Source organism: Haplochromis burtoni, unplaced genomic scaffold (assembly GCF_018398535.1).
Source record: "Haplochromis burtoni strain Fernald_Lab_line unplaced genomic scaffold, NCSU_Asbu1 Contig_349, whole genome shotgun sequence".
In the NCBI taxonomy this organism is placed as follows: Eukaryota; Metazoa; Chordata; class Actinopteri; order Cichliformes; family Cichlidae; genus Haplochromis; species Haplochromis burtoni.
This window is the reverse complement of record NW_024582710.1, coordinates 483,714-555,519: the sequence shown is the minus strand read 5'-3', so window position 1 is coordinate 555,519 and position 71,806 is coordinate 483,714. Positions and strand designations below refer to the sequence as shown.

Here is a 71,806-nt window from a genome sequence, read left to right as displayed (position 1 = left end):
TTCTGTTTTAGAAAGGCCTTCCTGTCATCGATGGACTTGTTTCTGAATGTCCTGCATTTTTTAAGTGGGTGAGGTTTATTGTGCAATGGGCAGTTCTTGTTAGCGTCGTTGTTGATTGTAGAGACATCTGTTTTGTGAACCGCGATAGACTTGTTGGTGTTAAAGCTCTTCATAGGTAATCTTTCTGTTTTGTGGGGCTTGCGCCGTTGCTTTGACGAATAAAGCTGGGGTCATTTCGCTTCTTTGCCTCATGACAAACAAAGTTACAAAAGTAACTAAAGGGAGGGAAGCAGCCGTTATTCTCTTCTTTGTACCACGACCCAGATGACACCCACTTCTCCTGGAGCCCATATGGGAGCTTGTCTACAATGGGTCCGATACCTCTGGAGGTGTCTAGATATGACAGCCCAGTGAGGTATCCATCCTCCTTTGCGCCTTGTATCTCCATAAGCAAATCCCCAAGTTCACGTAATCTGATGTGATCTTTGGCTGCAATTTTTGGAAAACTGTCAAGTCTCTGAAACAGTGACTGCTCGATCATCTCAGGGGCACCATAGCAGTCATTCAGCCTCTCCCATGCCTTGCGCAGAGCCAAACCAGCATTATTCACATGCACTGAGCGTATGCATCTTATTTGCTGTCCAGACTCTTTTCCTAACCATTTGGTCATGAGGTCTAATTCTTGTGTTTCTGTAAGTTGAACCTCAGCCACAGCGTTAGTGAATGAGGACCGCCATGCACGGAAATTCTCTGGCTTATCATCAAATTGGTACAGTCCTGACGTAACGAGATCACGTCGCGCCAAATATTGTGCCAGAGGGTCTGGTGGTTGTGACACGCTCACTGGAAGCATATGCCGGGGTGTTTGTGATTGAGCACCTATATACATGCGAGGGTTTGTTCTTTCGACGTCGGTCTTCAATTCAGCTCTGGTCAGTTTAGACAGGTTTGTTGTGGGTGGATGCGTCCCATTATCCACTTCAGGCTTGGGCTTGCTATTGCTATGTTGGAATTCCGCTAAGCTTACAGGTGGATGCCATGTTCTGAAACTGTCTTGTGATTCTGTACGGTCTACAGATTTAACAGGTGGGACAGATACTGGTGCGAAGGTAGACTGATTCTGATCATTTTGAGAGCAAACATATTCACTAGTACGTTGCAATCTAAGCCTGTCTTCTGACTCAGATTTCATATTTTCTACATTTCCATGCATTTCTGCTACATCTTCTAACACCTGTGCTTCAGCGATGGCTGCGTCTGCTTCACGATTTAATGTTAGCACTTCCAGCTCTGTATCAATTCTAGCAGCTTCCAACTGATTTTGAGCTTCTCTAGTTTTCCTTTCTGCTTCTCTAGCAGCCTTTTCCAATTTTAATTTAGCCTCCTGGCTAGCATATGATGCTCGTACCTTAGCAGCTTCTGCTTTAGCTCTGGCGCGAGCCGCACTTACAGATGATGCTGATGTCACGTTGCTCCTGGTATTTGATACCGATGACTTGTTGCTTGCTGCCATCACGAACACGTAGGACCATCGAGTGCCGCCTTTTCACTGTAGTGTTCTGTTGCAGAGTGTAGCAACTCTGATCAAACACCAAGCTAAACCTCTGTCAATGAATACACGAGTCCGAGTAGAGTTGACTTTTTACTCAGAATCTTCATTTGACAAGCGGTGAAAAGGCGTTGCCTGAACAATGTTCCCAAGTGGATGGCTGTGGATAAGCCTCAGAGCAAGACCGCATGTCCCTCTCCCTCTTAGAGCAACCAGGAAGAGGAATTAAACAGGAAATGAAGCAATACAGGTAACCCACCAGGAAGTGAGGTTATTAGCAAGTTCACCTTCAAAATTAAAGCTTCTTAACATTTTTAACTCTTTTTACTGTTCTTTTTAACTTAAATACATACAAAATAATTATTTTAAAGCAAACATTAAAGATAAATAACATAAATGCCTTTGAGGCATCACAAGTTAAGTTAAAAGTCTTGCTATCCTACAACTCAGTTTCATAAAAAGCTAAAACACTGTTTAAAACAGTTTAATTAAAAACTAAAACCCGAGGGAGAGGAGCCATCATGGAAGGACAGGCCCCTGCACGGTATGTACCACCGGCAGATAGCGGAGGTGGCTGATATCCAGAAATCCTACCAGTGGCTGGACAAAGCTGGACTGAAAGACAGCACAGAGGCACTAATCATGGCAGCACAAGAACAAGCTCTGAGCACAAGATCCATAGAGGCTGGGGTCTATCACACCAGGCAAGACCCCAGGTGCAGGCTGTGTAAAGATGCCCCAGAGACAATCCAGCACATAACAGCAGGGTGCAAGATGCTAGCAGGCAAGGCATACATGGAACGCCATAACCAAGTGGCCGGCATAGTGTACAGGAACATCTGTGCCGAATATGGCCTGGAAGTCCCGAGGTCAAAATAGGACCTCCATGTTGCAAGGAGAGCTTAACTTCTGTCTCGCTAGCTTGCCCTGCGCTCAGTGAATCTGCGTTCGACTACTCCGCCTAGGCTGCACTGTCGAGCGCAGATCCACTGAGCGCTCAACACAGACAGCATCGTCAGAAGGAAAGTTGATAAAATAAATTAAAAATTTTGTATTGTTCGATACATATGCGTACCGAACCGAAAGCACTGTATCGAACGGTTCAATATCGATACGAGTATCGTTGCACCCCTAAATATATAAAAAAAACACCCAGCACGCCCCTGCGGGCGGTTTATCCTTCAAGCTCGGGTCCTCTACCAGAGGCCTGGGAGCTTGAGGGTCCTGCGCAGTATCTTAGCTGTTCCCAGGACTGCGCTCTTCTGGACAGAGATCTCCGATGTTATTCCCGGGATCTGCTGGAGCCACTCGCCTAGCTTGGGAGTCACCGCACCTAGTGCTCCGATTACCACGGGGACCACCGTTACCTTCACCCTCCACATCCTCTCGAGCTCTTCTCTGAGCCCTTGGTATTTCTCCAGCTTCTCGTGTTCCTTCTTCCTGATGTTGCTGTCATTCGTACAGTAAATTGTCTGGATTCTCTGAATCTGTTATTATGAAATGTCTCAAATCTTTGAAATGTTTACTTTGAAGAATGATACTTGTAAATTGACTCGTCCACTGTGGAATGTTCTTGTTTTACCCAATCATGTTATTACTCATCTTAACCCTGAAATGTTTCACATTTTTAGCTTTACATAAATCTTCAAGTCCTTTGCTTTCTCAGCTCATTTGAAATTGAATTTGAATTGTCAACTTAAATGAATCATAAATCCAAATGATTTGAAAATCACATAATTTTGTTTATATTTCCATTTTATACAGCTACCCACAATTTTTAATGTAAGGCTAATGCTACAGATGAACTGTGGCTACTCGGCTCAACACACAGCTCTTCTAGCAGTTAAAAGTTGGCTGTTCATCAGAAAAGTCTGCTTTTCTCTGTGAAAGAGTCCCTGCATCTGGTCCATTTGTCAATTAAGACATGCTTTCCCTCAGAAACACTCTGAGTAGACTAGTTTAAATTGGTTTCTAAATACCCAGGGGTCAGCTGGGGGATAGGGGCAAGATCTGAGAACACAGCTGCTGAGGCTGTTATCATATGTTCTTTCATCAGTATTTTTTTATTCGTTTTTGTCTGCACTGTTAAGTTCATTGAATGGTCAAACTGTTTCAGAAAGTCCAAATGAAAATTTGGTACAGTAACTGTAATGTCACAGTACTGACTTTGCTAAATATCATGGATTTCTTTCTTACTGTAGAGGTTTTGGCTTTGTACATAGTAGACTGTAAATTCTAATTAAATGGAGAGTCTAAATGTTTGACTTGACAAGATGGAATGAATTTCTCACGCTGCAAACTGCCCTTACTTGTTTTGGCACCTGAACACCATCAGCTCATGTTTCAATTCTACGGGATTAAATGCCAGAAGAATTTAACCGGCTATCTAAACAGAGTATCAGCTATACAAAGTAAACCCTCGGTAATAGCATCTAATCCCTCACAGGGTTTTCACTTTAAATTTTGTCATAATGATGATGTCTTTGAAAGTTTTAATGTAAACTCATGCGGTTGGCAGATTTCTAGCAGATCTTTTTTCTGGGCTGTTGTTGCTGTGGTTGAGGTGAAACGTCTAGTAAAAACATACTTGGATGGTTAAACATATTCTGTATTCCTTTGGTTCACTGCTGTGTTCTAAAATTTTATGATAACTTCTTTCAGTGTCAACATCATGTTTACAGTACGCAAAAAAAACAGCACACAGGTTTGTTGTGTGACCGGAGTGAATTGTGAAAGTACTTTTTAACAAAATGCAAAACACATATAAACAATGTGCCATATGCCAACCATAACAATATTCAACTGTGTATTGTGTCAGTCTGTCCCTCTTTAGCTGGAGAGCTCAACTCTCTCCATTCACTCTCCAGTGCATGAGGAAGCATTATGGCAGCACCCAAATCACAGTCAGTGTAATTAAATGTGACAACCAGTGGTGAAAGAGGTTCCTCTGCTTAAGTAAACAAAACAATGCAGCATTGTGGAAATGCTGTACTGCAAGTAAAATGTAACTATTGAAACTTCTGTGCCACTGTGGTTGATACTTTGTTATTATATATGATATGTTGCTAAATACACTGTTACTGTTACAGATATTAACACAACATGTAGCCAAAGTTTCAAATAATGAGGTCAGATTTTCAATTAATTTTTGGCACTTCAGTTGGTCATACAAAATTTAGACAAAAACAAGCAGTTGTCTTAAACAGTTAGCAGTGCAACCTCCCTGAGGTTTCTTCCTGTTAAAAGGGAGTTTTTCCTTCCCACAGCTGCCAAGTGGTGGCTCATAGGGGCTGTCTAATTGCTGGGGGTTTTCTCTGTATTATTATATTATTATTGTTGTTGTCTTACCTTCAACTTAACTTGAGTTGTGGCACTATATATAAAAATAGAACTAAATTGAATTGAATTGATGTGCCCCTTTTTATTTCTCCATATCTATATCGTTATGATGGAATGATCACTTGGAGCAAAAGTGATCAAATGAGATAATATACAATAAAAATCTGTAAACACATGTCACCAGTTATGTTACATTTTGCCAAATTCTAACTAATGCAACATTGCCATTATGAATGTGTTTGTAGGGAGTACCCCTTACAGACAGCTTCATCTCTCAAGAATACTCTTAAGCCTTTCTGGCATGTGATAATAGGAAAAGCACAGTTATAGATGAATAATGGTGGATTTACATGCTTCAGTTTTATGATCATCATGTTATACACTCTTGTACGCTGTGACACCATCATGAGTTACTGGAACTCCTGCAAAGACAAGAGTTACCTTAATGTTATCAGGAACACCTGTTCTTTTTCTGCAACAACAAGTAAAAACATCTGCTGTGAAAATGATCTATTGGCCACCCATTCCACCTCTTACTCAGCAACAAAATACACACTAAACATACAGCCACCCTGGCACACCTGAACAAAGGAGCTGTATCCTTCCGTTCATATGGACATTTTTATCTCTGTTTATCACGATGGTGAGCCTGGCTCAGTAAACCATACCTGGATGGTCACAGTAGCAGATACATGCAGGTGTGCTTGAAACCTTGACCCTTCTTCAAACTCTCTTGTATACATGTGCAACCTACGCAATGTACAAACATGCAAACCCATCACAGTCTCTCTTTCTCTTTCCTTGTCTCACACACGGCATCCCCCCTTTCCAGTCTCTCATACACACACACACCTAAGGAGACACACGTGGGAGGGTTGACGCCGGGCTGTCTGCAGTGCATTCAGGAGTATTGTTATTAACTGCAGTGTGAATAGAGGCGGCAGTACATCCCCAGCTCTCCGGCTGCTGCAGAGCTGCAGGGCTCGCCTTTGTTCTGCACTCCATAATGGCATGCCATAATTACAGTCTTAGCAGAAAAGATACGCAGGCACCGTCTACCTTACCCCTTGCCTCACCTCACCTTGCTGGGTAACACAGGCACATGCGGTTAAACGCCTCTATTATGTGTGAACTCTTGTTAACAAGTACGTTTGTGTTGTGTGTCACTGAGATGTGTTCACACTTACTTATTGGAAAATGCTAAGGCTTGTCCTGTTCCAGCTCTTTTTTTCTCACAGTCTTTTAAAGAAGTCACACGGCATGACAGGATAAAATTACTCAAACATTCAGCACGCTAATCACTAATACGTCTTTTCTTGATATGTCTTTATGATTGGCTTATCGATGATGGCATCACAATTGTAATTCAAACTGGACATCTATTGTACCTAAACTGATGAACTAAAAGTTTAGCACTATACCTGCCAACATTGTTGATATTTTCTTTGCAGCCAAATCAACTCCACCAAGATATGAAGTCTACATAAGCTTTAAATGTTCCCTGTTATAGAAGGCCCCAGGAGATTAGAACATCCTTTAAATAATGTATGTTGCATGATGAACATCATCCAAAATCTAGCTGCAGTGATCCCACAAGTCTTGGTTTTTTGGAGTTGGTAAAAACTGACCCTAAATTGACCTTTAAGCAGATTTTTTTTTTCTGATGGTTGCTGAAATCCAAAATACGTTGGCAAGAACAAAATAATTTAAGCAAAATAATTTTAAAAAGCTGAAACATATCTAGATAATCACACTCAAAAGTTGTTATTACAGTGTATTAAACACTGCTCACAAAGATTAAGGGAATGCTTTTTAATGGTAAATGGACTGGTTCTTATATAGCGCTTTTCTACTCTTCTGAGCTCAAAGCGCTTTACACAACTTGTGCATTCACCCATTCCCACAAGCACATTGTTCTAAGTAGCATTCACACACATTCATACTCCGATGCATGCATTGGAGAGCAATTAGGGGTTACTATCTTGCCCAAGGATACTTGGCATGCAGACTAGGGGAAGCCAGGAATCGAACCACCAACCTTCCGATCAGTAGATGACCTGCTCTACCACCTGAGCTACAGCCACCCCCTAGCCTTAAACAGAGTGAAGCAATGCCTGGGATATTAATCTGGTTAGTTAAGTAGGAGATTGGGTAGTTGATCATTTCCTGACTAGTTTTAAATTTTGCTAATATCACTGTCACCACTGGTAGCATTAGGGAAATACCTGGACCCTACAGAGGTTTGCACAGGTAGTCATTCTCCTCCAGGATGGCACATGACAGTGACATCACATATGACATCAAGAGCATGGAGGAGAATACATCCAGCAAGACCGGTATTTGCTCCTTTGTACAAGGAGGAACAGGATGAGCACTGCTGGAGCTACAATAGGCCTCCATCAGGTCACTGGTTTGAATGCCTCTAGAAGCAGGTGGGGGCTGACAGTCAGGAGTACCATTTTACGTTGATACAATGAAAGTTCAGCAAAACAGACCAGAATGCCACTTTTTTTTCACTATGATTTCTGGTTTGTCTTTGAATTCAGCCCTCTGTAGGTTTATCATTTTTATTTCCATCAAACAACATGACACCCTTTCATTCCTAACACATGACGCTCTCCGTATGAGTATGGATATTCAGCATGACATTTTTCCATTGAGATCTGATGTGTTTTCAAATTATTCCTTTAACTTTTTTTGCACGGTGTAGAAATGAGGACAATGGTGGAGAATGCTTGTGGGTTCTCAGTGATCCGGCTCATAGTAGTCTTGAGAGCTTTAAAAAAGAAGGTAATTAGACTTGTTTAAGTTTGTAAGATGTTTCATCTAATATCCAATAGACTTCTTCAGCCTTGTTAGGATGAGAGGTCAAAGACCTTCACAACTGCTAAAAATTTCAAAAAACAAATTCAGAAAGTTCAAAGTTCAAAATAAAAATGTAACTCTGAATTAGTCTGGTGGATGTTAAGAAAACAAATAATTTTGCAAAGACTCAAAGAAATAAAACTTAAAGGAGAGAAGGATATTTTTAAATTGGTGAAGTCTATGCCTTAAGCAGGAAAAAGGGGGGCATGAGAAATATGCTGAGCCATTTCTGCCATTGAATCTCTGGTTTCTTCATTGAAACAGTGACATGGTAGTAAGATGTCATCTTAAACCAACTTAATGGGGACAGCCAGTGTGTAATGAAACAAACTTGGTTCTAGCTGTTTCTACATTTCTACTTCTCAGCCACTACAGCACATCAAACTATGCCAGCAGCACACAATGGCATTTGTGTAACATTTTTGGCACATCTGTTTTGCAGTTGAAAAAATATGAGATGTGGCTAAATATATAAATATATTAATAATGTGCTTGAACTGAAATAAGCTTAGTCTTTTTTAAAAGCCACTCTTCATAAAAACACAATCCATGCCACTTGTATCTTTGCACTGTCCTTGTACACACTTAATAGGAAGCACATAGTTCGTCTTGGTTCTTATCTAAGCATTCGATTCAATGTAATTTTATTTACACTGCGTCAAATCATCACAACAGTCGCCTCAAGGTGATGTAGACCCTATAAGCAGCAAGAAGACTGTACTGCCTAGTGACTGACAACCTTATTTTGAAAAGAAAAATACTTCCAACACTGGGCTACACTCATGTAAACATCTTTTACATGAGTTTTAACCCAACATTTCAAACTAGATCATCATTTGTGCTGTGCCTCTAGCTTTTCTACAACTTGTCTGTCACATAGCCATATTTCAACAACAGATGTACCTCGATCAGGGGCATTTTAGAAGAAGAAGAATTGAACTGAACTGAATTGAATTGAATTGAATTGAATTGAATTGAATTGAATTGAATGATATGGTGTGCTTTGGGATGTTTGACCTCTCTTGGATAATGCCAAAAGCCTTACAGTATTATAGCAGCTGCTGGAGACCATACCACAATTACAATGAAAGTGAACGGACGACTGGGACTACAAATGAATAGTAATGTTAGTCCAGGGAAAACAGAATGATTAACTTCATGAGGAAAGTGTATGGAAATTTTTGGTTTGAAATTTTGCTGCCCACAAGTGGCTACAACCGATTACTCACACAGGAAGAAAGCCATGTGTTTGTTCCACCCCACCCTTTATATTCCAGTGGTGATTTTGTTGCTGGTTTTAGTCTCTCAACAGAAGTATTAGTATTGTGAATCTGAAAACACTCACAGACTGTCATAAGCAATCAGTTTTTGTATTTCGATGTGAAGATGTGCTGTAGTAAAATAGTGTCAGTTTATCTCACTCATCTTGATTTTCTTTCTCCCTGAAGGGGTAAACTGACCTGCTCATGTCCCCACAAGCTGCCTCATTTGAGTCTCTGTCTGTCTGGCGGACAGCAACTCATCTCTCCCTGACAACCGATGACAAATTACCTTCCTTCAGGCCAGCAAATCCATGTGGGTGCTTGAAAGCTGTTGTCGGTCTGTGTTATTTGTTGAATAAAAGGTGCAGGCAGAGTAGATCAGTTATAATTCATCTCACATCTACTTCATAGTATACAGTGTGGCCAGAATAAAGCATAGCTCAATTTTGGGTTACATGATAAAATTTTCATTAGAATTCCACTGAAATCAACTAGATGACTAAAAGAACTTTTATCTTTCAGACTTGCACAACTGACTTTAAAGGATAACTGCACCTCTATCCAGTCCTGGCAACTCATTACCTTTCCTTTGAGTCTGCATTACAAAGAAAAAAGAAGAAGAAGAAAGAAAGAAAATTTGACGACTTAGCAAGACTGTACGACTAAATAACAGCACTGACACAGCGAAGGTGGGTGTGCCTGGTGCTCGGAGAGGTGAAATCAGGGAAGGGAGGAATGTTGGCTGTAGATGAAAGCTGGAGCACAGGCTGGGATGTGTAATAAGTCTCCACATATCAGCCTGTTGGTATAATAAGCCGGATCCTAGAGGCAGTAGAAGAGAAAAGAGAAAGATACATGCCAAGACATCTCTCAGTTGGATGCATTCTCTCCTCCTCCTCTTTACTGTCTTTCTGTATTTGTCTGCAGTACCTTCAAATTATTGCGTTTTCCAGCTGGCACGACAAAGGCTATATTGTCAAAACAGTACAGTTTCATTCTAATGGGAGCTTTTCAATAACATTATTTGATATTTGTTGGTTCATGTTTCACATTCAATTCAGCCAACTTTATTGGTATCACAAAAAACTTCCAATAAAAGAAAATGAATTCAATTGTTTTTATCGGTATCGTTCTAATTCTCTAGTTCTTTAACTGTTAAGTGTTACGTCAGAGAATCAGTGTCAGTAAATCTACTGTATGAAACAAGAAATTATAGCATTTTAAACTTCATAGAAGGACCTAAGTTTTATCAGCCAGCTGAAGTATATTTTAGCAAGGAAAATGTCACGTGTCCATGATTGTTATTAGTCCTTTATTTATCCAGGTAAAAAATCTTATTTTCAAGAGAGACCTGGCAGATGTACTACACTGTTGTGTTTACTGCAGTAGCTGCTCGAGGTGAAGCTCGTTTTTGCAACTTATACTCATTATATTTTAAGGATACTTACAAAGGAATCTAAATATTGTTATCTTAGAACAGATATATTTGATTAGATTTGTTTTATTAATATTTGTATTGGCATTCAACTAAAAAAGACACATTAAAACATTGCTTATACCAAATGAATCATCTTGTTCTGATCCTGTTTTTTTGTTTTGTTTTGTTTAATTATCTTGAGACATTTATGTTGATATCTCCCTAAACTATCCAGTTATAATTCATGATTGAAACCTCGTCTGAAACAATGGAGGCCAAGCAGTTAATCCAGCTGCCACTTTTCCTGTAAACTGTACATACCAAGAACATTATGCTGGATTTCTTGATTAATTAATTAACTCATTTTTATCTGCATGCACATACACATTTTATGTCAAGTTCGCCTATTGATTTAATTATTGGGCTAGAGGTTACAACACACAGGTTTAGCTTTCTAACTAGTTAGCTAGTTATGATGGAAAAGCACCTAGCTAGGTTGAATTCTGTTCTCTTTTGCTGGTGTTATCAACAAGCTGTAAAACATGTCGTTAAGGACAAAGATACACAAAGGTGTAAAGCACACAAAAAGGCAGATGAGTCGACATTTGGAGGAAGGCAAGTCACAACCAAGTATAAACCTGGAGCCTTGACTTCAAGTCAACTTTTACGGTTCACTTTACTGTCGCTTTCTCTTAATTTTGATTAAAGTTGGGAAAACGATCAGGTAAAATATGTGTTTTGTGATGTTAACACATTAGAAAGCTCCAGTTTCCAAGTTCAGTGTGTGCAACATCCTCACTGTGTAAAGCTGCCAGTACTAGCACACACTTTCACACGACTGTTAGGTGTCTAATAACTGCTTTAACAAATGGCCTTTGTTTTTCAGGCTGATGGAGACGTATCTGAAAGTTTGCCATTGTCAGCATATTGATCAGCCTGTTACAGTAACAGTCAATATTTCAACCTGACTTAAAGGTTCAGATAACGACCTATATTTTCGCCAATAATATGTTGGTTGTCTTGGAGACAGAGGCTTTGGGAGGGCAAAATGAAAGTATACACAGGCGGTAACCCAGTAAATTTACTTAACATACATTAATTCTTTACTTGAGTATTTTAATTTTATGCTACTTTTTAGTCTATATTACATTCAGTAGGAAATGTTTTACATTTTACTTCATTTTACAGTATTTATGTGACACCTGTAGAAACCCATTCCTTTAGAAAAGTGTTGGACTTTTGAAAAACCATTTTCTTTATTCAGGTCACCAATGATAATATTTTTACACAATGTTTCAAATGTTGAGCCTCAGATGTTGCGAAACATCTACTTCTCATATATGAGTGCTGTAAAATATCCAAGTACTTCCTCTGGAATCATTTAATATGGCCTAACTCCAAACTCAAAGAGAGTAGTGGGGCCGCATCAAAAATGAAATGTTTATAATACACATATGAATGTACTGTAAGTAATCTGTTCAACTGAGATCATCTGAAAACATTTGTTCCTGCTCCACCTCCTGAGTGTCAAAATAGAGACAAAACACACAATAAATAGTTTGATGATTTCAAAATGATTATTTTAATTTAACTTTTCAGTAAAGCTGGGATTAGCGCAAAGTCAAAATCTTTAGAACCCCAATAAAGACCATTGTTCTCCTGTAATGTCCCTGCCTATAAACCTGCCTTTACAAATAAGAAGCGCTCCAAATGACCTGAGTAATCAGCTACTTAAAATACCTTAGCTGACACATCACTGTTATTACCAGTACTGTCATCACTAACACTTCGTGGGCTTCCTTTCATTTCTGCATCATAAGAGAATGTAATCAATACAGTGATGATTCTCAATATATCAGTAAATTTCATTCAAACCTAAAAGCATGTTGTATCAGAGCTTGCAAATAGCTGGAATTTGTGATTATACGTCATGATACAGTAGTAGGTCTTAATTCCCATTATTACGCTTAATTCCCCCTTTTTTAAAATTTGATCACAATCGAACGATCCTGCTGACTTTATCTCACGTCATTCTACTTTTTTCTTTTCGTTTAATTAGCAGCATGCCCACAGTCCGGGATTTCCACCGCAGATGAGCATAATGACCATGACTTCAGCGAAATTACAGTGTCCGAGCTTCTGCTCTGCCAAAATCACAAGTTTTGAGTTTCTCTGGAAGGGCAGTGTTTGTTATGATTGTCCTCCAGGTGTGGGGCCGCAGTCAGTGTGTGTGTGTGTGTGTGTGTGTGTGTGTGTGTGTGTGTGTGTGTGTGTGTGTGTGTGTGTGTGTGTGTCGTTTCTACATTGACGTTTTGCTTAAATGAAAATGAAAGAAATAGAGCAATAACTTGAGAACTTTTTTTTTGCTCTGACAGTGTGTTTAATAAAAAATATTATAAAATAAAAAAATTCAAACACCAACTTTTCGCCAGCATCTTATAGATATCAATCATCCTCATCCGCCTTATTTGGCTTTCTGGCAAGCAGGAAGAATTTTATTTTGGGAAGGAGTTTAATGAGGCGATCTGTCTGCTGCTCTCAGAATTACTAATGACTTTAAAATAGGTTATGTATACATTTTATTATTATTTCTGCCAGAGGGTTCGAACATCCTGTACAATAAATTCCTGTTAAAAAAAATGTACTTTAAAAAGTTTAGCACCAATTCCGTTAAACAATAGAGGACATTTACGTCCTCGCAGATTAAAGAAGCGAATCGTTTTCACAGTAATAAATACACATCAACCCAAAAATAAGCTCGTCAGTCAGTATTAATAAAATGCCTTCGTTAAACTGTTGTGATCCAAGCAGTTGTTGACCTCATGAAAGGAAAATATGTCTGCAGTTTTTTATTTATTTATTTTTGTACATGTTGTCACACTTGCGGGAAAATGTTTTAATGGCCGTTCTTAACTTGAAGGCTTCTTTCGGCATTCTTAAGGCCCTCTCTCCGCCACAAGCTCCGGGAAGAGCCGGCTGCCCCGCCGCTGCCGGTTGTGATTTGTGTGACACGGTTAAGCCCTGCAGCCAATGAGCGCGCTGCTTGTGCCAAATGGAGGCAGAGAGGGGGTCAGAGCAGACGCGCAGTGCGCTCTCAGGTTCGGAACACTCTCCAGTTCTCTCCGCTGCCAGGAGTCTCTTTACAACAAACCGGGAATCGAGCGGGAACCTGGTTATTTTGGCCCGAGAGTAGGAGGAAAACCTGAGCACGTCGAAGGATATTCGTAATTAAACCTGCTGCTTGGTTAAGAGTTCCTGTTTTGTTTTCTCTGTTCGCTGACTTCCCCTGTTGGTCTGCGTGTTTCCCTGCCATGCGTCCAGTCTTCTACGGTTGGACTTAATGCTTTTAAACACTGAGCGTGATGTTTGTGGAGCTTTCAGCTGGGATGTAGCGGAGGGCAGACCCACCTAAAGTCACTCCACGGGAATACAGAGACGCTTTGTTTTTAAAGAGCTGCTTCTTAAAGTCTTCTGTTTTCTTGTGGGGTGTTTTTCTTGTTTCTTTTTAAACCGGTTGCCTTATCATGACCCTCATCTGGAGGTCATAGCCGACCCGTCGTCCTCTCTCCCCTGCACATCGCTGCCCCTCTCCCCAATGATGACTATGAGCTCCATATCAGACACTTTAGTAACGTCCGATCCGTCCAAATCTGCGTTTTTGGAGTTCGGTGGACACAGCTACCCTGGACACCCTGGACATCAACAACCTTCGCCAGGCTTATCCCACAACCATTATCCGGTTCACGGACTGCACGCTGTCGGACCCTCGCAGCACGATGGGCCCTTCTCCTCCGGGGCTTCCTCTTACGGTCGCCCGCTGGGATACCCACCCTACCACAGTCCAGTGAGCGCGCATCACCCCGGTGCCTACCTGCCTTATCAGCACGGTGGTCACAGCGGCGCGCTCGGACACACCAGACTGGACGATGCGGGTAGGTTTACGCACAGAAATGAATAAATGTTTGCTCATTTCCTTGTTTCTACACTTTGGTCTTTAAATATGTTCGTGGGATTTTAGTTTCATTTATTTGTCAGTTTAAATGTGCTGAAAGATGCCATAAATAAATAAATCCGACAACAAGCTAAAATACATTATTAATAGTTCGATGTGTCATTTTTAATAGTAATTCAGTCTGAAATTGATCACAGAGGACATTAAAAGAATAAAACACGCAAAACTAATAAGGATAATCACAGCGGATGAACTCGGACCATTAAAATTCTTGAAGTGGGTCTACAGAAACATGAAAATAAGCCGCAGCGGAACGCAATAATTGGATCCACACACAGGTCGGCCACAGCGTTGTGTTTAGCGTATTTTGGGGTTGGCCGGGAGATGTGTTTAAGGCCTGCGCAGACTGTGTGACTCTCCGGCACAGGCCCTGTGGTGTCCCGCGCTCCCCACCAAAACCCAAAGCCTCATCCTCATGCTCCAAATATTAGCCGTCACGTTTCCCTCTGAGCAGACACCAAAGCCTGTGATCTGACTTATCACACTACCACAATAAACAGAACTAATACGAACTAAATACGAAATGGACGAAATTAAACGAAAATGTCATTTTAAACGAACAAATGTGTTTTATAGATTTGAGCTTTTTTTTTTCAAAGTGTAACAAAACTAAAATCCAACCCAAAGGGAAAAAACTGATACAGTTACTTCATATTCTTATTTATGTCTTTGCTTCATTGACAGAGACGTGCAGTTATTTTGTGTAATATGACAGATTCAAGCTACGAAAAAAAACAATAAACGCCAATAAAAATAAAACTCCACGCATGATGAAAACGTCTCGTCAGAATTTGGCAGCAGGAGCTGTTAACAGATACCGGGACGATTACGACTGTTTGTTTTGTTTTAAATAATATTCCAGTGCAGATCACCTTTCTTTCACATTTTCACTTTTTTTTAAAAAAAATTTGCTCTTAATTTTATATTTTTATTTTCATCATTATTATTTAAAGAATTGACTATTACATAAAAATGCGTTCATTTAAACTAAATCTTTACTTTGGATTATTTTTTTTGTCTATACTGAAAATGTCCTTGCCTCACATGCAGTATTTACGGTTATTTCAGCATATATTCAGCTTAAAATCTGGTGACTTATTTCACCAGTTTACAAAATATTGAGATGACATGAACGCCGACAGAGACTCTCAGAGAGACAGAAAACAGCCGTCTTGTATTAGATACACATAAAAAAGGGCAGAAAAGCTTAAAAATGAAAATAAAATTCTGAAAAAGTACACAATGTTTTTATGTTTTCTTAAAAAGAAAAAAAAGTTCTCCATAAACATGACGCAGGTGAACATGACGCAGTACTTTCATCAGGTTTACTCGACTGGTTTTCTAAATAAATTCTGCTTCTGTAAATGCGCATCGACAGACGAACAGATGGATCAGCTCAAGGCCCATTTCACAATCCTTCACAGCAACTGCAGTTTATACATTTTTAAAGCAGATTTGGAATCAGTGGCAGGGAAAATGATCAGTTACAAAAACACAAATAAATACGACAGATTTTCATTGGTGCTCACCCAAAATCAGTCTTCTTGGACTTTTGCTGTTGGAGTTTTACACCACGCTCTAACTCACCCAATACGTACATCACTGTGTTAAACATCACTTTACACGTTAACTGTGTTGTACAAATCTTGGTCTGTGAGGGACTCTGCAGGGCTTGTTGACATGGAGTTCTTTTTGGACACTTTGGTCACCTTTATGAAATGTCCAGTTTCTTGGAACAAGGGTCACACCTTAAAAACATACATATACTTTTTATTATATATGGATATGTGAGCCAGATTGAGCTAATAAGTGTTTTACACACTAGCGCGTTTTCTTTCTAAAAGAAACCTTCCCCTGTCAGGTCGTTTCTAAGCACCCACTGTGTTTCTGTCCCCCGGTGTTGCTGCGCGTCAGCTCAGATACAGAATGCAAGCATCTTGTGGGGCCTTGGCTTTTCTACAACTGTTCTTTCCTGCCACTGCAAGCTGTGAGCTCATGTCATAACAAAGATCAGAGGGGGTGTACGTACGCACAATATAGCTTTCCTGAAAAAAATACACAAATACAAAAAGCACAAAGAAAAGCTGAGCTGCTTTTATGTCTGGATAACTGTAAACCAACATGGTTTGAAAAGGACCACCACTCACTATCATTGCACATGTCATAGTTGTGACGCAACCTGATCTTTAATCATTACATAATATCACTGGGTAAAAATGAGCTGCTGTGGGTTAATTTACTGTAGCTGCAGTAGTTTTAGCGAGCATCAGTGGGTTATTTTCCTCCAGTGTTACTTCAGGTTACTGGGTTTTTCTAGCCTTGAGTACTGGGTGAAGTTAATTACTGCTTCTGTGCTATATCCATTTTTAACAGCACCATCCAATTTTAGAGGGGAGCTTATTATTAATTGTTGTTAGTATTTTGAATCCAAAATCTTTGAATGCCAATTTTTTAATCAACACATGTAGAGATTTCTTTTTTTATCTTTGAATTGTAGATGTTGGGACAGTTTTCACAAAATACTTTTCAGTGTTATTTATACTTTTTGTACAATTTCTAATATAATAAATGGTTAAAAAAGAATTTATGTCAAAAACATTATAGTATAAACCACTTTTTTTGTCCAACATCAATTTTCAGTGTTCACACATGAATATTTTATATCTCGTAATCATTTAAATGTTAAAATGATTTTCTACAGTCTTTTTGTGACATAGAAGAGCCCAGCTTGAAATCCCACTGTTAACATTTTTCTGAACACCGTCCTTCTGTCCTCCCTTCTAACGCAGAGCATGAGAAGCCCACAGCGGTGATAGAAAATGGAGAAGTGAGGCTCAATGGAAAAGGGAAAAAGATCAGGAAGCCTCGGACCATCTACTCCAGCCTGCAGCTACAGGCTCTCAACCAGCGCTTCCAGCAAACCCAGTACCTCGCCCTGCCCGAGAGGGCCGACCTGGCCGCCAAACTGGGCCTCACGCAGACACAGGTTGGTATGAGCTATTCACACATGGACAAAGCATGCACAATAAAGCAGTGTAGACGGTCCCTAAATTTGAGCATTCGTAATATGTTAGGCATTAAAATGTGAGCAGGATGGAATGACACTTTAAGAATACGTGTAAAGCGTTTTAGGAATATAATTAACCTGTCTAAGGTAAAAACATTATTGTCTATGATGTGAAGATTTGAAAACATTTCCAGTGTGAAGTGACTCTAATAGAGGGTGTGAGTTGCAATTTCACCCTATTTTCCAAAGTATGCATGACACAAAATTAGAGCTACTTCTTAACCGAGCTCAATCACACCTCTGATTGTTTTCTTTGTTCTCTGCTAAGCCCAAACAAGACGAGCGCTGGTACATTCATGCCGACTGATGCCAACATTCCTTCATCTGTGAATTAGACATTGATGTAGCCAAACATAAGTGCAATATGGCATAAACTCTGTCATGAAATCTTCAAATATATGAGACGGGAGAAAACATTTGAAAATGCAGAGCAGTGTGCTGGAAACCGTTTGCGCAGATTTGTCTCCACGTGTCACCAGAACAGGTTCAAAATTGGTTCACTGGGACTTTCTGCCTGTTTTGCATCTCTTTGAAATGTGTGTGCGCACTCATACACATGTGGAGACACCAGCAAACGAATCCCAACAGCTGCTGTTTTGTCTGTGAAGCTGCATCGTGTTGTTGTGGCCTCTAGGTAAAAATGATTTAATTGGATATTTTAACATTTATTTATAATTCACATTTTTTATAAATGTCCATAAAGGTTGAACCACGTTAGCCAGCAGCAATCCAGCTTTTATCCAGTCAACAACACTTCAATATTTGTTGTTCTGAATCTTTACGTTACAGATCAAATCCCCCGATCCTCAGTTTTATCATAGCGTTAGAAAGACAGGCAAATGTGTGAATGAAGGTGCATTTTCTTCAAAATACGAAATGTAGTAACTTACACATTTTGCAAAATACATGGAATGGAGCATGCTTGTGTAGTACAATGTGGAACACATTGCTAATGATTAAAGGTAGATTTTGTAGTATTTATTTAACAAATACAAAAAATGTAGCACTATATACATTTGGCACTGACTATTTTAGGATCAAATATATCTTATTTTATTTATTTACTTTTTTGGGGGGGGAGGGTAGATTCACATTTCTTTATAAGGCATATGTTTTTTGTGAGACTTAACTTTATGGGACAAGTGATAAAAAACAAAGTGTGACACCTGGTTGGTCTCATTATGAGACATAATGAACATTTTTAAAACTTACCAATGCAAATGACATAATCGTAACAGAACAAATGAAGAAAACACACTCATAGACCAGAGAGATGCTTTTCATTCCAACGTGTTTTCTTTGAATAAATCCTTTTTAATGATACTGAAAAACTGTTGTGTTTTTCATTGGGGCTCATCAGCGATAAATCTCTATATCTGTGTAACTGACAAAGAAAAACAGTGGAACGTGTTTTACTAACTGCTTTATTTTGTCAGTGTCTGTGTTTACTACTGGGCCTGCTTAAATTAGCAATGTGCTCATTTAAGCTGATTTCTGATTCTGATTTGCTTTGTCGGGCAGTTTTCCTGATATTGTTCAACACAAAACTTCATTTGAGAGGTGCCAAGAAGTCACGAGGTAGTGACGCTGGAAAATCCAGATTACTGACAAATTTTATGGTGATATTTATCTCCAGTGATCCACTGCTGTCAGCTAGTGTAATACTGACTCAGTGCAAGAGAAGGCTGTAAGAGGCATGGCTGTGTCGTCTCTTTTGTTGCACCTCTATTGCCAACTTAATGTAATTCATTCATCAACTCAAAATAAAGTAATAATAACTTTGTTTATAATTTCATATAATTGATACAATTAAAACTTAGTTTAACACTGTGATGTCCAAACGCTTGTTAAACTGGTTGAACTAGTGATGTATTATTTGAGTTGAGCTAGTGTTTTTGCCATCATGGTAGCTCATGGTAGGATGTATTTACTACCAAATTCATCTGCATTAAGCAAACTGACTTACCAAGAGGAGAGTCAGTCATTGTCTGTAGTTTCTTAAATATGATAAATAAGTTTGTTTGTAAGTTGGTTTCAGCTATTTTCTAGTTAATGAAAACTGAAAAAGTGGAAGTTTCACATAAGCACAGCCAACAACGACAGAGTCTGACAGTGATATTATTAAACATTTTGTTTCTCTTGGGAAAACCAGTGCAGAGCTGGAAAACAGGAAGTATTGTCCCTGTGAGTAACTGGTACATGTAGACTGTAGACAAAGTGGCCAACTCTGTCAGTCAGCAGAGTCGTTGTTATTTATGGATAACAGGAATCTATAACAACAAATTATAGCAGTGGCTTACTTCCATGGGCTTATGACACTGTAGGCTCTGTGTAGAATAATCACAGATACATTGCACCTGTCCAAAAGGTGAAGAATAAAGGTTTGAATAGACAGCAGGTGTCCGACTGGGGAAACATTAGATGACACTGTTTTGGAATATTTGAAATACGATCCATGCTCGCCTGCATGTGTGTGCACACTCAGCAACCATCAGCATTTGATGTCATCAGCTGAATTGTCCTAATCCCATATGAATTAACTACAGCAGCTATGTTTACACTAGAAGTAAGAGATGATCCATTCATTTGTCTTCATCTTTTGTAGTGGTATAGTGGTTTGCTTTTTTATTGTGGTCTGCTACAAGTCATACTCACATGTATGCTCATTGAGAAGCACCATTTTTGAACTCGCTCCTTGTTCTTCGAGGTGTTTTGGATCAAAGGCAGTCAGTTTGTACGGATCCACACAGTATGATTCAGCTGATTGTGGAGTACAATGAGAGCACATGTGATGGTAGTTTGAGGAATGGCAGCACATTTGTATGTGGGATTGTGATGTTTAGCGTGTGGGAGTCTTCTTTCTGTGAGTTCCCATTTCAGAAACACGGCACAAAGTTACTGAAGTTACTTTTATTAGTATCACATACCATTTGTTACATTTGTTGCATTTCTGTAGGCTAGGTACAAAATAACTCACTACTTTTTGTCCTTTTATCTGGATTTTTTAAATGTCCAGTTCCTGATGTGTAAATGTTTCCATTATAACACACTCAGAAATTCCACAATAGAACAAAAAAAAGCTGCATTCGTTAAATACACCCTATGCACAACGCCACATGTTGAAGATGGTGGTGCCTTTTGTGAAATGTTCATATCCAGCTTACAGTTGATAGTACAGTTGGTGTACACGGTACAGTTGATGTGGTGATGTGGTTGGGGAAAAATGTTGCACTTAAGCGTTGTTGAACTTCAGCATCTTGTATACACAGCCCACTATTTTCAGGGGATCAAAAGTATTTGGGCAAGACACTCATAAATAAAAAGGTTTACTGCCTTTAGCTTTGACACAGTCTTCCGCTTCTTTAATCAAGAGTTGCCTTGCCTGTACGTTTCAACCTTGATTTTTATTTTTCATCCAATTCTTGGTTCTATTAGCAAATTTAACTTTAATTTTTCGGAATGTGGCAACAGTAATGGAAACGGGTCCAACTAGCCAGTAAATAGACAGATGGGAACAAATATATTAAACAAACCAAGAGATTAACTAGATTAGGTACAATGTTTTAACACTCTGAGGTCAAAGTCATCCTCAGTGCTAACCCAAACCCAAGCCCTATATTTTTAGGGAGGAAAAAAATGACTTTTCTGGAAAAGAGTGAAGAGCTTTTGCTGTGTCAGTTAGAATAATTGTCTTTGTTTCCCCTTGTACTTATATGTCAGATCATGTCATGCACGAACTACGATACACTGAAAAATTATCTGAATCAGGAACTGAGGATGAATATTGGCTTATATTAATAATGTATATTATTAATGTTCTGGTCATGTAGAACTAAAACCCTGCGATCCTTGAAATTTTATTATTTTCTTTCATTTTCTCTAATAAATACTTTCTATTTTGTTTACTTTCCACTCCTTTTTCTTGGTCAAATGATTTTGAAACATAAAAACCTCTGATGTTTTAGGCTAGGCTAACCAGTATTGCTGTAAATATAGAGAATTGCAGGTAAAATATGTGCAGTAATTTTATACAAAAAGCAACTTTTTATATTTTTAGGCTTCTTTACGACATAATTAATAGAAGACACAGAACAAGTCCTACTGAAACCCACAGTCAGCTGCATCTAGCCTGTGTGCTTATATGTGTTGGCCCGCTGCGTCTGCTGTGCATTCCTCACGTACACGGGTGCGCTTTTCTGATCACGGGCACACTCATGGAAAACATACGTAGTTTATGTGCACGCATACACCCACGGCCACGTAAATGCACGCGCACACACACACACTCACACACACTTGAAGATAGCGATCATGCCATTAGGCTGCCAGCCAGCGACTGACCACTTTCCATCGAAAAATAATGTTCCCAACGCAGCTGAGAAATGGCACGTAGCACTGTTCTAATGTTTTTCCTCGAAACGTTCCCTATCTCTGTCCATCTCTCTCACACGCACATACACGCCATCTATACAACTTCCAAATGGAAGACATCTGGACAAATAAAACTTTTTTGACAAGGACTTTAGTATATGCAGACAATTAAGTTTGTTAATTTTCACACACACTCTGTGTCCCTCAGTGGTCTTTTGCCTGCCTTTCAGCCACCGTCTTCCCTTAAAGTCAGAGTCATTAGCCACACACTCAGAAAACTGTCAGCTCCGTGTTGCTGCTGGAATATGAAACCAATAATTACAGATGACATGCTCTCACTGAGGATGCTGTTGATTGACTCCTGGCCTCTTAAGCTACACTCCAATCCTTCAGGTTTTCATCCACAGTGTAATACTGCAGGGGATTATTATATAGTATTCAATGCAGTGTGTGACTATCACTTTTTATATTAAGATTAATATTATATTAATTTAAGAATTGAACTTTAATATGATTTAAAACCTTCCTAAATGTTGCAGCTTGAAGAATTCAAAGTGGATAATTTATAATTCAATTAGTTTTAATTTCTGAAAAGCAGCATTATCGCCTTTAATTTTCATATATTATATCGTATATTTATGGAGTCTATGCTTTTCACAGCTGGTGACTGGCGTCAGTGGATATATTGGAACAATAGAGTTTAAATTAAATGTCAACTTTCACTCGGCATGATTTCTGGCTGTTTCAGTTCAAAAGCTGGGTGTGAAAGCTGGACATTTTGGGATTACTGGGAAAGGGATCATTTTTTCCACATATTCCGAATCAATTACAGCAGTCTGAAATTAGAATTTTTATAGATTAAAATATCTTCCATAAAACCACTTCACAACAGTCTTCATAAATACCCATAAACTCCCCGGGTAATAATTCCTAGGACTGGAGAAGAAAACACTTTCAGGGCCAAGAGTGTTTTCTTTTCTTTTGCTCACTCTTTTATATTTCTTCTCCTTTGTTGCTAGCCAGAACTGTGCTATGGGTGCAGGTTTTTTCCCCTTTACAGCACAGTTAAAACCCATTTCAGACAAAAGTATCCTTCACTGGCTCTGTACAATTATACATGATTCACTCGTTCCCGCTAAGCTGACAGGTTGGCCGACAGGCATATTTGCGTAATTTGATGCTCAATTTGCAAGCATGCTGGAAACAAAGAAATGCCAATTATATTAACAACGTAACTAAATCATCTGTAACCACTGATAAATGATTGAAGTGATATTCATCTAAATACTTTGAGATATTTTAATTATACGATGCCTGTAGTCACATATTAATATTTTTGTATGAACCTGCTGGCTAATATACTCACAGGATTGGGTAATATGCTGACCATCAGTTTCCATTGAACCTGTCGTTCTATAAGATGCAGGCCTTCCAATAAACAGCTTTATGTGTCACACTAAGATAGTTTTTAAAACCCTAAAGGAGCTGTATGCTGTAGTGTGGGTGTGACAGTGTGATTCAAGTACCTTATCATGTGCTGGTGTTTTTAGCTGTAGTAGCTAACTATAGTTTCCCTGTAATATTACTCCAAGCTTACTCTCTGTTAGTACCGCATTGAAGTATAGGCACATCTTACGTGTGCTGCCTATTGTTGCCTGGTTTATGTAACCTTACACTGCCTTATTGTTTTGCTTTGTTTTTGCCTGCCGCAGGTATCACATTATCACCGCTACATCATTAGGTATCATTGCTAACATGTGCTAAACCTTTTAATGTTTCCAAAAACTAAAAACAGAAACAGTTGTGCAGAGAAAAACTGCTTCCTCGCTGAGTTCAACTTAAAGGAAGCACCTAAGCTAGCACCTAGATTTAAGGAGCCCAAAGCTAATGTTAATCTACTCATGCACATCACTTACCTTTGGTCATCACAGCTGTTAGTGCTAGATAGCAATGACTTTATAATGATTCAGTTATCAGGTCATCTATATCGAAATCTTTTCTTCTTGTCAGTAACTGTGGTGAAGGAGGGTTCACTCAGGCTTAAGGATGATCGGACTAGATTTTACTGTGATCCACTGTTAGCAACACATTGAGGGAATTTCTTCAAATTTGGCAAAAAAAACCCTCCATTTGAACTCAAGGAAAAACTGATTAGTTTTGTGGTAATAACAAAATTATAGGAGAGATTGTGACAACACTCACCTTGATTTTTAGGTGATTGTACAGTTCTTTTGGGCTGCTGGGTTGACGATGCTAATAAAGCACATATTATAGCCTATGTGCCTTGGTAAAGACAGTTGTAAACTCCAACTTGACTTGTTGGTATTCGTATACAACTACAAGGGTGCAATGAGAGTTTAACCTGATTTGATTTTAGTTGTGAACAAAGTGTTTTTAGATGTATATTTATGGTTAAAGACTCACCCACTGTTGTGTTGGTTACTGATTTTTTAAAAACTCGAGGAAGAAAAAAAGAGGACAAAATAAGAACACGGTGCTGCATAATTCTTTTAAATAAAATTATTTACTGAGCCCATGACCTTAAAATAAAACAGTCACTTTATGATAGTTTTGGTCTTTATCTTGTAATAAATCACTCAATCCAATCACAGCGTTTCCTGTATGACTCTTAACTCTTGTACTTTTTCTTTTTCTAGGTGAAAATATGGTTCCAAAATAAACGATCTAAATACAAGAAGATCATGAAGAATGGGCCCTGTGGACCCGAGGGAGAACACCTTGCCCCTCCACCACCAGCCTCCTCCTCGCCGTGTTCCTTGTGGGATATCAGCATGGCTGCCAAAGGTGCACCGGTGCACTCAGGAGGATATGTGAACAATTTTGGACACTGGTATCCCGGACACCAGCAGGAACCCATGCCAAGAACTCAGATGATGTGACAGACGGGGAGATGCGACGCTTCCGGGACAAATTGCGGAATTATTCCGGCAGGCTGAACTGAAGCTCTAAGAGACAAGGACATTTTTTAGAGTCTGAGCCACTCTGGAGGCAAAAATATAAGCAGCAGCTATGCAATAAAACTAAAGTGGACAGATATAGGGGAAACTGCTAAAATAGCTGTAAAATACACAATATTATAACAGAAAGAAATACTACAATCAGTACAATTTTCACACGAGCTGAATTTACTATTAGCTGTTAGCGGTGTGTTGATGATGTCTGATAAGCCTTGGAATAAGGGATCGACAAAGTGGCTCAGGTCTCATTTGTAAAATATAACTAGCGAGATATGAATATTGATAAACTTCTCCCAGACTCAGCTTTGAGGAGTGAATCATCAGATCTACCAGGCTGAGCAGTAAGTGTTCGGTACTTACACAAAGCCATAGCACTGTGTATACCTGTTTGAAGTATTTCACTGTCATGTTTTTGGTGTTTACTTTGCCAGTTGCCTAATATCAAACTGCGCGTATCCGACTCCAATTTAAAGCGAGACTGGATTTGTACTGGTGACCACGGGTCCAGGAAGTCTCAGTTACAGTATAAATATGGTAAATGTCAAATGTAGCTTTACAGTAGCAGTAGAACTCAGCTTTTCATTTGTATGAGGAGGAATTTAGCTTTAAATATATTTTTTTAAAAATAACCTTACCTAAGTTAAAAAAAAAAAAAAAAAAGCCTAGTTCTGCCTCCAGAGCAGCTCTGCCTGCTAAGACATTTTGATAAAGCTACAAGTTAACACTATAACTCAAAGCTAATGCCACCACTGCTTCCAGACTTTTCCGGAGGCTTCTTTTTTTCTTTGCCTTTTATTTGGGTTTACACTCGGGCAGGTACATGTGTAAAAAGAGGGCGTCCTCATAAATATTTTTTAATGAACACTTTGGTTTTTTAATGTTAAATACAGATCAAATTAAAACACAGATGAAAACAAACGTTCTTGTGATGCTGACATTTGTGTGTTTGTGTTCTGTGTAGGATCCAGTGCAAAAGGCAAATATAAAAAAGTACTAATAGCACTTATGTAGTATATAGTGTCAGTATAAAGAGTCATTTTAGGGTGTTTCGTAAAAGCCTTTCATTTCTTTCTTTCTTTCTTTTTTTGGCTCACTGTTTTTTCATTTTTATAATCCACATAAGTGAAAAATTGACTAAATTAAAATAATTGGACTTCATGCTCCTCTCCATTCAACTCATTGTTCACTTCTTTCCTCAGAAAGCTTTAGTGGGATTGGGGGGGTTTGGTGGATAATAATAGGCTGATTTACATTTTTATGAACTTTTCATTTTATTTCACCAATGAATTACAAAGACCGTCTCCATAAGTTTCAACTTTAAATTCCAAACTTCTTTTTTTTCAACTCAACGACCTCTTAAAATCCCAAATTAACATTTTGCCAATAGCAGATTTAGGTTAGCCTTTGTTATCTGAAATAAATCAAACCTATCGCTGATTTTGTTTATTTAACCTAAATCCGTAGGTGGACGTAATTTGTCTTTGCACCTTTGATAGAATATCGAATTCTGGCAACAGTAACTTGTTGCTAAAATAACACATCCCCTCCTCAGTTTAAGTTCTTTGTGCGTCCCTGTGGCCCAAAGCCATTTTCTTTAAAGTCGTAAATCAGAAGAAGCAAGTCACGTCTTTCACCCCTGCAAACATCTGGAAATGCAAAAAGAGTCGTCAAACATTGTCAATGATTTTATAAAATGACCACGTCAATTATAGGTAATTTAGGACACAGCTTGTTAAATAAAGCTTTCACTCTGACGCTGTAATTATCTGTAATTGTCAGTCAAGGGAATATCCTTCTGCCTCCAGCCCTCGAGGGAGAAGTCTAGGAAGTAGTGGATTGCATCAAACTGGATTACTGAGGCCTAATCCTTTCGCATCAAATTGATTTGCTGAACGGTTTTTGAAGATTTGCATGAAAACATGAGTTTCATGTTTTCTTCGGACCAGAAAAAGCAAATCCCTACAGTGCCGTGATAAACTCCCTAATTTCTTAGTTTTTTTTCCATATTTCTCACACGTTTTAGATCATCAAATACATTTTAATGTTAGACAAGGTAAGATGAATAAATACAAAAGCAGTTTCATTTATGACAAGAAATAAACTATACAAACTTATCTGGCCCTGTGTGGAAAAACTTCCCTTCTCTGTTAAATTATTAATTAACTGAGATTAATAATATTTTTTTGGAATGCTGAATTTAATTTCACTAGCCTTACTATTTACTGCCAGATATGCTAAATAAAGAAATCTCTTAAATAAAACCTGTCTGACAAAGGCTAAACTATTTCATAAAGCAACTCATCATTCCACGATCTAGAAGATGAAACCTAAGAACGACTGAGAAACAAAGTCTGCCAGTCATCTATCATTCTGGAAGGAGCTGGAAAGCTATTTCTAAGGCTTTTGTACTCCAGTAAACTATGGTCATTATGAACTATGGACAAAACTTGGAACAGTGCTGAACCTTCGCAGGAGTGCCGGCCGACCAAAATAGTCCCAAGAGCGCATTGGTGATTCATCCAGGAGGTTACAAAAGAACCCAGAACAACATCTAAAGAACTGCAGGTCTCACTTATCCCAGTTAAGGTCTGTTTTCATGATCCTGCAGTAAGAAAGAGACGGCAAAAATGGCACCCATGGGAGAGATCCAAGGAAACAACACTGCTGACCAAAGTCTTGATGATTCCCAAGACTTTGGGGCAAAATATTCCGTGGACTGATGAGAGAAAAGCTGCACTTACTGGAAAGCTTGAGTCCTGTTACATCCGCTGTAAAACTAACACAGCATTTCATTAAAAAAAACATCATTGCAACAGTCAGCATGGTGGTGGTAGTGTGATGGTCTCAGGCTGCTTCGCTGCTTTAGTGCCTGGATGACTTTCCGTAATTGATGGAACTATGAATTCTGCTGTGTAGCAGAAACCCTGAAGAAAAATGTCCGACCATCAGTTTGTGCCCTGAAACTGAAGTGCATGCAGGTTATGCAGCAGGATATTGATCTGAAACAAACCAGTAAGTCCACCTCTGATTGGTTGTCAAAGTTGGGACTTAAATTAGATTGAGATGCTTTGATGTTATAACCTTAAACAGGCTGTTCATGATAAAAATTTTAAAAAAAACCAGTGTGGTTGAATTAAGAAAGAGAGGACCAAAATTCCTCCACAGAGATGTGACTCCTTGCCAGTTACCGCAAGCACTTGATTGCAGTTTTTGGCGCCAAGGATGTCACAAGCAGTTATTACATTTAAGGGGCAATTACTTTTTTTTACATGCAGTAAGGCCAGGTACGGTTTTATCCTTTCATAAATCAAATTATCACTTAAAAATGGTATTTTGTGTTTACTATCTTTTTATCTGTACATTATTTTTGTCAAATACTAAAAATGTTTTTGCAAACAATATGCAAAAAAACAAGAAGTCAGGAAGGGGCATTATAAGGTAGTACATTCCATTGTTGTAATATAGTAATTGGTGAAACTCAATCCAGTGCAAGTTTATTTACTGTATGAAATGCCTGTTCACAACAACAATCCTCTCAACGGTTTTATAGTAAAGAGCCAACATTATTATAGTAGGAAAACTCCAATCAGCTCTCAGTCCTCTGTGATCACTTGGTGATGGTGGGAAAGAAGAACTCCCTTTTAACAGGAAGACATGTCAGGAAGAGGAAACTACATCCACAAAGTATTCACAGCGCTTCACTTCTTCCACATTTTGTCATGTTACAGATTTATTGTAAAATGCATTACATTCAATTTTTACCTCAAAATTATACTCACATTATCCCATAATGACAGGGTAAAAAATAAATAAAAACGTTTGTGAATGTAAAATCATTTTCAAAGAACTTCATTATTCTTCTCTCTAGATTTTTAACAATATGTTTTTGTTTTTATTAATGACACACAATAACAATACTTTGCTTCTAAAACTAACATTTATGCATTTATATAAGGTGAAAGTCCAGTTAAGCTGAATGTTGTGGTCTCTCACTGTGAGACCAGCGGCTTCAGAGGAAGATTGTTCTTCAGATTGACCTGTGTTTTAAACGTGATTTTATAAATAGTGTGGAGAAGAAAATTACTCATTTCTTTTATCATGTAAACCAAAGCTTCTGTTCAAATTACACATTAGCTGTGAAATTTAAAGTTGTACCAAGGTGGCATAATGGAGGCCACCGCTCTTTTTTTTTTTTATCCTGTCCTCTTTCCCCCTCACATTCAAACTGCCTACTGAGCTCTGCTCTACTTTCTACTGTTCCTCACAGACTGTCATCAGACCTTAGAATATCCCAGGGTCTTTACTTTACAGTAGAAAACACAGTGAAGTGCCATTGTTGTGAAATGAGGCGATAGAAATACTTTCAAATCATTAAAATGAATTAAACTGAGTCGTCCAGTGTAAACCATCTGTTTATATCACATCATATAAAGAGTTAAGGCTGATAATAACAAACGCTTGAAATTATTCATATAGTGCTTCTAAATGTGTAATTTTGGGTTGGGGCAGGAAAATATAATCCGTTATTAATGACACTGCACCCTTCGTGCCATTAAATGAAGAAGCAGAGAAAGGAGTCATTTGCACCTAAGCATGAAGGGGCTTGATTTTTCAGGAAGCGATTTAACTGCAACAGTAAATTATTTTACACCACTGGACAATTTTCTTCCTCTTCCTCTTAAATCGAGACAGTTGACTGCTGTCTTTTTCACAGTAAACACATATTAGATGAGTACCTGAGCATTATGCATTGTTCACGCCAGAAGTCTAATGGACTTATTTACATTAAAAGCCCTCGATTCGTATGGAAGAGGAGTGGAAGTTACAAGCATTTTCTTGTGTAGTTTTCTCCCAACCATCAAACAGCCGTTGGAACAAAAGAAAGCCCGCACTGGAAATTTTTAGGAGACCTCAATTGATTTAGTCTGCTACCAAGAGCAGCATCCTGTTGCCCCTGGCAGAGTTCACACCATAGAGTTTTATGGAATACTTCAGACATGTCGGATTGTCCTAATGAACTGACGGAAGCCTCCTGGAGGCTGAGGAACCATGGCAACATAACGGTGTCTGCTGAAGTGTTGGCAAATGAAGGAGGCAAGAAAAACTGAGAGCGAACCAAAGGGCCACACAATAGCAGATAGAGCAGGGCGGGAGCGAGGCCTTTAACCCTCCGAGGACCAATTCATCAAGTGTGACAACTCCAACACTAACTCTCACCTCTGGCAATCAAAATGTAGTTTTTTAATTTTTGTTTTGATTAAATTGGTCTCTCAGTTCTTAGCAATCAGGGAACAAAGAAAAGTCTCATTCCACGTGACACACATAAACAACCATTCACATTTTTCAAAAAGAGTCTGTTTCAGTTGATTGCTTTAGGGGCTTAAAAAGACCAGATGTCGATAAAACCCACTCATCCTCAGGCAACCAGGCATTTATTAGTTCACCATGGTAACTAAAAAAATGGAAGAGAAGTCTGTGTTTACAAAAATTAGAAATGCTCTGTATTTATCAAATGCCTTACCTGATTTAAATTTGGCCATCATCTTCGCCTTGTATGCCTTTAATCTCTGCCTTTAATCAGCTGTTGTTTTTGGACCTCTGAAGTTCTATTGTGTCCCCCTGCACCAGTACAGTATAGCAAAACTATGCTCCTTCAACTCGGTCTTCATTGTTTCCTCAGAATGTCGATAACCTTTCGATAGATCTCTCCATTAACAGTATCCCTGGGGAATGATGTCACGGTGCAAAACCTCATGAATGCTGGATAAAAGAACAGGAGAAGCATTCTTCTGGTTTAGCTGCTCATCTGGTGTGCTGCCTTCAAACTACGAAACTCTGCACTTGTCATTTGTTTGTTATGTGTTTCCAACACTGTTTTTCCAAAAACCTTTTAACAAAAAGGTGATTTAGGTTTGCGTCAAAGTTTGCAAGCACGAACCCAAAAAACATTTTGACTGAATAAAGATGTATTTATAAGTCACGTTGAAAATTTGTTCCAAAACAAACATTATGCTAGCATGACGAAAGATACCTGATTGTTTGCTGGATGCCTTTCCTTGACTTTTTAAGAAAAGTGCAATCATTAAGAGCTCTGAGCATAGCCATGCTTGTCTCATTGCTGGGACTGCAACAATGGACAGTTAGCGTAATACTTCATAGTCATGTTGCTGTTTGTGGTAAAGATCTTTACCATTTGTGGCCAAATAGATGTCCCTGAACTTTGTGTCATTTCTACAAACACTCATTTAGTATGTTGGAAGTCACTGGAGGGAGACCTATTCAGCCATTTAGATATGCGGATATGATGGTTGTTGATTAAGAAAACACTTTTGAGGGGATGATGATGACTTTAAGGACTAAGATTGATCTTTATATACACTCTTTGAATTATTTTAATTAAAATGCCCCTTAGTTTCACTTTGGTAATTCTAGTCTATTCCCTGCACTGCATGTGAAGCCTTGCTTCCACATACCTGCAAATATCACTTGGGTCCAGTGAGATGCTGCTGTTTTCCTAACTCCTCAATACCACTAACAACTGCTATCTGCTCATGACATGTAGGTACAGATCCTGTGTGCTGACTTTGCCTTTTATTCTCCGAGCCTCCAGGCTTAGCCTGCCAGCTGCTGTTGATAAAACACAGAGCCCGAAACACAGGAGCATTTCTGATATTTCCTAAAGTCCTTTTCTTATTCCCTTAATAACAGACAAAACTTTGAGGATTATGTTTAAAAAGCATGTTCACATTGTTTTTGAATACAGTCAGTACACAAGAGGATTCAAACCTTCTGTAAAATGACTGAGCACTTTTGTTGATACACTTTCAGCTACAATGTGGTATGTCACATTTATAAGGAAAGGAGGGCTGAGGACGGTAATCTTACACAGGTCCAGACCAACATAAACTCAATACACTCTTCAGGGAGAAAAAAGGGAGGAGGAACACCTAAAGACATTCTTTGTTTCCTCCTTGCTCATTTAGAAAACTGAAGAATACCCACAATAAATACATGCAAACTGGCATTAAACTGAATAAGCAGGGAGAAGTTCATAGTTTGATCCAGGAGTTGAAGTTGTATCACGATCGATTTCATACATATTTCAGGATGTCAGTGAGGCAGTTTGAGCTCTTGTTGGCAGAGTCTGGACCACACCTGAGGAGGCAGAGAAATCATTGCAGAGATCCGATTGACCCAAAGCAGCATCTGGCTGTGTGTCTGTGTATCTTATTATTTCCATTTCATTGTATATTCAGTACTGGAGGATGTGTTGAGCTACAAATGCACTTGTTGCCAAATGCGGTTGTCTGACTGGTCAAATCAGTTCATTTGGAACTTCAAAAAATAAACAATTGAACTTGGTTAAAAAAAATTAATGCTGCAAATTTGTCCAGTGAACTGAAACAGTAAGAACAAATGAGTCTGAAAAAGAATTTTAGGGCGTCTGGTGTGTAAAGACATTTATACAGAAGGGGATTCGGGGCACTGGAAGAAGAAAAAAAGCTTTTTCTTTTATCTTGGAATTCTTGATTTTAAAAAAAACGGCAATTTTTTCCCCAGTGGCCCTAATCCTCTTCTGTACCTTTACACTCTGTTTAGAAGCCAAGCAGAAAGTATGTTTTGGGGGAAACGAGAGGAGCCTCTGATATTTTTGATTTTATTTAGAATAATTATTTTCTGTCCCCTGATTGCCAAGACCTGGGAGGACAATTTTTAAAGATTAAAAAAGATACATACTCTGTATACTCTGAGTTAAATTGCGCTAGAATGATTTGCAATTCTGACATGAGTAATTAAACCTAATAGGCAGATTACTACATAATATACTTAAGTGAGTTCATTTTTCCATGTATATTGTGGACTTTGATGCAATACAAATATAGAATGCAAATACTTGTAAAGCACAACCTTACAGTGAATGAACACAAAACAATCAGTACTGCAAGAACCAATTAAATTCTCAGTATGCTTGTCCTCTCACAAGCTTAAATGTTGGAACTTAAGATATCTACTAATGGATATATATGACTCACCTAGCTAATAACTAGCACCAGCCATTTGTGTGGCTACAAAATATTGTAACCGAGTGAACCATAAATAAGCAGATGGGCCAACAGCAAGTTAGATAAACTGCTACTTCCTAGCTGGATGCTAAAGGCCTAACAAGCAACTTACTAAGTTATCAAGTCTTTTTATCATCAACTTTTTTTTATATTTAAGTAATTTCCCATCCAAATATTCATATACATTCACAACATGGTATTCCACAGTACATTATGGTATAAGAAGACATCAGGCATGTGCAGGATGAATAGGAAATAAAGGGGGGAAATTTTCCTTCTTGCGTGAGGACTAAAAAGTAAAAACTATAAAACTAAAGCCTTCACAACTTGCTACTGGGCAGATGACAGCATGTGACCCCTTAGAGAGTAGAAAGCAAATAAAGAGGGGGATTCATGAATGAGACATATTGAGGGAGCGAGATGAGAAAAAAACACATTAATTAAAACAAGTAATAAGCAGCAGGGGTCACTTTTTATTTGCTTGTTAAAGTTGACCCATGCAGTGCAGAAACACATGCATGCTTAGATTTTAAGTGCAACGGAGATACTGCAGAACCTTGGTTGTTTTTGCCCAAGTGTATGAGAATGTGGCTTCGTGTGTGTGTGTGCACATCTCAAGGTTTCTGTAATGCGCTAATGCATAAGCCTGACACTGATGCACAATGATATCGACCGATACCAGACGATCGCGTCATCCAGGGGTTTCAATCATCTCCTACATTTCCTGTATCAATAATGTAGTGTCAACTGTTCTTTGCCAGACAACCACTAAAAAAATCCTTTCATATACACAAGGATTACATTTCTAAACATAAAATTATTAATTCTACTAAATTAAGGTCTGATGGTAACCATTAGTGTTATATACTTTACTTACTATACTTACTATGAAGCACCTTGAGGCGACTTTTGTTGTGATTTGGCGCTATATAAATAAAATTGAATTGAATTGCATTGCTCAGGATGTGGCAAAATGTACAGATAAAATAATACAATTACAGACACTAAAATCAGTTACATAAGGACAATGTATTTGCCGTGCAGGATACACAATGAAGACAGGTTGGAAGGGGTTAGATGGGAAATTTAATTGTTTAATGTGCTGTGACCTTAAACGGTGACATAACAAAAACAAAAAAATGATGGGAAGTGAATAAAGAGAAGACACAGCTCTCGACTTCATTTGTCTGTGCTCACTTCGAGTTACGGTCATTGCTACCAAGTCTACATTTTACTTTCTGCGTCCACTAGAGTCAACTTGGGTCTGAGTGACATTACTTTCATCATTACATGTAACATGAACTAAATAGATCTTTTTAACTTATATATTTTAGCTGACACATTAACTGACTTTTCAAACTGATGAAATTAAGTTCTAAGCACTATGCTTATTGCTTATTGCATTCCAATGGCTAATTGGAATGCAAATACTACAGAATAGCTACAACAATATGCTCAGACAAAAGCAACACTAGCTTAGACAGTGACAGGAACTCCCAAGCACAATAGAGTCAATAATCCACCTCTTTCTATCACATTGAACAGCCGTGAAGTAACAGTTACGAGTAAAATGTTAAGTGCATAGGAGTTTGTTTATGATGATTCCCTTTCCACCGTTTGGAGAAATTACCAATAGGTCAATGCACAATCCACCAATGTAAAACCCTGCACTGGCCATTTCTACTGTTTGCATTCTAAGTGCATATTCATTACAGAAACATAGTAAAAAAAAAAGTGAAAATAATAATGCAATTTATGAGATATATCAACAGATATGCAATACTTGGAACTAAGAATCCCTTTTTTCTGATTTCACTGGTGAAGTACATATCTTTGAATTTATATTAAAAATGTCCCAAAAATAACATAGCACAAAAACTAAGGTAATTCTGTTTGGTTGATATTTTCTTTGTTGTAACAATACTTCTTAGCAATAATTCTTATACTATTGGAATGCCTTTTTATTTCCCCTTAAATGGTGCCACATTTATACAAAAAAAATGCATTAGTGGGTTGAGTAGCAGAGTTGAGCATGTGGGTAGCGCCAATGAACAACTTGGACCAAACAGCTTATTCTGACTCTTGTTTTGAACTTGTGTCTGCTCAAAGCACACCATAGGGAGTAGGAGACATGCCACTGGTTGACTTCAAGCTGCACAAGTTCCACAAAACCAATAACAACATTCTTTAGAGTGAGCCCTAGTACCATCACCAAATTGAAGGCCAAGTTTCATATAATCGAATGTCAAAGACAAGCTGCAAAGTTAAGATCCCCAGGAGCTGACACCACAAGAAGACCGTTTCCTCTGCACTGTATGCAGTGTTCTACAAGGTTTACAGGACTATACGGCCTTTATCCAGACAATCTGGAACAGGATGCACACAGCAAATCCCTGGCCTGTCATGACTGCCCTTTACCATTAGGCCCAACATGCGCACTAGAACCTAAACATGTGGAAGAACTTTATGTTCAGTGATGAGGTCAGATTCAGCCTAAGGCAGTTCTCAGCGCAGAAGATGTGGAGATTGCAGCACCAATAGGGTAACGGCTTTTGGTGGAGGCTACATGATGGTGTGGCAGAGCATCTCCCTCATTAGAAAGACAGGCTTGTCATTATTGTGGGAAATCTCAATGCACAGAGATATTAAGGTGAGATTCTGCAACCAGTGGCATATTAACACAGTTCGCAACCAAACTCTGATCTCCAAGATAATAATGCTTGCTCCTGAAGCCCCTGTTTGTTAAATGAATAAATTGTTAAATAGCCAGTATGTCTTGTTTCTTCAGACTTAAATCATCTAATCCAGTAAACAAAAAACAAACAAGTCAGTAGCAGAATAACCTGTCTGGTACCGAAAGAAAAGATTTGACAAGTTTTTCATGGGCGCAACCCACATAATCAACTCTGCTGCTCAACCCACAAATGCATTTTCGTTACAAATGTGGCAGCAAGTAAGTGTTAAAACAGGCTTTCCAACAGTATAAGCCTTACTGCCAAGAAGCAGTGTTACAACAACACCAAATACAAATATGCTTTGTTTGAGTGACATACACTGGAATAAGGCTCGCTTGGGTAAAGGTATGGGCAAACTGTCATACAGTGTACACATTTTATTTCAGTCTAAATGCATTTTTTGGATCCAAAATAACCAGTATTAGTTTTGGTCATGAAAAATAGGAAACCAAATTGGTTTCCTGTTTTTATAGAACTGTTTTATCCACTTTTTTCCTCCAAATACATTGGCCCATATCAAAATTCCAAAACTTATAGTTATCTGGGCACATGAGCAAGTCAGCCTATCCTATTTCAAGGAATTTCACCCAAGTCCATCAGAAAGCTAGCACAAAGAGGCAACCACACACTCTCACAGTCGCATTCAATTAATATTCATTAACAACACTAACAAACATGTCTTTGCAATGTGGGAGGAAAAACCTGTTGGAAGCCAAACTGGCACGGAGAACATGCATACTCAGGCTGGCCAGCAGATTCAAACCGAGGACTTTCTTGCTGTTGCTGCTGTTCTGTTTGTTTGTATTATTGTAGGGTCTTAACCTTACAATATAAAGTGCCTCGAGGCAACTGTTGTTGTGATTTGCTCCTTGCAAAATCGTGAGCCGTTAACCACAAGCAGTTAGTTACTATAGAAATACTCAGATACATGTAGCTTTGATTATTAGGCATTATCTGTAGCACCCATTTGTTTACATTATGTTATTACTGAGAGACATAAATTGCACTTATAGTATGTTCCTTCCTGTTTGTCCTTGCTTATAGGGGATGGTGTGATAGTTCTGTCTATAATATTACTGGATTTGTGCTTATAATATAAAGTACCAACAGATGACTGTTTTGTAAACTGGTGCCATATAAATGAAATTGAATTGGCTTAAACAAATTGATGGGCTCAAATGGTAAATGGCCTGTATTTGTATAGCGCTTTTACTAGTCCCCCCTAGGGACCCCAAAGCGCTTTACACACCCAGTCATCCACCCATTCACACACGGGTGGAGGCTACAGTTACAAGCTACAGTTGTAGCCACAGCTGCCCTGGGGCAGACTGACAGAAGCGAGGCTGCCATATCGCGCCATCGGCCCTTCTGGCCAACACCAGTAGGCGGTAGGTGAAGTGTCTTGCCCAAGGACACAACGACCGAGACTCCGGGGCTCGAACCGGCAACCTTCCTGTTGGCAAACTCCCAACTCTTGAGCCACGATCGCCCCCCCCAAATGGGTCAACTGACTCTTCAGCAAGTGCATTCTTCAGAAAAGAACATCCCTCTGTTATTATTTGGTTTGTCGTGTATTTTATTTTTGTTGTAACATAAAAGGCAATATCTCAAAATGGACACAGACGGAATAAAGATGGTGGCTTTAGTATCAGATTTCAAAATCACATATTTTTCCAAGGTCAGCACACACATTACACCTCGAGGCAGGGAAAGGAAAGTAATGTCAGCTTCCAGTCTGTCAAGAAGCTGTCATAAACCTTTCTTCTGCTGCGGATTTTTTCAACTTGGCTTGCATCAGGTTATGTCGTCACCTCTTCTCACCTCATCTCACCCTTTCAGCCCTCCTGCAAATGTTAAAGAATTTTTTTAACTGCCACTTCGGCTAACCCTCCAAACACACTGCGCAACTTTTTCACATTAATATAATAAGATGTTCATTTTCTCCAAGTGACTGAACATGCTTGTAAAATTCATTCATGACAAAAAAAACAGTCATAACTTGGCATGGCTGTCTTTGGTTGCATGAATATAAGCTGAAGATTATTTGTTAAAACTGTAATCTGTCAGGCAAAAACCCACAATGGAGTACCAGTCACAGGTCGCTACAAGTCTCTGTTTGCCCTTACTGTCTGTCTCCCTGTGATGTTCAGGTACATTCCTACCTGACACCTGGAAGCCGAGGGCTCAGCACAGGAAGGTAAGCACCTCAGCAAACATGGAAGGTGTTTTAGTGGATCTATGGTTTAGGGTCCACACCCTGCACACTTATGGATTCAGGGGAACGTGTCAAGCAAATGTAGACATCTAAGTATAGTTCTCACATTTTCCTCTGCCTTAGCAAGGTATGAGATTTCTTAGATAAAATCTTGAAAACAAACGTTATTGGCCAAAGGAATGCCTGATCCAAGTTTTTGAGCTTTCAGTGTTTACATGAAGATGTGATAAAATGCATGAAAATTTGAATGGTTCACATTAGAGAACAAACAGCAAGTACAGAAGGGCAGATTAGCGGTTTTTGAGCATTGAGAATAACCAGAAACTGCTGACACGAGCCTGTGACTTAGTGTCCAGGATTAGCATCCACATAGCAATGACATACAACATACTAGTTGGGATGTGTTAAACATGGCATAATTATGAAAGAGCGTTTCTGCCACACACGAAAGAAAGTATCCATAACTCGAAATTTCGAGTTAGTGCTTCCAATCAGTGAATGAGATCATTTCCTTGTTACCCGGAAGCTGAAGCCCTCAGCTACAAATACTACAGCTAAGCTACCAGTATCACAGCCAGTCATGAATGCACAGATCGCTGAGTTTTTTCAGTGTGCTTTGTATTATTAGCTGAATCACATGGCGTTACTATCAGCCACGTACTCTCGAAAGCGTCAGTTTGTTGCAGTCTGGTTTTGAGTGTGCATTCCTCTGCGCCATATCCTTCCGGGTAACAAGAAAATGACGTCATTTACGTAGATTACAGATTGGCAGAGCTAACTCGAAATTTCGAGTTATGGATAGGTTTTTTTTGTGGCAGAAACGGGCTTCCATACTTAAAAGCACATGCATGCACACACACACAAAACTGTAAGCCCACAGATATATTCAGTGTGTTACTTCAGTCAGCACTTTTTGTATTTGGTTAGGTTGGCCTGTATGCAGATGAATGCACTTGGTGCTAGTGATAAATCAGAGTCAGAATACTTTATCAATCCATCCTTTTCAGGGTCGCGGGGGGTGCTGGAGCCTATCCCAGCTGTCATAGGGCGAGAGGCGGGGTACGCCCTGGACAGGTCGCCAGTCTTGCTTTAATACTTTATTAATCCCAGAGGAAATTATGTAGTCACAGTTGCTCCTAATGTATATGTTGAGGCTTTATGTATACTGAGCTGTTTTAGACTATAGGAATAGTTCTAACATTTTCCTCCATGTGACTTTAGAAGTAGTAAAATCTAAGCATTCGGTAACCAGGAAGGAGTGCAGAAATATGAAGATGCCAATGCTGAGCACAACAGAATGCAAGACAGGCATCATAAAATCTAGAAATGCATTTTAATTAATGGTGTTGAACAATGGAGGAAGATTATTTTATTTCGTGGGAGGTTACATTGCTCTGCTTAACTTTCCTTGCCATTCCTTTTAATGTCATGGTATTTCAGACAAAGACACAATGTCATGTTTTCACTCTTCCTAGTAACATTGTTTGAAAGCATGCAAGTCTGTGTTCTTCTTCCTTGTCACACCCTCTTTTTGTTAGCTAACCCATGGGTTTGGTTGGTTAAGTGTAGCTTGTTTGTCACAGACACACACACACACACACACACACACTAACACTGTCACACAAACATTTCTCCTCCCCTTTTCAAGTGTGTGCCACATGAAAGCAGCGTACACCCGTCTCTCTCAGTGTCAGCGGTGTGTTATTAGCATCCAGAGACTCCAGAGTGTCTGCTGCGCTGTCACCTCCCACAGCCTCCTTTACACGCACCCTGCCTGTTTGTGTGTGTAAAATATATAGATGGGCGCAACCTGGATCTGCTGTCTGACTCACTCCGAGAGGCACACCAAGAGCGCACCGTCAGCACTACGCCTTTGTGTGTTTGGTGTATTCACGCGTAAACACGGGTAGAAATGAAAACACCAGCAGCAGATTGAAATACACAAAATAGTACATTTTATTTTTGCTTTGCTTTTTCAACTTTACAGAAAAAAAGCTCCAAAGGCACAAACTGTTGTGCTACTTCATATCTACACTTGACACTATAAATAAAAAACCTGAGCACAGCACACTTGTGAAAGATTATAAACAACTTGTTTTTAAAAATATTTTAGCACCAACTTGCTAGGAAGTGAAAGGCCAGGGGATTTTGTTTTGCTTTGTTTTTTAAAATAAAAAAAGTATTACTGAGCTAGCGAAAACACCAAAAGGCTTTAAAAGTGTGAGGAAATAACTAAAGTGATAGAATCAGGGTTATCTCGGTTTAAGATTTAAAGAAAGGCCGGGCTATGATGTTTAAAAGATGTGGGAATTTATACTACAATGTGGTGAATTACGGCACTTGTAGGTTGTATTTTAAGCATTAGCATTTTTACAGCTTGGCTCAGGCTCAGCTGCCCTTTAACTTTTTGTAGCTGCGCACCAAACCTCTGTTGGAGGCATTTATTATTAAAAAAAGATTAACTGAATAATATGTCTGTCTTTGGATATGCAACGCATATTCTGTGACCGGGAGTGGAGGATTCCAGCAGAGGAGTCAAACTCCGCTCAAGTATGTGTGTTCACTGTGTAGCAACAGTTAGCAGCTAGTTAGCTTAGCCTATCTTAACTTAGATTAGTTCTACTTATATGCTTTTATAAACTTTTTAAAACCCTACACTGCAACTTACGCCATAATCGGCTGTGTGCTTCCTTATAAATACAACTATGTTTCGGATCAGCGCCACCTGCACTGACACTTGAGACCAGTATTGCCGATTCCTCCTCTGCGCTTCCAGCTACTTTCTCCTCTGTCTTAATTTTTTAAATTGACTCATCTTTTATCCCATGTATGATTTGCAAACAAGTCCACGTCTCCTATGCAAACTACAGGCAGCTGTGGCACTCTGCTTTTGATTGGAGCAATTACAAAGTGGTTTTTGATGCAGCACCCCCTTTGTGACCAATTTCACCCGTTGGCTGCAAGCAACCTCCAGGACTCATTTGCCAACCAGATGGGGATTATATATTTTTCACAACCAACATGGCAGACTGCATCATGCCATGCACTGAAATTATGGGGTGGATTGAATATGAGCCACTTTTTAAAAGAGCATCTTTAAGTGTTTTTAAAACATATTTCAGCTAGTTTAGCTTTGTTTCTAACTAACTATATTGGCTAGAAGCAGCTATTCTGGCTTTTAGCCACTAGCCCCCAGAGGTGAGTTTAATACACTGCTCATACTCATGTTCAGATGCTGACTTTGTAGCTACAACCAGCAGCTGGTTAACCTGCCTAACTCTTGGTGTAAATACTGGAACAAGAGGTGCGGCTCTATCTGAATGGGGGGGGGGATCACTTTTAGTCTAAGCCAAACCTCTAAACTGAGAGCACAAGCTTTGCTCTTCACTTCCACACAAACCAAAACCACCTGTTTGCTTGTGTTGCTAAGTCCGCTTTGTTGTTCCACAGAGGAAAACAAGTTTCATTCCAGCAAATGTGAAATTACATGCTGGTAATTTTTCTCCTCTGTTTCGCTGTTGCGTTGATATGTTATGCGTGTAATGGTCATCAAGCTGTCATATTCTTATTCTATATCAATTCCAAGCCCTGCGCTGAAATAGTGTGGCAGGCTTTCTTTTGATGGGCGACTTTCAGTAGTATTACCAGTTTTAGTGGAATAAGTCTGTCTAACTCCCCCTTACAGAAAGAAGAAACGTGTGAGGGAAATACTGAGCATTTCTATATTTTTCTGCATAAATATATTCAGAATTCAAATATTTATAAACAAAACATGAACTGTTATCAGTGATATTGAATATAAATGTCAGTCTCTGAACTAAAAAACCCATTTGAATCACGCCGGTCTCCCACAGTGTTGTGAGTTCACCTTGTGAGCGGTGGAGGGTAAATGAGGCCGACACTTGTTTTCAATCCACATTTGCAGCCTGTGTGACAACATGTGTTTCGGGTTTTTGCAGTTATGACTCGGATTTGATGATCACTGTCAGGTGTTTCTGCACACAGCACAGCTCAGAATCATCCAAAAAAAAAAAAAAAGCCCCAGGTGAAGCCCAGGACTCCAGTCGAAATGTTGTCCATTTTTCTACATCAGTAGACGGCTCCCATACTCTGTGTGGCCGACGGAGCAGTTGGTGGTGCGTGGTGCACTTGGCCTGACTGTGAGAGACCTAAGTGTGCACCCTGCTGTTGGTACCAGTTCTGGTGTGTGTACTCCCCCATATAGGCAGGTGGAGAATCCACCGGAGGCTGATAGGGAACCTGCCCCCTACTGGTAGGATCCAGCATTGCACTATTTTTGACGCTACCGTTGCTGACGTTTGGGTTGTTGCCGCTCCCGCTGCTGTGGTTGCTGCTGTTATTGTTACCATTGCTACTGTTGTTGTTTTCCCACACAGCTGGGGATGGAGGAGAGTTGCAGGCCATGGAGTCGCTGGCGTCTGGACTGTGTTCAAGAGGAATATCACCGAGCGGAAACTCTCCGTTCTTGTAGAGCTTCTTAAACTTGGAGCGACGGTTCTGGAACCAGATTTTGACCTGAGAGGAAGAAGATAAAATGTTGAAGCAACTTAAATATTAGGATTTGTTTTTTGGCCACTAGTGTGTGACATATTGTAACTATATAGTTTGAGCATAGTTTGTAACTATAAAGTCTGAAATAGTAAAATATCCTTATTTGGCTTCTTGTTTGGAATTTCACTAGGATTGATACCATAAAGGTGTCACCTTGGTTTGGATTTTTTCCCTCTTAGAATTTCGTATATTTTTGCCTTCACATGCAAAATCATCTATTTTATGCTTTTTTAAAAAAGCATCAAAATAACTACGACAGAAACAGAGCTATTGAAGTTTGCCTCAATAGCCGTTTTTGTGTTTGCTGTAGCGGGGAGGTTCAAGTTTTGATGTTGAAACTTTTATTTCCGATCGACTAGCAGTGAGTGTTTGCAGACAAGTCGGCATCTTCCACAAGAACTACAGGCAACTGTGGTAATCTGCTCATGACCAAGGCAATCACAAGGTGGTTTTAAGTGCATACACCTTGTGACAGTTGTGGAATACACATTGTTCCTCCATGACCGGTTTCCACGTGACTACTGGAAAACTAATGTGAGAAATTTCTATTCATATTTTTCAAAACCAGCTGCCTATATTACGCATAATTGACTGGTAAGATTAGTCAGAGATATGGGTGCATTATAGTGTTAATCTAAGCCACAAGCAGAATGGGGAGAGTTTGAAGATAAACTTATTCTTCCTTCAACTTTCTATGCTAACTCTATAGCTAAAGCCAGCACCTAGTTAGCTTACCGTCAGTTTTTAATGTACCTATTTTCTTCCTTCTTTTTAGCACTGTTTTGCTAATCAAGTAGAATTTCTCTGCATAAATGTGAGTTTTCTCAGGCTTTCTAGCCAAAACATGCAGTAAAAAGCTTAAATAATCTAATTTCAGGCAATTTGTCTTAATTGTATGAAATACAGACAAGTTTAGCAGCTAGCTAGTAAACACTATGTAGCATTTAGCTGCTGAGGAGGCAAAAACTGAGTTATATCCATTATGTGGCCAAGACAAAGTATTCCAAGTCTATTATAATGTTTGTTATATTTCATTAGCCAGTATTTTAAAGAAATACAGATTTATATAATTTTTTTGAAAACTCACTGGCTCACTTAAATGTCTGTATCATTGCCTTAATCTCATGTCAAAGTCATTTCTAAAACGCACCTATTCAACAGCTGTTACCAAATAAATCTTGATGCAGCTAATTTTTAAACAATAAATAAGGTTTAAAAAAAGAATGAGGCATATTAATTCTTGTTTAATGTGGATTTTAAAGAGATTATTAACCCAACTATTCTTTTATTTGTCAGTGAATGCTTCAAATCATATTTCATGCTTTTTCAAGCTGAAGGGAACTGTGCTCATGTCTGTGTTTGCTTAAAGCTTGGGAATGTTACCCGAGCATGACGCAGTGCAATGATTTACAACAGCTGTGATAAAACAACTCACACCTCAAGTTTTGTCTTTTATCACTCAAGCACAGATAATACGTCTGCTAGTAAATCATCAGGGCACGGAGATTACGACAGCAAAAACCAGACTGACACACTGCAACAACTCGCAGCGCTGCCTACAGTCAAGGTCAGACGTTCAGTGTAGTGTATTTGTGTTCTCCTCTATTTTCATCTGGGGGGGTTTTAAAGCGTGATTTTTCATACATTTCACATTTTTATTTCGGAGTGATTCCAGTTCAGTTTTTTGTAAATTTTATATATTGTAGCATCTTTATCTTCAAGTTTTGAGACCTCTGAAACTTTAGAGTACACCTCAAACACCTCAGCTTTCTGCGCTGTGAATCTTTGCATTCAGCTGACATCGCTGCTAAAAAGCCAGCATCACTGTCCATTCAGCTGCTTTCATTTCTCACGTCTCTGATAGTTCCACTGCTTTAGGGCCTTTTCAGTTTAGACCCTGGCTTACATATAAAATGACCTTAGGAAGCCAAATTTGAATGTGAAATACTATCAGCGCATCCATTTCACAGTACACTTCACATCCTTTCCATGCTTCCACTTGGCCGGTACTTCCGATGCTTTTAAATTCTGCAAGTCATGACTGAACTGCAAAGTTATCACCCATAAAGTCTCACCTGCGTCTGTGTGAGGCCCAGCTGTGCAGCCAGCTCGGCCCGCTCTGGCAGGGCCAGATACTGGGCTGTCTGGAATCTCCTCTGCAGAACTGCCAGCTGGTAGCTGGAGTAGATGGTCCGGGGCTTGCGTACCTTCTTGGGCTTCCCGTTGACCAGCCTAACTTCCACGTCTGGTTCTTCTTTCACTGCAGTGGCGGCGAGGGAAAACAAAAAAGAAGTAAAAATACTGCAATATTTTAACTGACGTATTACCCTTTCACACCTATGTTTCTCATACAATGAACTAAACTTGCATTGTTTTACTACAGGGCAGTTGGTGCAGAGAAGTTTTAGCACAAAAATAGCCAGAGCCACTGCAAACCCCGAAATTTCAAAGAAATTCCGCCAGCACTCTGAGCTTATAATTTTGGTCTGAGTGTCTCCCACAGCTGGGGAGGGAGACCGAGATTTATAGGTGCTTTTCATGTAGCCTGGAGGCCTGACTGTATACAACGCCACTCATTTGTCCTGTTGTTATTCTTGTATCCTTTTTTGGGGGTCTTTCTTTAAATATACAACCCCTCGTTGTTTGTATTGGAAGAACACATTGGGCGGCTTTGGTCCAGGACATAGTGTGAGTTATTTAGTAATAAGAAAGTCAGCGAATTGATCTTCGGCTCCTCCGGTCTGCAGTGTTCGACAAGTGAGTAGTAATAATCAATGCTAAATGAATCCCCATTGCATCATCAATGTGTGTGATTTGTACAGGTGCATTGAATAAAGCAGCTTTTTAACAATAGTAAAGTACTGCATGCATGCCTGAATCTGAAAGGCAACTATTTACAAAGCAGTCTATATTGACAGTTTTTTCACAAGCTATTTTAATTATAATAGGCTTAAAAACATCATTTTGAAATTGCTTTTCATGTGTAAGAGTTCCAAAAGAGACTCATTACATTCCACTCCAGTGTTTTTCTTGCAGGCTTTGTAGCCAAAGTGGGAGTTATTCTATGCTAAACTTTTATATTCTATATTAAACCCACACACTGTGGTTGTTTAAAAAGTCATGTGCTAGACTCCGTACTTTTGAAAGAGAATTTAAAGGATTTATAAAGGAGAATAAAATGTATTTAAAGAACCAGTTTATACTTTAAAAAAAGGTCTACATTTCTAGGCTGTGTTCAAATTCATTAATCGTTTGGTTACAGATGATAGGGTTTACATATTTGCACCTTTGTTTATTTATTTATTTTTCTGGGCGTGGCGACAGGCTTTGCGTGATAAGGAACCATGCACGTTGAATGATTCAAAGGCCAAGGCTGACTGACAAGTCGTGACACCTGATGTACGTGGCTGTGGGCCAAAGTCCCCCGGGGCCGTTTCCAGGAGTGAACTCCCAACTGGAATGCCAAAAACAGTACACCAGTCTGTCAAGCTTGTTTTTTCCCTGTAGTTTGCGCCGGCACACCTTCCAAGCTCTAAAAAGGAGCCCAAAGAGAAATCTTTTTTGTTTGTTTGTTTTGCACTCAAAGGGAAGTTACAGAGAACTCCCTTTATGGTTGTTGTTGAAAATGTTGACGTTGCTGTGCTATAATACCGACACGGGATCAGCACGTTGAGCACACCGTGAACCGGTTGCGTGTTAACAAATGAGTCGTTCGCTGCTGATACCGGTGAGGTTGAAAAGTCACTGATTAGAGCTGGAACGTGGCTCCCATCCAAAGGCCTTCGGCCTGCTCGTCATTTCCCTATCAAAATACGATCTGAATCAGGTTCAAAGCAGTGATGATAAACAGGAGCGTTTTGCACCGAGGCTCTGCTCGCAGTGACTGAAGCTCACCGGTGATGATCCCCGTTTCTTCGAGGAATATATACCCATCACGTCATCCTGCCTCATAGAAACTACACTGATGCCTTAATTGTTTGTGATATCCCAGACAAGCTTCCCATTGATATGTTTATCGACGTTAAAGCTTAGATTTTTATAGACTTGTCTTTCCTTTTTTTTAAAACGTTTGGGACTTTTAAAACAAGGTAACACAAACTGTAGCACTCCATCAGCTGCATATGAACATGGTTGTTTTGTTTTGTTTTGTTTTTTTACTTTGTAGAGTTGAAGAACAGCTACTCTTCATAATATCTTTGTGAGTCTTCTTTCTTTCTTTACACAGACACGTTACAAGGTTATTTCTCAACAAAGTGATAGCCAGCGCCTCTCCCCGGAGCCCAGCACCATTGTGTGTGGGATTTTGCTCCTGCCTAATCATTTTCTCGTGATGAACAATAGAAAGTTATTTGAGAATCCGTTGAATGCTCCCACATATCTATGAAATGTGATGTGTGGAAAGTTGGACGCAGTGGAAAAATGAAAAACAAAAATAACTTGCTTTTTTTTTCTCGTGCGTAAAACTCATGCGCAATTATTGGGTTCATGTGGCGAGACATGAGCTCTTGCCATACATCAGCCTCAGGTGGTCAGTGTGGCTTTGACAAAGATGGAGAGCAGCTTACGCAACAGTGCTTATCACATTTATGCTCATATTTTTTAAAAAACTTTCCGTTACGGGTGAACTTACCGCTGTCCTGCAGACTTGGCTGAACCTCCCTGTTGAATGCTCCGTGCTCCCTGTATGCTGCATGGGGGTAAGGGTACTCTGCCTTCCCAACGGGGTAGGCACCGCCGGGACCCATTCCGTTGAGGCTGTAGTGGTGGTATGCGTACGGGTTCATGTGCTGAGCAGAGTACGGCTGCTGTGCCGGGTAGAAATCCTGCGAGCTGTGGAGCGCGCTCTGGCCGCTATAGAAGCCCATATCTGTGGAGGAGGACTCCGGCATGGTCGGGGAATCCTTGGAAGCCGAGATGGAACCACCGGCCACGGGGATGGAGGGCTTCTTCTCCTCGAAGACAGGTGAGGACTGCCCGTTCATTTTCAGGCGTTTATCTCGCTGTTGTCGTCTCAGATCGGGTTTGCTCTGAGCTCCGAAGCAGCACTGTTTAGAAACTCCTCACACAGTCTGAAGCTTGCGTTCCCAAACTCCCTTGACGCAGCAGCCAGGCTGTCCACCGTGGCGGCGCCCAACCCAACTAGAGCCCCTAATTACAGGGCGCGCCGAACTGAGCCAAGCCGAGCAGGACAGAGAGGAGTGGATGTCTCCTTCTCATTGGCTCGCCTGCTCGTTCCCTGCCTCTGCCCTGAGGCCAAGACAGCGCTGTCGCCTGTCTGGCTCCCTTCTTTTCCCCACATAAACCTCCAGTAAGCCTCTCCTATGGCCTTCACCAGAGCGCGTAAATAGCTGGCAGGACTTACTCAAAAATCCTTATTTTATCTACCTCGAAATATATTCAAGTTAACATAGAGAACCGTGAGCAGAGCAGATAGAATATGTAGCTACTAACCAAACTATGCGTAATGGTGTTGCGATAAGGAGTGTTAACGCATTAACGTAATAGTGCTGCCTCCCATTTAAATGCAAATAGAGCCAGGTGCTGTTTAAGAACACGTTGGGAGTTATTTACAGTTAATCAAGGCTCGTCGTTTTCTTCTTTTACATGTGTCACTGTGGGGCCCCGGGCTTCTGCTCTGCCTGGGATGGGGGGAGAGAAACGGGCAGCAACAAACCTACTATAAGTTTTGAGTGCATGTGACATTCCCGAGAGACAATACAGGAGGATAATGGTAAAGCTTCCTTGCAGTACCTCAGTTTGAAGTGAAACAGTACAAAGTGCTATAGTTTGCAGTAACAGAGGGAGCTTGTTAAAAACTGAATGCTAATTTGGCTTTTTGCATACACAAATTACCATCTCCCTCACAGGCTCTTTGATCGAATAACACTGAATCTCACCACCAGGCGTCGCTGTTGAGACTACAGGGGTTTTTAATGAAAACGCTTTCACAACCGGCCTGATGTAATAGAACTGTTCTTACCTCTAACCAATAACCGCAGGATTTGTTCACAAGTTTAACACTTTTAACTGTGAAGCTCCCTCTTTTAGGAACACATGTAAACCACATACTTGTTTCTTTTTAGCTAACTATGTTAGCAAGTTAGTCTTTACTTTTAGCTAACTATCGCCTTTAGAATGCATGTTTGCCAACCTGAAACTGTTACTGGATCTATTCGTATGTTTCTTGGTTAACCATTCTTTGCTTTAAAGAAAACATCTTAACCATTTACTGGTTTTCCTTAGTAACAGAAATATACTTGAGCTTGCACCGAGTTTTCTCTAACTGCTCATAAACACATTCAACCTGAATTGTAGCTACTGTAGCCATTTCCATATTCATTGCTATTAATGTATCAGCTACCTTTAGCTAATTATACATTTCTTTATTGGAATTAGTAAAAGCAGATTTTGTAACCACTGCCTTTGATTGTACAGCCTTCTTCACATGCTAGCTTTTACATGGCTCACCCAGAAGATGCTCAGCAGACTCCCCTTATAATTAACTGAACAACTGTGTTCTTATCAATATCATTGGTTGACAGTTAGTTTACTACAGGCAAGTAAACAAGTTAAATGTCATTTTCAACATACTACCAAAGTTGCTGGAACAATAAAGAGTGAATGGGTGATTATTCCCAGTGTTGTAAAAGCACACTGCTTGCAGGTTTGACTTTTTTATTAGCATTTTTCTTTCTCTATGTCATATATGGTAAACCTTTGAGTCCTTGCAAAATTAAGTTCCCAGAAATGTACAGCTTTATTTTCTTCAGCAAAGCCTGCCCTTTTCTGCACAACCGACTCATCATATCTCAGAACACAGAGTTCACCATCAAGTCATATCTTAAGCCTCAAAAGCTCTTCATGTGACTGACCGAGCTCTCAGTGGCAAGGTATACTCTGTTCTTATGGATTATAAAAAAAGGGGAACAGTGTGAATACATCATCAGGCCTGGGATGAACAGAGGCGCTTGGCAATGTTATATACAAACAGGAGGTGGGAGTGCAGAGGGGAGGAGAGAGGAGGGGGTATTGGAGACCCCAGCATGGTGTGATGACTGTTCTCCCCTTTTCCTGTGGCATGGTCCCAAGTGGACAGAAGAGCAATTCCCTGTATGGTCCACAAATCCCAGAATGCCTTGTGAGCGAGCGAATGAGCACACTTAGGGTGAAAACGTTAAAGGGAGAGGGTGGCAAAAGTTGTGGTAAGGAAAGAACGGCTGTTTGATGTCCTGTGGACAACACGGGGTCCATTTTTCACAACAACAGATAAAATTCAGATGTTCGGTTTCAGGGTTGGCTGGCAAATTAAACGGAGCAGGTAGAATTCAGATCTACCAACCAACCAACCCACCTTCACCCTTTTTTACACTCTGAGAACAGATCAAACATTTGTGTGTGTGTGTGTGTCTGTTTATAATACATTTATGTATAAGTGCTGTATATGTATTCTTTACTGGTATTTTACAAGATTCCCTGATGGCCAGCGCAGAGAGAAACAGGAACCAAAATAAAAACTAAACAAAAGGGAAAAGGAAAAGAGGCTCATCCAATTTTACATACAGTAAAAATCAGTGGTGGGAGAAAAGAAGAAAGGCGCAGTGCCTGGATTTGTCCATAGGGAGGAGCACTTTGTGTCTGATCAACCCCAATTAGATTGGAAGGAAGAGACAGTGACAGGAGGGGCGGGAGGGCAGAGGGCTGAGGGAGGACCAGGAGGAGCGGGCAGTCCACCCTGTCAGTTTGCTGTTCTGTTGGGTCATCTTCAGTGGGGCAGCTGGTTGTTTTGCTTGCTGGGTTGTTGAGTGTTTTGTGATCTCCTCATCCTTCTCCCCTCGTCCCTCCCGGGTTGAAGTGAAGCAATCGACAAAGGTCAGACTGGCCCACGTCACTCCAGACAGGAGGACAGATGGTGTCACTCTGAGGAGAACCATAAAGACAAACAAGACAGAAAAAATGATCAACAGACACGAGGATGAGGTTAGTTTATGTTTGCCTTACAGGCAGCAGGACACACCACACTCGGGACCAGGGTAGCTGCTTCTGATTTACAGAGCAGACAGAAAACGCTCTTCTTTTTTCTGTGCTACGTTTGTTTGAACATTGGATTGGGCACGTCGGGTGATGGAGGGATCAGACAGCTACCTACAAGGATTGAGGACGGACACATGCTTTTTAACCTGTCACCTACATACTATTGTGCCAATGATAAAGTCATTTATAAAACCTCTGGACCTGTTACAGCAGGAGTTGTGCTCAACCTGTCACACACGTGACCCAGTACACAAAAACTCAGCTAAAGATACAGAACCAGAATCCTAGCTGCACAAACACACACACAAAAAAACACAATCAAGAACAAGCAGACCGTCAAATATTTTGTAATCTTAACTTCATTGTGTGCAAAAAATCTCTCAAAAATATGTCTGAAAAATATCATTTGAACAGCTTCTGATGAATAAACTGCAAATAAACAAAGCATGTTTGTAACCCAGGTCCTTGTTCAGCAACCTGTACGCCATGAGGAGGAAACCCTGGCTCAGCGCAGCCACACCACCGTGTACCTTCTTCATATATCTCCCTCCAGGAATTTGCTGACATTTGTTATTCTTTATGAGTGCAAGGATCATTATTCTTCATACTGAGACAGTGATTTTTATTCTCTCTGTGATAAATTAAAAAACTGCAGTGAAAAAGTAGCCGGTAATACACACGAGGAATCAACACAACAATAGTTGTAGTCTGCATCGCTGTGTGTTTTCACAATGAGGCAAAACTTTATTTATATAGCACCAAATCACAACAACAGTAGTCTCAAGGTGCTTGAGGTATAGATTTTCTGCTGAAGCATAAATCTGCAGTTAGTGACACTGGTGACTTTTGCTTTTTCAGCAGTTTTTAATGACAAGTTTAAAAATTTACAATCGTTCTATAAGTGTGTATTTACGTGTTTGTATTATTACTAAACTACAATAACTCAAAGAATGGACTATTTTGACATCGTCGTGTACAAAGTGTTTTGAAAGGCATAAATGAAACCTGGTTTTTTGTTCATTTTCAAGTTTTTGTAATTTTAGGAAACATAAAAAAAGGAAATCATCAAAAAATATTTGACTTTAGCCGTGTTTTCTCCTGCTGCGTCGCATATCAGTCTGTATTGACTGAAAAACCCGCAAAACATTAATTAATTATTCAATCAATTTTCATCAGCTACCAGAATAATTGATGAAATCATTAAATCCTGGAGAACTATTCACTCAAACGATTCCCAATCTTACCTGTCAAAACACATTTTAAAACCTTTAAATCTCATCTCGTCGTCCATCAGTCCAAAACTCCAAAGAGGCTCAGTTTACAGCGATGAGATGGAGGTGAAGCAGTAAACACTCACACTAAACCGCTAACTACAGGACCTTCAACTCGCTGTGAGTCAATAATGATCATGCTGAAGGCAAACACCACACCCAGACTCACAGTTGGCAGGTGAACACGAGTTATGTGACAGAAAGAGACGGCAGCAGCATCTAACTGAACCCCTGGTTCTGATCTTTAATTCAGTAACAAACAGGCTGACGGAGGTTTTCTATACCTTACAGTAAACAGGTCAGAGTCACCACGAATAAGCTCTGAGGTTTCATTTTTACAGGATTGGTCTTGGCCTCCTTTAAATCTGCAGAGCCAGACACACATTTTACTGATTCATGGATTCAAAATATTTAGAAATTAAAATAAAATTCATACTTTGGAGAGTAACTCACTTTATTGTGTAGTTACTTCATCACTGCTCAAGACTGCTGGAATGAAGTAAAAGCATCTTTCTACAGTGCATGTGAATGATCTCAATCAGACTCACCTTATGTAAGCTTCTTGGCTTTGTTGTAGAGAGAGTCCACCACTTTGCTCATGTTCTGAATGGTCTCTAGTGCCGCCTCGTACGTCTTATCCACCACCGGCTCATCAAACACAATCAGGACGCCTTCACCTTGGTCCAAAATACCTGTGGAGTAGGAAGGAGTGAAAGCAGGAAAGAGCCACAAAACATCATTATTTAAAGAGGAAAACACTCGTACACAGTGATGTATAGAAGACCTGCATCAGGACTGGGACTGTGAGTGAACATTATAAACCATACTGCACAATTAAATTCTATTTTTAAAAAAGACCTCTGATCAGGGACAATTAATGTTTGAACATAAATAGACAGCCGTCAGCTGATCGGAATATTTGCTTCTTGTTAAACTTTCGTAAAACTGCTTTAGTTGTTATATATATGCAAACATATGCAAAGGTCAACGGTTATTGAGCTACTCTACCTGTAGCTTAAAATATTGTCCCAAGGACTTCGCTTAAGCAAAGAAAACTTAGTGTATCAGATATCCACTTTATATACCTCGCTCAAGAATCAAAGAACACTTGTAGCATCAAGTCAGTTAAACTTGTGGGACATTGATGTGAAGTAGCAGAGTTTCAGCTGATTAACAGCAACAATGAGACAACGTTCAAAACAGGACTGGTTTTACAGCTGGAAGACATTTTATCCTTTCTCATCTTTCACTAGTTTTGCATTTGGCTAAGGTGACCGTCACCACTGGTAGCATGAGGCGATACCTGAACCCTGCACGGGTAGTCCAACTACTCCAGGATGGTACATGGTAAATGGACTGGTTCTTATATAGCGCTTTTCTACTCTTCTGAGCACTCAAAGCACTTTACACAACTTGTGCATTCACCCATTCACACAAGCACATTGTTCTAAGTAGCATTCACACTCCGATGGATGCATCGGAGAGAAATTTGGGGTTACTATCTTGCCCAAGGATATTTGGCATGCAGACTAGGGGAAGCCAGGAATCGAACCACCAACCTTCCGATCAGTAGATGACCTGCTCTACCGCCTGAGCTACAGCCACCTCATTGTCAGAAGGTTTGCTTTGTCTCCCAGGACAGTCTCAAGAACATGAGACTGTGGAGGCTGCAGGACACAGACAGTTACTCTGGGAGAGCTGGACAGGGACGTAGAAGATCCTCAACACATCAGCAGGATCAATACCTGCTCCTTTGTGCAAGCAGGAACAGGATGAGCACTGCCAGAGCTTCAAAGTGAACTCCAGCAGCCACAGGTGTGAATTTGTGTGACCAAACAATCAGAAACAGACTTTGTCAGGGTGACCTGAGGGCCCGATATCCTCTAGTTTTCCCTGTGCTCACTGCCCGACACCCTGGACTCCGACTTGCATTTGCTGTAGAACAGCAGAATTGGAAGGTCTGACAATAGCAATCTGTACAGGTGAGAGCAGGTTTACCCTGAACACCTGTGACAGGCGTTAAAGGGTCTGGAGTAGCCATGGAGACGTATCCCGTCTGTAACATCGTTCAGCATGACCAGTTTGGTGGGTCAGTGATGGTCTGGGGAGGCATATCCATGGAGGGACACACAGAGTTCTACAGACACCCCGACTGCTATTAGGCAATAGGATAGAATCCTTGGACCCAGTGTAAGACCCTACTCCCATGCTGGTCCTGGGTTATTGTTGGTGCACGAAAATGCCCAGCCTTATATGGTGAGAGGATGCAGGAAGTTCCTGACAGATAAAGGAATTGATACCACTGACTGGCCTCCATCCTGGCCTGACTTAAATCCAACAGAACACCTCTGGGACATTATGTTCTGGTTACATCTCAGACTGTCCAGGAGCTCAGTGATGCCCTGGTCCAGATCTGGGAGGAGATTCTGCTGGACACCATCCATCATCTACAGTACCATTCTGAGCTGCTATTGTGACATTTTGGCAAAATGGACAAGCCCACTCCATCATTTATTACTTGTGTGTCTTTGAATTCAGCCCTGTGTAGGTTGATCGTTTTTATTTCCATCACACCATGTGGCATCCTTTCATTCCTAAGACATTACACCACCCATATCATGTACACAACCCAAGTATTCATTGACAAAAAACGCTCACACGTACCATGAAACTTCGAATCCAAGATCATTTGTGATAATTTCCTCTCCACGTCTCCCTGCAAGACAGACACAGCATGAGTGCAGCGATCACAATATAAACCTTTTGTAAATACTTAAAGCAGGCAACTGGTGCATAATGAAAATGAAATACTAACCAGCAAGAGCAAAACCTTACCTTAGAGAGTTTGATGAGGGAGGAAATGTGTGCTATCTGTCAGAGAAGAGAATACGAGTGCTTATAAACACTAAGCAGTAATGAGCGCACTACACAGGTAGCTGTTATTCTATATGAGCCATGTTCATATCTGTCAGAAGTGACTGAAGAGGATTACCTGGACCCTGGAGAATGGCTCGATGACCCTGATGAGGTTCTGCTCCAGCAGGTTATCATACAGCTTGGTCAGGTGGGTGCTGATGATGGGATCATCCCGCAGCTCTGCTTTGTACTCTGTTAGTGCCTGGGGAGGGGAAGTTGAGGGCATTTTTCATCACAAATGACAGGAGGGGGTTCAAATATTATTACAACTGAAAATGTAACCCACACAAACCAGTCTACTAACCACAATGTCAAGAAAAAAGTCATCAAACTCTACATACACTCACCTTTTCAAAGTCTGCCAGCGACCGGTTCTTGCTGGCTTGTGCCACACATTTCAGCGAGTCTGTCTGTGGGAGAGAAAGAGAGGGATGGATAACAGTAGAGTCAACATGACCGAACAGCTTTTACTGACAGATACTGGACACAAAACAACCAAGTGTTCACAAATATACAGTAAATCCTGCAGAAAGCCGTCCATTTGGGGTAAAATGGTTACTGTTGCCACGGCCGCCCACTCTCACACAGCATATTATGCAGCTGATGGTGCAAAGTGAAGATCACGTCTCTGCAACTCTACTGGAGGGATGGAACATCATGCTTCCAAAACACATTCCCTCATTTGCTGTTGTGCTAACGCATCGGTCCAAAACCTCCAACAGGTGTTCAGCTGGGGTGAGATTAAGCAGCAACATGTGGATGCTACAAATACCAGGCTTATTTACAGCCTGGTTTTTAAAGAGGCTCAAAGTTGGGGGTGCTCCCACTCTGACCTACAGGTGAGCTCACTGTAGCAGACACCTGTCTGATTGGCTTCACCTCCACTAAAAGGAGTCACTGAACTGGACCTCTCCAGCATTTTGTTGTGTTGAGGCCTTTTGGAGCATTTTTAATACTATGATCCATTCTAAATAATTTGGCGTGCTGTGTGGAAGAGCCTGTTCAAAGAGTCTGTGCTTCAGTTTTGGTGAGTGCCTTTCTAGTATTCTACACAGTCTTTACTTGGCACTAATGAGTAGGTATGTGTTTGTGCTACAACCACAAACACAGTTAACTGGGTCACTTCTGGCTCCAAAAGAAAGGAATTCATAAGCAGACTTAAGCAATGCTAGCCCATCACTTAGTCCATCTTTATCTGGATTACAGGACCATGCACAGAGCAATCCAAAGCTCCACATCGTTTTTGAAATCTGGCTAGGATAGAAATAATAGTTCCAGGCAAAGTCTATTGTATTTTTAAAGTTTTTAAGTAAAATAAAAAGTTGAAACAAAGAGTGATACCTGTCTGCCGGCATACCGCAGAGCTAGCTTGCCGCTAATGAGGGCCTGGACATCTTCTGGCCTGAGGCAGAGAAGCAGATATGTCAGACACAGCATGGCGACTCCTTTGGAAACAGAGTTTTGTATTTCCAGTAGCTGCATTAACCTCTAAAGGCCCCAGTGATGTAGAGCACTTACGCATTGAGCATGATTTTGCAGAGCAGCATGTATTTGAGGGCTGTGATGGCTCGGGGGCTGTCGATGGAGTCGTAGCCCTCGAAGGCCTCGTAGAAGTAGGAGTAAGCCGTCTTCCAGTCTTTCTCCTCCGCTGCATGAATGATCCCTGGAAACACGTGAGCACACACAAATGTCAAGCTGGCAACGCTGCACAGACGCGCATTTTGATTTGTTTCTTGCTTTTACGAAGGGTACCTGACTGCATGTCTAAAGCTGCTTGTAGTTTGGGCGGGCAGTAGATGGCGTTGGCGGTTGTCCTAGCAGACGTCAGGGCTGCGCGGGCCTTGGGCAGGTTACTGAGGGCGTGGTATGTCTTACTCTCCAGCAGCTGAACCTCCACTAGCAGGGCCTTATCATCCATCTTCTTGAGCTCCTGCAGCAACTGGGAGCCTGGAAAAAGAAGACATGCAGTAGAGTCAGATCTCAGCGTGAGATTCTTCTTCAGACAGGCGGAAAACCTGGAGTCCTTAAATAAGGACTAAAACTATTTTAAAAAATAGTTTTATAGAACACTAATATGTTTTCTGCAAGTTGTACACACAAGGTTTGTCTTGTCAGGCAAATTAAAAACTGAAATGTGAGGAGATTTTCACCCACCAAGCTGCAGAGCCTCCTGGTAGCACTTTGTGTCGAAGTACAGTGAGATGAGTCGAGCCTGAGGAGAGAGGACAGGTTATTTCTCCCCCTGAATGTAAACCTGATAAACTGTTAATTTCTGCTGATAAGAACATCCTGGGATATGTAAAGGGTGATGAGCTGGGGTCCTTTGCTGCTCACAATCCAGATTATTGAGATTTAGTTTGTAGCTCTGCTACTCCAGAAGGTATTTTATGTACCTGTGCTTTATTGTATTTTATTGTACAGCACTTTGGTCAGCCTTGGTTGTTTTTAAATGTGCTTTATAAATAAACTTGACTTGACTATATGTTATTATTAGGTTCACATGGGTAAAAAAATAAAGTGCTGTACAAATTAAGTTATTATTATTACTTTCTGGGTGTCTTCCAATCCTGATCCTGGTCTTCTTCCTGTTAAAAGGGAGTTTTTCCTTCTCACTTTTTCTTTCCCACAAGAAAAGACTAGACTATAATAAAAAAGGGAACTAAACACATCCGCCTGTTCACAGAGCGTTACTGCTGGCCCAAATAAACGTGAAAGGTAAAGACCCGGCCACTGAACAAAGTGATCAGTGCAGTTGAGGCATAACGGCAGCACATCTCACCTCTAGCGCCTGTCTGAGGAAGGTCCTCTTCTCAGCCTTGGCCCACTCTATGCATTCAAGGCAGAGCTCTACCTCCTGACCCGTGGCAGCCTCCATGTCCAGGAACAGGTCCAGCAGGGAGCGGACCAGCCGGGCTGCCTTGGCCTTGGAGATGGAGTTGAGGAAGGGCCGGACATATTTTAGCAGCCCCCCGAGCTCTGAGAAGAGGATAAATAGAAAAAAAATATTTATCTGGGCAAATAAAAACAAACTGCAATTTCAGAAAAAGGCAACTTCAAACTGTTTTCTCAGTAATGGAGGAAAAAGCTAAGTCTGTTACTTTTAGATTTCAATAAAGCCACATGTCTTATGATTCATCTGTAAGTCACAAACCTCAATGTTTTCTGTCTTTGGACTCAACCGACAACTTAAAAGAATGGCCTGTGTCATTCACTGCTGCCAATAAAAACACAAACTCGATCCTTTAAAGTCCTCAGCAGTTGTCAGCATTCAGGTCTTTCAGGTCATTCAACATCGGACACCTACACCCAGGCGACCCAGCAAAGGTTGATCAGACCCCAGCCTGCATCCCAGCAGCAGCCACCCATGGATCAGTCCTCTTTATCCACAGCCACCTTGTGGCCTTCTCTGTGGCTTCACATACAGACCAGAAGGCGCTCTTCCTAGCCACTCCTGTTAGGCCCAGTTGGTTTAGGACTTTGCAGAGTGAGCACCCTGCAAAGCCTCTGCAGCCCACCTCTACTGGCTCACTTCTCTACTAGCTCCTGGCACGTTTCCTTTCATTTGCCTCTTCCATATGTTCTTCCCTGGATCAGTCATGGCAGATTTCATGGCAAAAATCAGTCACCTTATGTTGACCTCATTGTAAAAAAGGTCGTGGAGTTAATGACAGATGTGAAGGAGATTTTAGGTTCTCCTTAAAGGCTTTAGGCAAAGAAAGCCTCACAGGGGACAGTGAATTTTGATGTTGTGGGTCTGAAGTGTTCAAACTACTTTGTCCCAATGTCGAACTACAAAAAGCACAGTTTCAATGCCCATATTATCACAGTCAGTGTTTTATTCTGGTTACACAAACAAGGAAACTCAAACATACCACTTCATTAGCAGTCAAATCAAACAGCTGTATTAAGAAATGCTGCTCACGTAATCTCTTTTCTGCTACCATTAGCTACATGAACTTTTTTCTTATAAAGGCTTTCATTATCTCAGCAGTCAGTTAATTAATGATCACCCTAAAACATGGCAAAATTTTCACTTTTATCGTTTCAAATGAAGTTTCTTTCAGTTGCTGCGTCCACAGCAGGTGGATCTACATCCTTGACGTGATTTTCTTCCCACTTCCTGACACAACCCTCGCAGGTATTTATAACTCCTCCTGGTCTCGAACCCAGGACCTGTCATGTGTTAGATGAATGTAAACATTTACACTACAGAGCCCACCACCATCATATTTAATACAATACCAAACAATTTCATAGCAAGCTGATTTCACTAAGGTTCAGAATTCAGCTGTGGGTGTTCAAGACACAGGCCTGTCAGTATACTAGGAAGTGACAGAACTCATTGACATGATCGTCTTCGTCACTTATATATTATACTTCTGCATCAGATCTACATCACAGCTTAGATTAAAATTCGAACCCAATTGTTTCCCGCAGAAGCCTAAATCAAGCATCAGTAGTGTTGCCTATTTGCTTCCTTGAACAGCGAGTTTTATTAAACCTAGCTGTGAACTGTGTGACACCATTATGTCCAGAGATCTGGCATCTGCCCATGTCAGCCGGGAAGCCTGTAAACATGTTGGTCATTCCAGTCCTGCTCACACTGAGAGGGGAAAAATATAATTTTTCATCCAGTCTCTTTGCCTTTCAGTGGTCCAGTGAATCCATAACTAAAGGGGGTAATGAAGGAAGCAATGAAACACCTTTCCTAACTTCTGGTTCACTTCATTCACTCACTTATGAACCTTTCTTAGCAAACCTGATGATTCAACCAAAACCCTAGACCAGAACAAACTCCTAGGACACACAACAATCGTACTTGATCTAGCAGGGGCCATAGCCCTAACATTTCATGTGACTCAGGTTTTTCAGGAGTTTGCTCAAAGGTTTCATCAAGACGCCCAAACAAGAGTTGGTTAAAGTTGGTTTCCTATTGGTCTAGCTGCTCAACATTCACAACGTATGTAAACAAATCATAAACAGTGTGTTAAAAATAAGGACACTGCGTTGTGTTTACCTGCGGCCTGTCCCGTCTTCGCCAGCAGCCCCCCCAGCTCCAGGATGCTCTGTTCTTTGACACGCACCGCCTCCTCATCGCTGTCCTGGATGTCCCGCTTCACTACAACACACATAATGATGATGTCATCTGATCCGTGTTAACGTGAATCACCGCGATATACAAACAGTGAAAATGCAGATGTCCCATTACCACTTCCGTCTCTTAACGCTACAAGATATAGCTATCATGAGCGGAATGAGGTGGGTGGCGAGCAGCCAAGAGGCTCCAGAAGCTGCGAAATACCGGAGCTGTCACAGTGAAACAATAAACGGCATTGGCGACTAAACCGCTAAGCCTTTACAAACGACAGAAAGAATCACAACCCCGCACTGACATGCGTTATGATTAAGACGGTGATATTAGGCAACAAACTCATTTTCACTTAAGTTTCTTTGTCGGCCTGTCATCTGACTAGACAAGGGATAGCTGCTAACAACGCTGGCTGCTAGCTAACATTAACTAGCCAGCTGTCACCCAAGTCACTGTCAAATGAATGAGCGGGGTAGCTAACATTAGCTTGTCTAATAAGCTAGCCGGTATATTGCTAGCCGGCTAGCCCGCTGCTGCTGACTCACTGTGCAAAGCAGTCGGCAAAAAGACACGGGCAGCACTGAGCTAGCTAGCTCGCGTTAGCTTAGCCGCTACCTAGCGAGCAAAGAGCAAGCCTGGCTAACTGAGCTACTCCAGGACTGATGGAGCAAAGTAAAAGGCTCTGTGTCTACTCGTGAAATAACTTTCTCTCTAGCGCCACGTTTTGCGGAATATATTTACCTATTGAATGTAAGATATCAATAGAGGCATTCCGGTCTGTTCCAAGAAGAGACTGTGCTCTCTGAAACTCAGCCACTGCCGCGGCTGCCATCTTTCCTCTGCCTGCCTCCGCTCCACTTTGCTGGTGGTTTTCCGGTCAGGTCGTTCACAGGGTTGGAACAATGTCTCCCTCTACAGGTCGCGCCCAGTACTACGCTGGGAAACGGCGCTTGGAAAAGTTTCACGGCATATTAAGCTCTAACAGCAATGCACAGCATTAACTGTCTCATTTGTTAATTATGTTTTAACAATTTTTAACATACATGTTTCCTCCAGTCATTAATGCAGAGCGTTAATGACTGGGGCTGCAGAGCCTCAACGAGGCCATTTCTGTGACAAGTTTTTTTAAAAATGCTGAGGAATGGGTTTTTACGCAGCAAGGGAAAGACTGTATGTTAAAGATGGACACATATTCCAGTTTTCAAACCAATGCGACGGGGCTTTAAACCCCTTTCTCTTGTGCAAAAAACACATCACGTGTTACAGTAGTGTCCTCAATAAACACTTTGCTGATGGGCTCAATTTTCAGTTTTAACTCATACTGAACACAGCATGGTTTATATGTTCTAAATGATGGTACTGTGCAGTGCACTCATTTACACAAAAAACTACACCACTCAGGTTTTACAAAGGGACTTTGCAAACCAGGGAGTTAGCAGAATGTAGCTACATCCTTTACATACAGTAAAGGTGCAAATATTAACTTTTTCCCCATAAAGACAACATTTAACTGCTTCCACTTTACCCTTAACGGTGAGTTTTGCCATCTGAGTATATCAATAAAGACGTGATTTGACCATTAGAATCGTTTCTGGGTTTTTCCAGTGGTAGCTGTATATGCAGAGACCAGTTTGACTAACTTCTGATTTAAAACCAGTCATTTTGTTCTACAAGCATGAAAGAAAAAAAATATTTAAAACTCAAGCACGATTATTGTTTAGAAAACCAACACTGTTTCTGTTTTGCTCCTAGTTTTTGGTGAAGTTTAGCAGTGACAGCTTTGCCATTTATGATATGCTGTGTAAACTCAGACAAGCGTAATAATGTTAAACTGTCTAAATTGTATATATTGTGTATATTTTTTGTTTTATTCTTGATTTTTTTTTTCATCATGACTGAGATAAAGTGAGAAAATCAGAGCTCGACTCTACCGAGCTAAAAAAGTAAAGAAAAGAAACGTCATCATCCGTTTAATATACAAAATTGCCTTTATTTAATAAAATATACAAAGAGCACAAAAAACTCAAAATCAAATCTCACGAGTGGAGTCACTCATGACAGCCGTCTGCGTTCACAGGACGATGGATAGGTAGTCACAAACCTAAAGTGAGAGTAAACGAGAACATCTGGATGTTTTAGACCGACAGCACCTCAAACTCTGAGATGTTAATGACACTTGACGTGCGAGCTGTGTGGATGAACGGGCACCATACCTTGCAGCTTATCATGAGGTTGGGAGAGCCTTCTATGTTAGGAGCTACAGAGAACACCGGGTTGTGGAGACAGTCTTCCATGTGCTCCGACACCCTGGACTCCAGAAGATGCTGCAGGACATCAGGAGTGATGCTCTGCTTCTAAGGACAATGCAGACATTTCATCATGTTTCCACTTTCTCTCCTCTTCCTTTATCTTCACAGGCTTTCAGCATATTTTAGCCACGTACACTATTTTTATTTTATTCAAATCAAGACAGTCCGTAAAGCCATTCTAATAAGAAAGTTTTCAAATAAAACATCTGGTCCTCAGCAGGTTTGCCAAGTCTCTAAAAAGAACACAGTAGCTCAGCTTAGGTCTGGAAGGCTGCATATGAAGGAACTACAAGGAAAACCAAAAGAACAAATTCCTTTTAATATTACAAGTGGAGATGTTTGGCCATAACAGCTGTGAAGCACAGTGGAGGAGGGGTCATGATTTGGGCGCCTTGCAGTAACAGAGTCACACATCTGTATCCCGAAGAGTCAAATGTGAGGACATCAGTCCAACAGCTACAGCTGGGCTGAAACTAGATCATGCAACAGGACAATGATCCAAGAACAGCAACAACAACAGAAGGGCTCAGAAGAAGAAAAAATACTGAGATGTTGTGGTAGAAACTTAAGAGCAAAATTCTGGTGGTAATACAGGAAATGATGGCTTCAGGTTATTGCAGCTAAAGGTGCTTTTGCAAGGTTCTGTAGTTGTACAGTGGGGCAAAAAAGTATTTAGTCAGCCACCGATTGTGCAAGTTCCCCCACCTAAAATGATGACAGAGGTCAGTAATTTGCACCAGAGGTACACTTCAACTGTGAGAGACAGAATGTGAAAAAAAAAATCCATGAATCCACATGGTAGGATTTGTAAAGAATTTATTCGTAAATCAGGGTGGAAAATAAGTATTTGGTCAATAACAAAAATACAACTCAATACTTTGTAACATAACCTTTGTTGGCAATAACAGAGGTCAAACGTTTACTATAGGTCTTTACCAGGTTTGCACACACAGTAGCTGGTATTTTGGCCCATTCCTCCATGCAGATCTTCTCGAGAGCAGTGATGTTTTGGGGCTGTCGCCGAGCAACACGGACTTTCAACTCCCGCCACAGATTTTCTATGGGGTTGAGGTCTGGAGACTGGCTAGGCCACTCCAGGACTTTCAAATGCTTCTTACGGAGCCACTCCTTTGTTGCCCGGGCGGTGTGTTTTGGATCATTGTCATGTTGGAAGACCCAGCCTCGTTTCATCTTCAAAGTTCTCACTGATGGAAGGAGGTTTTGGCTCAAAATCTCACGATACATGGCCCCATTCATTCTGTCCTTAACACGGATCAGTCGTCCTGTCCCCTTGGCAGAAAAACAGCCCCATAGCATGATGTTTCCACCCCCATGCTTCACAGTAGGTATGGTGTTCTTGGGATGCAACTCAGTATTCTTCTTCCTCCAAACACGACGAGTTGAGTTTATACCAAAAAGTTCTACTTTGGTTTCATCTGACCACATGACATTCTCCCAATCCTCTGCTGTATCATCCATGTGCTCTCTGGCAAACTTCAGACGGGCCTGGACATGCACTGGCTTCAGCAGCGGAACACGTCTGGCACTGCGGGATTTGATTCCCTGCCGTTGTAGTGTGTTACTGATGGTGACCTTTGTTACTTTGGTCCCAGCTCTCTGCAGGTCATTCACCAGGTCCCCCCGTGTGGTTCTGGGATCTTTGCTCACCGTTCTCATGATCATTTTGACCCCACGGGATGAGATCTTGCGTGGAGCCCCAGATCGAGGGAGATTATCAGTGGTCTTGTATGTCTTCCATTTTCTGATGATTGCTCCCACAGTTGATTTTTTCACACCAAGCTGCTTGCCTATTGTAGATTCACTCTTCCCAGTCTGGTGCAGGTCTACAATACTTTTCCTGGTGTCCTTCGAAAGCTCTTTGGTCTTGGCCATGGCGGAGTTTGGAGTCTGACTGTTTGAGGCTGTGGACAGGTGTCTTTTATACAGATGATGAGTTCAAACAGGTGCCATTCATACAGGTAACGAGTGGGGGACAGAAAAGCTTCTTACAGAAGACGTTACAGGTCTGTGAGAGCCAGAGATTTTCCTTGTTTGAGGTGACCAAATACTTATTTTCCACCCTAATTTACGAATAAATTCTTTACAAATCCTACCATGTGGATTCATGGATTTTTTTTCACATTCTGTCTCTCACAGTTGAAGTGTACCTCTGGTGCAAATTACTGACCTCTGTCATCATTTTAAGTGGGGGAACTTGCACAATCGGTGGCTGACTAAATACTTTTTTGCCCCACTGTATTTAGATCATTTTAAAAGCTTAGTTTTTATAATGGCCTGTTCTTTTTCATGCAACCATAATTGTTGTGGTTAGGATGAACAGGCTAGGGAATACACTGTGAAGGAATCTCCTCACTAAGGCAATCGAGCTGACACAGCTCTGTGTGCCCGTACACACAGAGAGGAGCAGGTTGTCACTTTTGGGGCATTTTAGCCTAAATCTAAACTCGGGACAGACGGCTGCTGAGATAGGGGAAGAACACACAGGCCTACGAAACTGTGTCAAATTATTAAGGAGGAGAACAAAGACTGAATTTACGATACAAACTGACAGAAATAAGGCTATCATGGACAATAACAGAGTGCCAACCAGCTATGATTTCTAAAGTTAGTGAAGCCTTCATAATGAGTTTTTTTTAATAGATTAGAGTTCAGCAGACAAACCTTAGTGTTGATATAAACTCCACAGGGGCAGGAGATAAAGAAGCTGTTGATGTTCAAGTTGTTCCTGTAAGATTAAGAAGCAAGCTCAGGTTGACTGACAGGATCGCATGCCAAAAATTCTGAATTTCATGTCAGTGTTTCATGACACACTCGGTGTGAAATGGCCTTCAGATTCTATTTGTGACAAAGAAGAAAGTGTGCGTGCGACCGCTCTGACAGAAAACATTTTAAGGCAAGTCGACCGCTTTAAATCCCAGTTAGAAATCGCGAAATGAGAAACAACCAATTGTTGCTGTCACGTGTTTAAAGCGATTGATTTCCAAACTCACGTGTGACATATGGGGCAAATAATACGCATCTCATCCATTCCTTCCACGACAGATGATATGTACTGCTGCTCAAACAGCTGGTTCTTCTCGTACTCTTCAATAATGGACATCTCTGCAGCACAGAGAAACACAGAGGCTCAGAATCAGCAGGATCACACAGGCTGGATCTCCACTGAAAATACCTGTGTTACCTTCAGACATGAGCTCCTGCTGGATTTCCTCAAGCACCGCCAGTTCATCGTACTCCCTCATTACACCCAACATCTGTAAGGAAAAGTGTCAGACCAGTTCTCCTTCAGATTACACCAACTAAGCTCTCATCTGCTCTCAGTGATTGTAATCAAGCCTTTACATGCAGCACAGTGTGAACGCCAAAGCAGTTTTCACATTATAAAGATTTTTATCTAAATTAACAGCTAAAAATGACCAAATAATGAGAGACAAACGAAATCCAAACACAGAAGACATTCCTAATAAGAAATGAGGATATGCTGGGAGAGACAGACCTCTGCCATGCCCGCAGGTCCCCACAGTGAGGGCAGTCTCTGGTCCTCGGACTGCAGCGCGCTCCACTCCTCCTCCATCACCTCCTGGACGATGATGGAGGCCCCGGAGCTGCTACACTGTTGGCTCTCCCCCATTTGCCGGTATTTCTCCAGCAGCCTGGCCCGACTGTTTTTTAGCCTGTCTACACAGCGCTTAAAAGCACAAGAAAATAACGCACTGCAGCGTTAGAGTCATAGCCTGAAAAAGTTAGCAACACGCTAGCTAACTAGCTCTCCGACACCTTGCAATACCTTGCGATATGTTTCTTTCCATGGCGGAGTCGTTCCTTTATAAAGTGAGCGGTGCCTGTGCAGAGCGTCCATCAACCGTCTGTGGAGAGTGTCTGTTTACAATTGCTCTTTGAAACAACCGGCTAAAGGTGGAGAAGACTTCAAAATCAAAACATTCCGGCTTTACGCCCCGCCACCCGGAAGTTGACGTGTACTGGCCCGGATTGCATGACGGGTTATGTCGTTTTTGACTGAAAAATACTAAAACAATAGATAAGTAAATAATAAAATAAATAAAATAAAAGTCCTGTCAGCTTTAAAGAATTGAAATAATATGGGTAATGAATAATTGGATTCCCCACATTACTCATATCAGAGGCAAAATATCGAAGTCTCTATAAGGTCAAGGATCTCATAAATCAAACATCATTATATACTCTCTATTGTTCTATTATACTGCCGTACATGACATACTGTGTGGAAGTGTGGGGAAACACGTATAAGACACACACTTATCCAATATATATTCTGCAAAAAAGAGCAATAAGGATAATAAATAAAGCTACTTCAAGGGAACCATCAAATCCACTTTTTATCAAATTAAATATTCTCAAATTTAAAGATTTGGTTGACCTCAGAACTGCGCAAACAATGTATAAAGCAGCAAATAAATCTTTGCCCCACAACATTCAGAACTTGTTCCAAATAAGACCAAATACTCATGACCTGAGAGGAATCCTTATGTTCAGCAGGCCAGTAGTAAGGACAGATGTAAAATATCAGAGCGTCACAGTCAGAGGAGTTAGTGTGTGGAACACCTGTATGAAATCAAGACAAGTACATCAATACAAAAATTCACACGATTGTTCAAAAATAATAAATTGCATGAATATAGGAAATCGTCCTCTCAGGGACTGAGTTGTCTCATTGTGTCCTCATTTTTTTTGTTTTATATAGATCAAGGCCTGAGTAACCCAACCTTAAGTGTTCATTAAGGTGTTTGTCACATAGATATAAAACAAGCTCAGAGATTAAGCGGGTGTTATAGACAGGGTGATTCGTTTATGTAAAAATGTAGTTTGTTGTTGTTCTGGTTTACGTGCTGAAAATGGTTTTTATTTGTGTATGTTCAATGTGTTTGACTTGTACATAGTTGACCATATATGATCAAATAATGTTGAATCCTGGATATGGATTTGTAAGCAATGAAATTTGAAATAAGGGGGTAGGAACAAGAAAAGTGTAAACTTCATCTACTCCTTTTCGAGCATACGCATTCTGTAGACAAAGATATATTCATGAAAACTTGATGATTTTTAAGTTTTGTTTTTTGTTTTTTGTTTTTTTCTGTTGTTATTTCAATTATATTTGCATGTTCGAAATAAAATTATATCTATATCTATATCTATTATATCTATAGATTAGACACGAGTGTATTAAAATTTATGAAAGTCAAACTCATTTTACTTCATGGACCACGCAAATCCCACTTTAATCTTCTGTCAGCATAAACAGGTTTAATTGCATATTTAAGCCCTGAGATACATTAAAATAATAAGAAGTATAATTTCTACAGAGCATCTCAATGTTTCTACATGATAAAGAAACTGTAGGGAAATAAACGTGTCAAATTTTAGAAAAACTTCTGGAAGGTGTAGCTCAGTGACTTGCCTCTAAAATTGTAAAATTGAAAGTTGGGGGGGGGGGTTTAAGTCACTGTGAAAAAGTGAAAAAACAGGAACTTTCCTCTTACGTGTATTTTTTTAAATCTATTTCCTGATTACTTTGGTGTAACATTAGTAAAATAAATAAAGCTGTAAAACTTAAACAGTTAAAAGTCCAAAAATGTAATTTTTCCTCCTTCGTGTTTTCCAATGCAGCAGGGCCAGAATGGAGCTTTTGCCGGGCCAATTATGGCACCCAGGGCTTATGTTTGACACCCTTGCTTTAAAGATTTCTAAACTGTGTCCAAACCACCATTTATGGAATCGATGTTATGAGAGAAAACACCAAAAAACGAATATAAAGAAATGTTTTTACTGTAGTAAGAAACTGACGATATTTCAGAGGTTTTATTGGAGGGGTGCTTTGACCCTTTAAGATACTATACCACAAACAAAATTAATGAATTACACCTGAAATAATAAATAATAATAACAATAATAAGTTAAATATAATATTTCTAATTCAACAAAGCAAAACAATCAAATGTTAAAATTTTTAAAAGCTTTCCTGATCTGTTATACAGTAATGCATATACTATTATATATTGTACATATATTTATTAGTCTCAGATTTAGCCATTCTTATATTTTGCTTGTTTTACGTTTTGCACAACTCTGTTGCTTGTGAAGCTCGCACACAAGAATTTCACTCACATGTACTGTACCAATGTACCTGCACATGTGATGTGACAATAAAAGTGATTTGATTTATTCAGCTGTTGACACACTGTTGACACACAGTCTTGTCTCATCCTCAGTCTCCTACACTCATTTAAATCCTAAAATTACTTCTGCTCATTGCCAGGTTAACTACGGGGCCACAGGAAAGGAAAAAAAGATGTCGCTGGGCCAACTGGGAACCAACCAGGATGCAGAAATGTATCTGGCAACAGTTTGGTAATTTAAAAAAAGTTGTGTTCACTGAAAAAACTGTAATTAAAGACAATTGTAAGTTGTAACCTTAGTGGAATAAGCTGAGGGTTATACCACAAGACACAGGACAAAGGACCAGGGAGAGTTGACACGATGTTGCAAGAGGTGAGTCTGAATACTGCTTTGTTTCGGCATCCTGAATGCATCATGCCACAAAGCATAAGCTCAACAGCAACACACTGATTGCTGATCAATACTGTATCCCCACTGTGCTTCATTGTACCTTTAAGAATATTGAAAATCATTAAGCATCTGATCCATAAATCTGAATATTGATTTATTTGTCATATATTCATACAGTCACCCATCAGCTGTGCTTTACTGTGTATCTTATTCTTTGCAGGATTTAGATAAAGCTTCCTCTTTAAGAAGCTTTACAAAAGTCCCTCCTCGTGTCCCACTCAGTGGCCTCTGTTGCCCGTGGGTAGAGCTGTATTTGGGAAGAGAGCCATTCAGATAAATCCATTTTCCAGCTCACTGCCTTTTTACGGAGTCTGGATCATGGATGAAAAAGTGTTACTGCTGTTGGAAAACAGCTGTACAGGCTGATTTTACACTGACTTTCATCTGGAGAGAGACTGCGGGAAGCATCGGGTTTTGGTGTCTGCTGCAGAGTGTCAGGGAAGTGGCTGCAAAAGGGTTTGTGATTTTCCTCCTGATCAGTGCTGGTTGTCATTTTTAAATATCGTCATAACTAAGTACATTTTGGAAATATCTGAGTAGTGATTGGCTGAACTGACAAACTGATTATTGTCTCATTATCTTCTTTCAGAGTTACACTAGTTTTCCTTTTTTTTTAAAGCATTTTGCTGTTCACTGACTTCATCAAAATAATGCCTTCTTCTTTGATTAATTGTGCTGACAGACCCTTAAACCTAATTTCACTGAAGTCACTGTTTATTTTCATAATAGTTTCCAATTTTAGATATCGTTTAATGCTACTTAAGTGTTAAATGACATTTTAGGTGAACACTCTCCTTAGCCAAAAAAGAGCAGCGGCGTCAGATCTGTATGTGTAAGTGCAATGTGTGTGTGTGTGTGGATGGGGGGGGGGGGGGGGGGGGGTTTCCGGTAATCAGTGCTTTGATGAGCAGGAGGGTTGTGATGAAGGCCATAGCTCTAAGGAGCATGCTTCAAGCTGGCTGTAGTTAAACCTTTACTCAAAAAGCCATCTCTAGACCCAGCAGTCTTAGCTAATTATAGGCCAATCTCCAACCTTCCTTTCATATCAAAAATCCTTGAAAGAGTAGTTGTCAAACAGCTAACAGATCATCTGCAGAGGAATGGTTTATTTGAAGAGTTTCAGTCAGGTTTCAGAGCTCATCACAGCACAGAAACAGCTTTAGTGAAGGTTACAAATGATCTTCTTATGGCCTCTGACAGTGGACTCATCTCTGTGCTTGTCCTGCTAGACCTCAGTGCAGCATTCGATACTGTCGACCATAATATCCTATTAGAGCGATTAGAACATGCTGTAGGTATTACAGGTACTGCACTGCAGTGGTTTGTATCATATCTATCTAATAGACTCCAGTTTGTGCATGTAAATGGAGAGTCCTCTTCACACACTGAGGTTAATTATGGAGTTCCACAGGGTTCAGTGCTAGGACCAATTCTGTTTACATTATACATGCTTCCCTTAGGCAGATCATTAGAAGACATAGCATACATTTTCACTGCTATGCAGATGACACCCAGCTCTATCTGTCCATGAAGCCAGATAACACACACCAATTAGTTAAACTGCAGGAATGTCTTAAAGACATAAAGACCTGGATGGCCGCTAACTTTCTGCTTCTTAATTCAGATAAAACTGAGGTTATTGTACTCGGCCCTGAAAATCTTAGAAATATGGTATCTAACCAGATTCTTACTCTGGATGGCATTACCTTGGCCTCCAGTAACCTGTGAGGAACCTTGGAGTCATTTTTGACCAGGACATGTCCTTCAACGCACATATTAAACAAATATGTAAGACTGCTTCTTCCATTTGGCAACATCTCTAAATTAGAAATATCCTGTCTCAGAGTGACGCTGAAAAACTAGTTCATGCATTTATTACTTCCAGGCTGGACACTGTAATTCATTATTATCAGGATGTCCAAAAAACTCGCTGAAAAGCCTTCAGCTAATCCAAAATGCTGCAGCAAGAGTCCTGACAGGGACTAGAAAGAGAGAGCAGATTTCTCCTGTTTTGGCTTCCTTCTGTTCGTAAATCCAGAATTATCAAAATCCTGCTCCTCACATACAAGGTCTTAAATAATCAGGCCCCATCTTATCTTAATGACCTTGTAGTACCATATCACCCTATTAGAGCACTTCGCTCTCGCTCTGCAGGCCTACTTGTTGTTCCTAGAGTATTTAAAAGTAGAATGGGAGGCAGAGCCTTCAGTTTTCAGGCCCCTCTTCTGTGGAACCAGCTTCCAGTTTGGATTCAGGAGACAGACACTATCTCTACTTTCAAGATTAGGCTTCAAACTTTCCTTTTTGCTAAAGCATATAGTTAGGGCTGGACCAGGTGACCCTGGATCCTCCCTTAGTTATGCTGCAATAGACGTAGGCTGCCGGGGATTCCCATGATGCATTGAGTTTTTCCTTTCCAGTCACCTTTCTCACTCACTATGTGTTAACAGACCTCTCTGCATTGAATCATATCTGTTATTAACCTCTGTCTCTCTTCCACAGCATGTCTTTATCCTGTCTTCCTTCTCTCACCCCAACCGGTCGCAGCAGATGGCCGCCCCTCCCTGAGCCTGGTTCTGCCGGAGGTTTCTTCCTGTTAAAAGGGAGTTTTTCCTTCCCACTGTCGCCAAAGTGCTTGCTCATAGGGGGTCATATGATTGTTGGGTTTTTCTCTGTATCTATGAAGCGCCTTGAGGCGACTTTTGTTGTGATTTGGCGCTATATAAATAAAATTGAATTGAATTGAATTGAATTGAATTGCGTGTGGGCATTGATTGTTCTGAGCCGTCTGCCAGATTGCTGTGATTCAATCAAGGGGTGGCCAATGTAACACAGTTGGAAAGAGCACGCTCTTCATGGTTTTTATTGCAAAAAATAAGTAAATAAATGTACCAGCAATATCTGTGTGAACCGAGCCAGCTTCAGCTTTCTAACCAGGTTCTGATTGTGAGACGTCATCCCTGCTGTTGTAGTGATGTCAACCAGCTTACGGATAAAACGGTTCAGAAAGCAGGAATGTAGGAGTCGTGGTTTCAGGATCAGAGTGGAAGTTTCAGCTCTGAGGAAATCATGATCCCAGTAAACAAGGACAAAACACCTAAGGAGTCCTGAGGTCCCT

General features: G+C 40.3%; 4 protein-coding genes across 5 annotated transcripts; 1 reads left to right on the top strand and 3 right to left on the bottom strand.

The window, feature by feature from the left end:
* Positions 1–13,540: 13,540 nt before the first annotated feature.
* On the top strand, positions 13,541–25,520 carry dlx4a (homeobox protein Dlx4a-like). Its single transcript, NM_001286337.1, is given in 3 exon segments — positions 13,541–14,364; positions 17,234–17,430; positions 24,540–25,520. Coding segments are annotated over 3 exon segments (777 nt in total). The 5' UTR covers positions 13,541–14,027; the 3' UTR covers positions 24,783–25,520.
* Positions 25,521–39,805: 14,285 nt separating this feature from the next.
* Positions 39,806–48,986, bottom strand: LOC102298486 (homeobox protein Dlx3b). The gene is made up of 3 exons (XM_005942990.3): positions 47,076–48,986; positions 44,521–44,705; positions 39,806–42,409 (listed from the first exon to the last, which is right to left on the bottom strand). Exons 1-3 carry the CDS (start codon positions 47,425–47,427, stop codon positions 41,963–41,965), a joined length of 984 nt encoding a protein of 327 aa, XP_005943052.1. The 5' UTR covers positions 47,428–48,986; the 3' UTR covers positions 39,806–41,962.
* Positions 48,987–49,106: 120 nt separating this feature from the next.
* Positions 49,107–60,644, bottom strand: LOC102298814 (26S proteasome non-ATPase regulatory subunit 11A). The gene is made up of 13 exons (XM_005942991.2): positions 60,494–60,644; positions 59,681–59,782; positions 57,443–57,639; positions 56,818–56,875; positions 56,416–56,610; positions 56,182–56,326; positions 56,005–56,065; positions 55,011–55,073; positions 54,740–54,865; positions 54,583–54,618; positions 54,412–54,463; positions 52,296–52,439; positions 49,107–50,362 (listed from the first exon to the last, which is right to left on the bottom strand). Exons 1-12 carry the CDS (start codon positions 60,582–60,584, stop codon positions 52,297–52,299), a joined length of 1,269 nt encoding a protein of 422 aa, XP_005943053.1. The 5' UTR covers positions 60,585–60,644; the 3' UTR covers positions 49,107–50,362; position 52,296.
* A 1,077-nt stretch (positions 60,645–61,721) lies between these two features.
* On the bottom strand, positions 61,722–66,059 carry rpain (RPA interacting protein). 2 transcript variants are annotated; one of them, XM_005942988.2, is made up of 7 exons: positions 65,870–66,059; positions 65,579–65,770; positions 65,264–65,336; positions 65,073–65,184; positions 64,744–64,807; positions 61,966–62,106; positions 61,722–61,853 (listed from the first exon to the last, which is right to left on the bottom strand). In XM_005942988.2, exons 1-7 carry the CDS (start codon positions 65,939–65,941, stop codon positions 61,824–61,826), a joined length of 684 nt encoding a protein of 227 aa, XP_005943050.1. In that variant the 5' UTR covers positions 65,942–66,059; the 3' UTR covers positions 61,722–61,823. The 2 variants fall into 2 exon arrangements, with proteins under 2 accessions (XP_005943050.1, XP_005943051.1); XM_005942989.2 differs by having other exon boundaries at positions 61,966–62,103.
* Positions 66,060–71,806: the final 5,747 nt, after the last annotated feature.

What these genes read in the sequence shown, in the direction of transcription:
- rpain (XM_005942988.2), bottom strand. Translation starts at nt 65,941, where the DNA reads ATGGACGCTCTGCACAGGCACCGCTCACTTTATAAAGGAACGACTCCG. An exon ending in GAGTTTATATCAACACTAAG is followed by an intron (nt 62,107 to 64,743) that starts GTTTGTCTGCTG and finishes CATTGTCCTTAG; the next exon opens with AAGCAGAGCATCACTCCTGA. An exon ending in ACCTCATGATAAGCTGCAAG is followed by an intron (nt 61,854 to 61,965) that starts GTATGGTGCCCG and finishes CTCTCACTTTAG; the next exon opens with GTTTGTGACTACCTATCCAT.
- LOC102298814 (XM_005942991.2), bottom strand. Translation starts at nt 60,584, where the DNA reads ATGGCAGCCGCGGCAGTGGCTGAGTTTCAGAGAGCACAGTCTCTTCTT. An exon ending in TGATATCTTACATTCAATAG is followed by an intron (nt 59,783 to 60,493) that starts GTAAATATATTC and finishes TGTGTGTTGTAG; the next exon opens with TGAAGCGGGACATCCAGGAC. An exon ending in GAAGACGGGACAGGCCGCAG is followed by an intron (nt 57,640 to 59,680) that starts GTAAACACAACG and finishes TCCTCTTCTCAG; the next exon opens with AGCTCGGGGGGCTGCTAAAA.
- LOC102298486 (XM_005942990.3), bottom strand. Translation starts at nt 47,427, where the DNA reads ATGAACGGGCAGTCCTCACCTGTCTTCGAGGAGAAGAAGCCCTCCATC. An exon ending in GCCAAGTCTGCAGGACAGCG is followed by an intron (nt 44,706 to 47,075) that starts GTAAGTTCACCC and finishes CCGCCACTGCAG; the next exon opens with TGAAAGAAGAACCAGACGTG. An exon ending in TGGGCCTCACACAGACGCAG is followed by an intron (nt 42,410 to 44,520) that starts GTGAGACTTTAT and finishes TCTTCCTCTCAG; the next exon opens with GTCAAAATCTGGTTCCAGAA.